At 32.0% G+C, this 72,089-nt stretch overlaps 2 protein-coding genes across 3 annotated transcripts; one reads left to right on the top strand and one right to left on the bottom strand.

Annotated features, from left to right (window-relative positions):
- Positions 1-44,158: 44,158 nt before the first annotated feature.
- LOC137826324 (transcription factor bHLH94-like) lies at positions 44,159-46,642 on the top strand. Of its 2 annotated transcripts, XR_011083475.1 has the most exons (4): positions 44,159-45,114; positions 45,274-45,672; positions 46,102-46,324; positions 46,432-46,642. XR_011083475.1 is itself a non-coding variant. In XM_068632254.1 (3 exons), the coding sequence occupies exons 1-3, from the start codon at positions 44,659-44,661 to the stop codon at positions 46,195-46,197; spliced, it is 951 nt and encodes a 316-aa protein (XP_068488355.1). In that variant the 5' UTR covers positions 44,159-44,658; the 3' UTR covers positions 46,198-46,642. The 2 variants fall into 2 exon arrangements, 1 of the variants encoding a protein (XP_068488355.1); XM_068632254.1 differs by having other exon boundaries at positions 46,102-46,642.
- Positions 46,643-66,563: 19,921 nt separating this feature from the next.
- Positions 66,564-68,400, bottom strand: LOC137826868 (RING-H2 finger protein ATL54-like). Its single transcript, XM_068633019.1, has one exon. The coding sequence runs from the start codon at positions 68,260-68,262 to the stop codon at positions 67,132-67,134; it is 1,131 nt and encodes a 376-aa protein (XP_068489120.1). The 5' UTR covers positions 68,263-68,400; the 3' UTR covers positions 66,564-67,131.
- Positions 68,401-72,089: the final 3,689 nt, after the last annotated feature.

Genomic DNA, 72,089 nt, shown 5'->3' with positions numbered 1-72,089 from the left:
AAATCTGTTGAATCAAAATAAAATTTGTTCTTTCTGGGCTTGTTCATACTGTTCTTCAAAAATCCTGAATAAGTTCTTGGTTGTGTGCAAATATTTGAATCTGTGTGCAAAAATTCTGAATAAGTACAGGATTTGAAAAAGTAATCAGAAAATAAATATGTTCTTTTTAAAATCAATCTGTTCTTTTTCTCAGAATTACTGGAAAATAGTTTTTGTTTGTGAAAATTTTTAAAAGCTCAATTCAAACCCCTCTTAAACTTAGACACTAATAGACCCAACACAATAGGCTTAGGCTTCTTATACATTCCTTCCTCACTTTCTCCAAATAAATATAACACCATACAAACCAATACAACACCAAAACTCCAAACGTGACAGTGATGCCATGACAGACTAATGACAACCTTACAAACCTAGCACCCATCCAAATTATTCTAACCATATGCATCACGCCCCTTACTAATGTTAGACCATCTATAACATGCTATAACTACATCTTAACCAAAAAACAAAGCATATAACCATACAAACTTATAACAAGCTTGGCACGTATAATTGTGGTAATCGCTGCTAGAAAATGTCACAACATTTACTCATAAGAATGGTGGATCGGAGCAGATGGGTGATGAACAACTGCATTGAACTAGCACATCACACAAGGCAAAACCAGTGAATGTTTGAATGTGCATATGTGTAAAACATGGGACCTTTGATGTTTCAAATCTATGATGAAGGTTGAAGTTGTGTTGCTTTTGGTTTGGGCTTAGTCTAGGTTGTTTGGATTTCTTTTAAAGATCATTCCTAGTCCCTTGCACAAGCTAGATCAAACTATTTTTAAAAGAGAAAACTGTTTTTCTAAGCAAATAGAAAAACAATCGGTTGAAACCACGAAATAATTGGTTGTTTGTCACTTAGCTTGTTTGAAGGTTTTAAAACTGTTTTTGACTTGGTTAAATATCTGTCCAACCAATTCAACCGGTTAAAACGAGTTTTCAACCGGTTAAAACGAGTTTTCAACCGGTTGATTGTCACATTTCATAACAGCTTTTCAAAAACCTATTAATTTGTTTTGCAATTGAATCAAAATTATTTTGGCTCATGATTGCTGCCTCGAACGGCTAGTTTTGAGAGATATAAACATGGCTTTTCTTTCAAAAAAAAATATACAAGAAAGATATCAAATACAGTGAGATTGAGATTGATTTTGAGAAAAGTTTTTCAAAGGTTTGCAAGATTTCTAAATAGTTGTGCACTAGTTCAAGGTCTAATCTTAGGAGCTCTGTGATTCCTGAAAAATTCAGGTGTAATTTGTTCCTTTCATGATTCTTGTATTTGTTCTTTTATAAACTTGTGAAGAATGTGAAAACCTGTAAAGTCAGAGGGTGTTCTGACTAAGGATGTGTGTGTAGCAAAGAGGGTGAGTGGGTCTTGTGGTATCAAGATCACCTATTTGTGTTTGTGTGTATTGTAATCTGTGATTGGTTACTAGTGGAATCCAATGGTTGTTCTGGGAACTGGATGTAGCTCAAGGTTAAGTAAACCTGCATAAATTGGTTGAGTAATCTCTCTATCTCTCTCTCTCTCTCTCTCTCTCTCTCTCTCTCTCTCTCTCTCTCTCTCTCTCTCTCTCTCTCTGTTTGTAATTCTGCAAACAATTTCTTTTACGTTGTTTGATTGGCTTCCTTGATTGCTTAGTTTGTGATTGTTGATCAAGCTTCATTCTTATTCAATCTTTGCGAAAATCTTTTCACAAACAATTCACCCCCCTCTTGTTTAAGCCATTAATTCTAACAATTGGCATCAAGAGCTAGGTTCTTAAAAAATACTCAAGTTTTGTTTTGTTTTCTAAAACTGCTTTAATGGCTAGCAAGTTTTCTTTTGGGGAAGGTTCTTCTTTAAATAAACCATCTCTATTTTGTGGTGAAAACTATCAGCTATGGTGTATAAGAACGAAATTTTGTGTTGACTCATTAGATAGAAAAATCTGGGATGTCATTACAAACAATGCTTTCACACATCTACTTGGAAATAATGTTGCCTTACATGAAAGAAATCATCTTGATTGTGTAGCTAAGAACATCATTATTTCTGCCCTTAATTCTGATGAAATTCTTAAAGTTTCGCAGTGTATCTCAGCTAAAGAAATGTGGGATACTATTGAAATATACACAAAGATCCAAGAAGTGTTTTGTTGGACAGTGATGAGTCCTCTGCTGGATCATCCCCTCCAGATTCCAAGATGGATGTTTGTCTGATGGCAAGAGAGGAATCTGCATCAAACCAAGTAAGTACATCTTCCTCCATCAAATGATAGTTATTATCAACTTATTGAGGCTTTCCAAGGGACTCATGAAAAAGCTAATAGATTAACCCTTTCTAACAATCGATTGAAAAGTGAAAACAACTAGTTGAAGGAGAGAGTCAAAGTTCTGGAAGAAAATTTGAACAATTCAAAAACTGATTTTGAAAATCTTGAAATGATTTATCAAAAATCTTCTTGCAAGTGTGAATCTAGAACTTGCAAAAATTGTGAATCTCTTCAAAAGAAAGTTTTGTATCTTGTAAAAACAGTTGACACAATTTCAAAAGGTAAATCCAATCTTGAGAATGTTTTAACATCTCAAAGATGTGTCTTTGGTAAATCTGGTTTGGGTTTTAACCCACAAAGCAAGAACAATGGCTATTTAAAACCTTTTTCAACCATTCCAAAAATTGAACCGATTAAAATGTCGAAACAACCGGTTGTTTGTTGTTTCTACTGCATGAGAAAGGGTCACTTTTTCAGATTTTGTAAAATTCGAAAGGTTTATGTTCCTAAAGGTATCCTAAAGTGGGTTCCCAAGAATCCTAAGGTTCCTTACAATCAGATTAACATTCTTCGACCCAAATTTGTTAGGGGACCAGATCTTGCCACCTGATTTTGAATTTTGCAAGATTTCTTGGTGAGAAAACATCATTTATGGTACTTGGACAGTGGCTACTCCAAGCACATGACTGGAGATGCATCAAAGTTTGTTAGCATCACTCTTAAACAGGAAGGGCATGTGAACTATGGAGACAACAATAAAGGGAAGATCCTTGGCAAAGGTACCATAAGTAATGAAAATAACTTTCTAATCCATGGTATTCTCTATGTAGAAGGGCTCAAACATAACCTTCTCAGCATAAGCCAGCTTTGTGACAGAGGCTACCAAGTCACATTCAGAAGTAACACATGTGAAATTCTACTACCTAACTCAAAGGAAGTTCTACTTGTTGGTAAGAGATCAAACAATGTCTATTTACTTGATATTTCTAACTAGAGCATGGTGATAAAAATCCTATTAAAAGGTGAGAACCCTTAGGAGGTGTTTGATGTTCATCCCAAAATTTCTTTGTCCAAGATGTCAAGTAATTAGATTTATTTGGTAATGAAAAAGAAAAAGAAGAAGGACACCTTGGAGGTGTAGTTGGTAGCATGGCACGAGTCAACATGATTGATTTAGCTGTGGAAGATGATATTTTGTGACCTGGTTTATCTTTTCTTTCTTTCTCTTTTTCATTTTCTCTTTTGTTTTTCATTTTAAGTTGGTCCTCATGGACTTCTTTTGGTGAGAGAGATTTTAGTGTGACCTTATTCCCATGGAAGGTGAAAGAGATTTTGTTGGTAAGGCCATCATGAAGGGTTTTCTTATCATATTGTCATGGCCTACCTAAAAGAATATGAGTAGCTTCCATAGGAACAAAATCACACAAGACCTCATCCTTCCAATAGAAAAGGCTTTGAGGACTTGCTTATTAACTATGATCTCCCCCTCTTCACTTAACCATTGAAGTTTATAGGGCTTTTCATGAGAGATGGTAGGTAACCCAAGTTTGTCTACCACTCTTGTGTTTGCCACATTTGCACAACTCCCCCCGTCCACAATTAAGGAGCACAACTTCTCATTAAGGAGGCACCTTGTGTGGAAAATGTTTTCCCTTTTACTTTCATCAAAAGGTTTCAAAACTTGACCTAGCATGCGCCTCACTACTAATAAGTCTCCTTCACATGGACTCTCACTTTTTTCCTCACTTGGGGATCTAGAATGGCTAGGGGACCTAGATCTTTGGGAGCTATGCTCACTCATGACAACCCCTTCTTTAACCATCATGTTTCTTTTTGAAGGACAACTAGATGCAATATGCCCAAAACCTAAACATTTAAAACACTTTCTACTTGAGGTTTTGGTAGGTGACTTAGGTGTTCAAGTGGAGGGATTAGAATGTCTAGGTTGTAAGTGGAATCTTTCTCAACATTTGAAGGAAATGTTTTGGAAGAAGTTTTGGTGTCTTTTTTTTCAAGATGATTGGTAGTAGCCATCATTATGAGAGTTTTTGAAATGGTTTTTCTTTGAAAGTTGGGTTTCAACCTTGATGGCAAGGTGAACCAATTTTTCTAATGATGAATACTCATAAGGTTCCACCACATCTTGGATTTCCCTTCTCAATCCACTTACAAATCTAGCCATTTTCGACTCCTCACTTTCATGCATGTCAATTTGAGTTAAAGTCGTTTCAAGCTCTTTAAAATAATCATCAACACTTTTTGTTCCTTGTTGAAGTCGTTGGAGCTTCAACAAGAGTTCCTTCCTATAGTGAGGAGGAACAAACCTAGCGCGCATGCATAACTTTAAATCCTCTCAACAGACCACAGTTGGCCTCTTGTTAAGTCTAATGTCCATTACAGTCTTATGCCACCACTGCATGGCATAGTCTAAAAACTCTAAGGAGGCTAACTTGACTTTTTGGTCTTCTTGGACCTCATGTACATTACAAAATTGTTCAACTTTAGCCTCCCATCCTAGGTAAATTTTAAGGTCACCTTGCCCACTAAAACTAGGAATTTTTACATAAGGCAAAGAAGGTCTTGAAACATGTTGAAGCCTATCATCAAAGTGATTCAATCTCCAGTCTTCTTCTTCCTCATGACTACCATATTAAGTGAAACTTCGTGTAGCTCTTCTATGCTCCCATCTCCTTGGTTGTCTTATATGAACCAACTCACCCATAAGGAATGCCTTTCGGGCATATTGGGGTTTTGATGACTCCCCTGAAAAAAAGATGAGCCACAATTCACAAGTGAACAAACAATTAGTGAAATAGAAGTTAGAAAATACACTCTCAAGCTTGTGTCACTTTTGGTGAAAAGAGAATCAAGAAGATCACACTCAAAACACTCAAAAAGAATTTTATCCTCTCACAAAGGTCTTTCTTGAGGTTGAAAACTCTCAAATGAAAAAGACCAAAGTCTTAAACACTTGATCTTAATGGAAACCGCAAGAAAACTTAAGGAAGAAATACAAAAGACAATCAAGAAAAGCTTAAGCAAGAAAAGCTAAACCAAATTTGAGAAAGAGAATATGACAAAACTTGAAAAGGAAGACAAGAAAGAAAAAAGGCACACAAAAAGACTCTAAGATACTTACTAAACTTTTAACAATGAAACTTTTTCTTTAGAAATTGTTAAAGTAAAAGGATAAAAAATTCCACAATGGTTGAAATCAATTTGCCAATCAAGTTGAACCCAAAAAATGTTTTTCTTTAAGAAAATGGAACCCCAAATTTGCGCTTCACACTTTTTTTATACTAGTTTTTGAATTATGGAAATGAAATGTCCATAGTTTTGATCATGCATATTTTCCAATAACTCCAATTTTCACACAAAAAATTGGGATTCAAAATAATTGATGACTTGAAATCTTTTGTTTGGAACTTAAATCTACTTCTACTAAAACAAGTTTCCAATTACTTATAAACTTTCACAATTAAAAGCAAGTAAGTAGAGGCAAAAATATAAGGACTCCTGGAACACTAAAGAACATATGACTCAAGGCAAAGAAATAAGAACAATAAAAGACATAAAGGAACATTCAAAAAGCGAAACAATGTTATTGAATAAGGTAAATGCCGAAATTAAAAGCAAGAAAATAAAGGGCTGAAATTAAAAGTGCTTGAATGTAAAGACAAGAAATTAAATGTAATGAATGTAAAGACAATGAAAAAGATGCAAGAAAGTACAGTTCCAATCAACTCTAAACAAGATAAGCTAAAAAACCAAAGCTCTTAATACCACATGATGTGAGTTGATTTTAGATGTGACACTTTACTTAGATTGATATTTTTTTAGCAATTATAAGGTGAGAACCCAAAGAAGATCCCCACTGGAGACGAACTTAACCAAGTGGTTAAGTAAGTGTGAAAGTTCACTTCTAGATGGCAAAGGAAAAATACAAGAATATTGTGATTGATGATGAAAGGTGAAATGTAAAAGAGCACGAAATGAAAAACAAGAACATAATGAAAACTGAATTGAAAAAGGATGAAAATAAGAACATAAGAATACAAAGATTAATGGAATAGTGGAAAGAATGGAAGAGATTAAGGAAAGGAAAAGCTTATGTGATGGAAGAGAGGTGGATCACGCCACTTAGAGTGTGGTTTTCCTCCAAGATAAGTGTTGATGGTTGCCACTTGAGAGCTCTCAAACACTCAAGATGAGACCTAAATTCTAAGAGGACACAAGCCTCACTAACACCTCACACAATTTGTGTAGAGTAACTTTTCTCTTCAAATTCAACATGTAAAATACAATGGGTAGGCCTCTTATTTATAGGTGAAGGAGCCTTGGAAAACAAGCAAGAGGGGTAGGATGGGAAAAGGGAAAAAATAGGCAGCCTTAGGGTTTGACGTCCTTCTAGAAACTAGGTCAAATTGCCTTCCTAAAGGGCTAAGAACAAGCTAAAATGATACCTACACCCCCTATTATGCTAAAGGCACCTTTGATGTGAATGCAACAACAAGAATACATGATTCTTTGACATTCTTAGGAGCAACTTGAGTTGGTCATAAAATGGCACTTTACTTAGAATTGGATCAATGTTCTAATTCAAGAACTCACCAAGACTTTGCACCAAACCAAAGCTCATATGGAGGTCCATATATTGTCAAATGGAATCAACAACAAGAATGAAGAACATAATTAAAACAACCGAACAGAAATGAAAGGAATGCTACTGTACCGAACAGAACAATGGAAACAAAGCTGGAAACACAATTTTAATCGGTGCAAAAGAAAGGAAACACTAAGAAATGCTAAACTACCGAATGGAATGGAAAGGAATGAAAGAAGAAACACTTATGGAGTTAAACTTGCTGGATGTTGAGACTTGGAGAAGCAATCACGCCACTTGGAGCCTTGTTCCAAGATAAGTGAAGGAGTGCCGCCACTTGAAGCTCACCATTGCACACAAGATAAGGCAAAGGAAGAAGAAGACTCAAGACTCACAATTTCTCTCTAAATTTGAGTATAGTCTCTCTACTTCTAAAATCCAAATCTGATTTGTACAAGGGCAGCACCTTTATTTATAGCCTATAAGGTGCTGAAATGCAAAGCCAAATGTGCCTCAAATGAGACTCAAATTCGACGCCAACTAGTGCATGAAGGAAGTGTGACTTTCCTTCCTAGTTTGGCACCTCCTAACTCCTATCTACACTCCCCCCTAGCCTCCCTTACTACTTACACCTATTTATTACATCCGCACCCCTATTCTATAAAAGAAATAAGAAGAGCCATCTTATTATACTCTTGTCCCAAAGCTCTTGCCATGCTCCTAGTGATTCGTTGGGCTTGGGCCCCTTGTTGGGATTGGGCCCCTTGTTGGGCTTGGGCCCCTTGTTGGGCTTGGGCTTCATGGGCTTGAGCATCCTCTACTTGGTTTCCATTATACTCCCCGGGTTGGAGAGAATTCGTCCACGAATTTGGGAATCCTGCAGCAAAAGGAGTGAGATCACTAACATTGAAAGAAGTACTAGCAAGATAAGTAGTGGGCATATCTAATTCATAGGCATTATCATTAATCCTCTTGATGACTTGGAAAGGGCCATCACCACGAGGCAAAAGTTTGGACTTCCTTAGAGAAGGAAATCTATCCTTTCTCAAATGAAGCCAAACCCAATCACCGGGCTCAAAGATTAATGCCTTTCTCCATTGGTTGGCAGTGTCAGCATACTTACCAACTTTTTCTCAATTTGTAACTTGATGCGGTTATGCAAATCCTTAATAAAAGAAGCCTTTTCAAAACCGTCTTTGCATAGAACCTCATCAAGTACAGGAATGGGAAGAAGATCTAGAGGTGTGAGGGGATTAAACCCATAAACAACCTCAAAAGGAGAATGGTTAGTGGTTGAATTTACTACCCTATTATAAGCAAATTCAACATGAGGTAGTAAATCCTCCCAAGCCCTTGGATTCCCGGAAATAAAGCATCTCAATAATTGACCCAAAGTTCTATTAACCACTTCGGTTTGACCATCAGTTTCGGGGTGGCAAGTAGTAGAAAATAGAAGTTTTGTGCCAAGTTTCCCCCATAAGGTCCTCCAAAAGTGACTTAAGAACTTAGAATCCCTATCGGATACTATACTTCTAGGAAGTCCATGTAAACGAACAACTTCTTAGAAGAAGAGATTTGCAATATGGCATGCATCATCCACTTTGTGGCATGGAATAAAATGAGCCATTTTAGAAAAACGGTCCACTACCACAAAGATGGAATCCTTACCCTTCGATGTCTTGGGCAGTCCTAAGATAAAATCCATAGAAATATCAACCCAAGGCATTGTAGGGATAGGAAGAGGGGTATATAAACCATGGGGTTGGACCTTAGATTTAGCCTTCCTACATGCTATACATCTATCACAGAAGGTATGTACGGACTTGCGCATGTGAGGCCAAAAGAAATGTTCATGCAATGTTTCTAAGGTCTTAGCTACCCCAAAATGTCCCATAAGCCCACCCTCATGAGCCTCTCTAACAAGAGATTGTCTTATGGATCCTTGGGGAACACAAAGTCTTTTTCCTTTGAAAAGAAAACCATTATGCAAGAAAAAGTCTTTGTGACCTCCCTTGGAACACTCTTGATAGATTAGAGAGAAATCTAAGTCATCATGATAAAGGTCCTTTATGTGATCAAATCCTAAATATTGAACATTCAAAACATTTAACAAGGTATATCTTCGTGAAAGAGCATCGGCAACCACATTAATTTTACCTTGTTTATGTTTGATCACATAAGGAAATTGCTCAATAAACTCCACCCACTTAGCATGTCTCTTATTAAGCTTGCTTTGGCTTTTCAAATATTTAAGGGACTCATGATCACTATGGATCACAAATTCCTTTGGAAAAAGATAATGTTGCCAATTTTGCAAAGCTCTAACAAGAGCATAAAGTTCTTTATCATAAGTGGAGTAATTGAGATGACTCCCTTTGAGTTTCTCACTAAAATAAGCTATGGGGTGTCCTTCTTGAAGGAGGACGGCCCCAATGCCTATATTAGAGGCATCACACTCTATTTCAAATGTCTTAGCAAAGTTAGGAAGGGCTAGAATGGGGGCTTTAGTTAATTTATCCTTCAAAGTTTGAAAAGCGTTTTCTTGCTCTTGTCCCCACTTAAAAACCACATCCTTCTTTACTATGGCATTTAAAGGTGCGGCAATTGTACTAAAGTCTTTCACAAACCGCCTATAAAAACTAGCAAGTCCATGAAAACTTCGTACTTCATTGACATTGGTGGGTGTAGGCCAATGTTGAATTGCTGCAACTTTTGTTTGATCTACATGCACCCCTTTATGACTAACCACAAACCCTAGGAAGTCTATATGATCTAATGCAAAAAAACATTTAGCATGATTAGCATACAATTTTTCCTTCCTAAGGGTTTCTAAAACTTGTCTAACATGTGACTCATGATCTTCTAAAGACAAGCTGTATATAAGAATATCCTCAAAGTAAACCACAACAAACTTGCCAATGAATGCTCTTAAAACATGATGCATGAGTCGCATGAAGGTACTAGGAGCATTAGTCAAGCCCAAAGGCATGACCAACCACTCATATAAACCAAATTTGGTCTTAAAAGCGGTTTTCCATTCATCACCATGTTTAATTTGAATTTGATTGTAATCACTCTTAAGATCAATTTTGGAAAATATTTTAGACCCGTGTAATTCATCCAACAAGTCATCTAACCTAGGAATGGGATGCCTATATTTGATGGTGATGTTATTTATAGCGCGACAATCCGTACACATCCTCCATGTCCCATCCTTTTTTGGGACAAGTATGACAGGCATTGCACATGGGCTCATGCTATCTTGTACCCACCCCTTAGCTAATAAATCCTCAACTTGTCTTTGAATTTCTTTGGTCTCTTGGGGATTGGTCCTATATGCAGGCCGATTTGGTAAAGAAACCCCGGGCATGAAGTCTATTTGGTGTTCAATCCCTCTTAGAGGTGGTAAGCCTTTAGGAGGATCTTGAAACACATCTTCATATTCCTTTACCAAATGGTCCAAACATGTGGGACTATCCTTAGCCGATCATATTCAATAGGTCTAGGAATAGCTAAAAAAATAGGCTTGTGAGTAACTATTACCTTTTTAACTTGTTGGGAAGATATGAGAAGGCTTCTCTAGGAATTTTTAATATCTTTTTCTTTCTCTCTCTTTTCTCTCATTTTGACTTGGTCCTCATGGACTTCCTTTGGAGAGAGAGACTTAAGAATGACTTTGTGCCCATGGAAGTTAAAAGAAATTTTGTTGGTAAAGCCATCATGAAAAACTTTTCGATCAAATTGCCATGGCCTACCTAAAAGTATATGACTAGCTTCCATTGGAACAACATCACACAAGACCTCATCTTTATATTTACCAATGGAAAATGTAATGAGGACTTGCTTGTTCACCACTAACTCACCCACCTCACTCAACCATTGTAACTTGTAGGGCTTGGCATGAGAGATGGTAGGCAATCCAAGTTTGTCTACCACTCTTGTGCTTGCCACATTAGCACAACTCCCCCCATCCACAATCAAAGAGCATATTCTATCATTAATAAGACACCTTGAATGAAAAATATTTTCTCTTTGAGTTTCATCAAAAGGTTTTAAAACTTGTCCAAGCATGCGTCTTATTACTAATAGGTCACCCTCATGTGGGCTTTCACTCTCACTCTCTCTTGGGGATCTAGAAGGTGAGGAATGTCTAGAAGATTCGGACTCATGCTCACTACCATCTACCCCATCATGCATATACATAGCTCGTTTAGAAGGGCAATTAGAAGCAATATGTCCATAGCTTAAGCATTTAAAACACTTCTTACTAGACGATTTATGTGGTGATTTAGGCCTAAAATTGGAAGTGGAAGGCTTAGACTCTCTAGGTTTGAAAGTAGAGTCCTTAGAAGGAATATTTGAAAAAGAGTTATTTTTATTTTTCCAAGAAGAGTGGTAGTAGTTATCCTTAGAAGAATTTTTGAAAGCATTTTTCCTTGCAAGTTGATTTTCAATTTTACTAGCAAGGTGCACCACATTTTCCAAAGAAGAATATTCTTGTAACTCTACCACGTCTTGAATGTCCCTTCGAAGGCCACTCACAAAACCTAGCTATCTTAGCTTCCTCACTCTCATCCATATTAACTCGAATTAAAAGTGTGTCTAGTTGTTTAAAGTAATCATCCACACTTAGCGTGCCTTGATGAAACCGTTGGAGTTTCAACATAAGGTCTTTCCTAAAGTGTGGGGGTACGAATCTAGCGCGTAAACATGCTTTCAAATCGTTCCAAGAGACCACGGGCGGCCTCTTGTGTAGGTCAATGTCCATGAGATATTGATGCCACCATTGCATGGCATAGTCCAAAAATTCTAAAGAAGCTAATCTAACCCTATGCTCATCCCTAACCCCATTTACATCAAAAATTTGGTCAACCTTAGCCTCCCATCCTAAGTATACATTGGGATCACTTTCACCACTAAAACTATGAAGTTTTACATTAGGAGAACAAGGGTCAGCCACATGCTGGCGCCTCTCTTCATGGTGATGATGTCTTGGCCGTGCATTGTCTTCATAATAACCATGAGAAGAATGAGAGTGCCTTGAAGAATGCCGAAGAGGAGGATGAGGTCTTCTCTCACGGTTTTGATGTATTTCTTCACGGCTTAACTCCAAACTTTGGAGCCTTGCCTCCATTTGCCTTATCACATCAAGATAGTGAGCATTGGATTGCTTGGCATTCTTTAAGTCTTCAAAAATGGCTGCCTTTTGGGGTGAGCACGGTTTGGAGGACTCTCCACTAGAAAAATGAGCCATGATCAAAAAATACAAAAAACAGAAAACAAACAGTGAAAGAAACTTGTTAGACAAATAAAAGTGAGATATAGGTTGCTGGAAAATGCCCAAGAAAGTACTCAAGCCACTACAAGAAAGTATTCTGTCCTCAACCAAGCCTTTCTTGTGGAATGGAGGAGCTTCAAATGAAACAATGTCACAGCAAACCAACTTACTTAAGAACAAGTCTTCTACAAAACTTTTAGAGAACAAAAAGACAAGCAAGAAAAGGTAGAAACAAGAAAAGCTAAACCAAAAACAAAAAGCAATGTATGACAAACTAGAAAAGAATATGAATGAAAGACAATCAAGAAAATAAGGAACTCAATGAATAAAGAAGACACACAAAAAGAGTCCTAAAGAAAAGTGCTAGAGTAGATTGAAGAAAACAGAAAATAGCTACTGGAAAAAAAAATTAAAAAGCAAATTGTGCTATGTTTACAGATTTAACTGGAATGATTGAAAGCGAACTGGAATGTGAAAAATTAACCACAGAAACTTCAATGTCTTAACTCAATAATGGCACTGGAATGAGGTAAAAACAGTAAGCCAATTGAGAGAAATAAATTTTTCAAAATTACTGCCCAATTACGGTATTCTTTTCGGCAGTATTGTACACTTTCCGTATTTTATTTATCATTTTTTGTGTACTTGGAATTTGAGTAATTCTTTTTTCTATGCTTTTGTAACACTTTGAAGAATGTAAATCCAAATTTTCACAAATTTCCAGTGAGCCAATTAATTGCAGTAAATTGAAAACAGTAGCACGTTTGTAAGAAAACAGAGTATCCTATTTAGGAATGAAAAACAGTATGATGAACTAGCAAAGACATAATGGAATTTGTGTAAAGGAACTTGTATAGAATGAAAATACAAGCATGAAATCAAATCTAAAAATGAAAATGCACAAAGGATCAAGCAATAAACTCAAAAAACAGAAAGTAAACCAAAGCAAGAAACAATCAAAGCAATAAAAGTACAACAAGAAGTAATGACAATTATGGAATAACATGACTAAGACAAAACTTGACATGATTACAAAATTAAAAGACATATCACAAGATATAACAACAAGTGAAAGGAAGCTTAAGGTCAGCTCTAGGAAGGATAGTGCCATTCCAAAAGAGCAGCCATACTCATATGAACAATGAGTGCCATAATCCTTTTCACAAACACTTGGTGTAACAAAAGAAAAACAGCAAGAAAACTCAAAATAAATCCTAAAACAGAATGGTAAACAACTTGAATTAAAGAGCTCTTGAAAGTGAAGTGCAATACAACTCAAAATTTAAGCAACAACAAGCCTAGACTCTAGATACCACATGATGTGAATGCAACAATAAGAATACATGATTCTTTGACATTCTTAGGAGCAACTTGAGTTGGTCATAAAATGGCACTTTACTTAGAATTGGATCAATGTTCTAATTCAAGAACTCACCAAGACTTTGCACCAAACCAAAGCTCATATGGAGGTCCATATATTGTCAAATGGAATCAACAACAAGAATGAAGAACATAATTAAAACAACCGAACAGAAATGAAAGGAATGCTACTGTACCGAACAGAACAATGGAAACAAAGCTGGAAACACAATTTTAATCGGTGCAAAAGAAAGGAAACACCAAGAAATGCTAAACTACCGAATGGAATGGAAAGGAATGAAAGAAGAAACACTTATGGAGTTAAACTTGCTGGATGTTGAGACTTGGAGAAGCAATCACGCCACTTGGAGCCTTGTTCCAAGATAAGTGAAGGAGTGCCGCCACTTGAAGCTCACCATTGCACACAAGATAAGGCAAAGGAAGAAGAAGACTCAAGACTCACAATTTCTCTCTAAATTTGAGTATAGTCTCTCTACTTCTAAAATCCAAATCTGATTTGTACAAGGGCAGCACCTTTATTTATAGCCTATAAGGTGCTGAAATGCAAAGCCAAATGTGCCTCAAATGAGACTCAAATTCGGCGCCAACTATTGCATGAAGGAAGTGTGACTTTCCTTCCTAGTTTGGCACCTCCTAACTCCTATCTACACTCCCCCCTAGCCTCCCTTACTACTTACACCTATTTATTATATTCGCACCCCTATTCTATAAAAGAAATAAGAAGAGCCATCTTATTATACTCTTGTCCCAAAGCTCTTGCCATGCTCCTAATGATTCGTTGGGCTTGGGCCCCTTGTTGGGATTGGGCCCCTTGTTGGGCTTGGGCCCCTTGTTGGGCTTGGGCTTCATGGGCTTGAGCATCCTCTACTTGGTTTCCATCAACCTTATTCTAGCTATCTTTGCTATTTGTACCTTTAAAGTGAGCCCAAATTATTGACAACTTGTTTTATTCTTTAAGAAGACCAACAGGAAGAACATTAGATGCTCTGGTTTGTGTCCATTTTCTTCCTCTGGTCAGGTATGTTAAATCCTTGGTGAGGTCTTCACTTGATTGTTAAGATAACTTTTCATAGTGTGCATCCTTGGTCATCTCCTTGTTGACTTGGTTTGCATCAACTATGGTCCCCATTTTACAACAGATGAGGTGAATAAAAATTTATTTCATTCATGTTTATTGCATTATAATTTGAAGAAGTGATTTTGTAATATTGTTAGAATAACTTTTTGTAGGTGTTTCCTTCACAAGAAGACTTACTTGAATGGGTCTGTAGGGTTGGTTATGGACTTGGTTTTGTTATTATCATTATTAGGTCTGACATAGCAAATGAAAAGCAAGGGAGAAAGACATATGTCTTGTTAGGCTTCAAAGGGGATGGTTTAGAGGTTAGTGTAACTGGTACTAAAAAATGTCAATGTCCGTTTGAATTGTGAGGTAAACCTGTTGGAAAGGGTCAAGGTTGGGCACTTAAGGTAATATGTGGTACTCATAATCATGATTTGTATGATACATAGTTGGTCATCCATATGCAGGCATATTAAAAGCGAATGAACATTCAATGCTTGTTGATATGCCCAAAAGCATGGTTAAGTCGGGTAACATATTACGTACTTTGAAGGAGAATAATGAGGATAATATGACAACAATAAAGTAAGTACATAATGCAAGATACATGTACAAGAGATCATTTAGAGGACCAATAACTGAATTACAACAGTTAATGATGTTGTTAGACCGTGACAACTATCTTCACCGGAGTACGTGTCATGACTCTTCCAATATTGTTAGTGATATTTTTTAGACTCGTCCTGATGCTGTGAAGCTTTTGAATGCATTTAACATTATATTCTTGATGGATACGACTTACAAAATAAACAAATATCAGCTGCCTTTGCTTGAGATTGTTGGTGTGCTTTGTCCTTTTCTGCTGGTTTTGCGTTCTTATCTAGCGATAAAGAAAAGAACTCCATACGGGCACTATAAAAATTTAGAGGGTCACTTTTGACATCATATGTGGGGCCTAAAGTCATTGTTTGTGATAGAGATCTTGCTTTGATGAATGCCATCAATATTATGTTTCCTAAAGCAACAAATCTTCTTTATCGATTTCACATCAATAAAAATGTTAAAGCAAAGTGTAAAATGTTGGTAGATTGTATCGAGACTTGGCAAGTTGTGATGGATTCATGGAGGACTATCATTGACTATACAGAGATTGCTAAATTTGATGGGTTTGTTAAAATTTTTGAAACTATTTGTTCACCGTGGCCATTACTTGTTGAATATGTGAAGAACACGTGGATTATTCTGCACAAAGAAAGTTTGTGAAATGTTGGAAAAATTTGTTAATGCATTTGGGAAATACAACATCAAACAGGTATATCAACGTCTTTACTTTGTTTAGAACGTGTATTTTGTTTAGAATGTGTATAACATCTAATTGTTTTATGTTTTATACTTATACAGAGTTAAATCAGCTCTTTGGTCTTTGAAATGAATATTACAAAATAGCATGGGAGACTTGTGCTCGTGTTGAGAAATAGATGACAATATCGGATATAGGATACTTAATGGAAAGCAGATACCTATTATCTTAGCCTGTTTGTCATTGAAACAAAATATTACCATTTTCCCATTGTGTACTACACCCCCTACCGATGCTAGTCTACATCGATTACTATGTATTGGTCATGTGTATGATTCACACTTTGTGCAGGTAAGGTTATTACTCAACACATTACTTATATTCCTTTGTTTGCTAATTTCCATTTGTGGTGCAGGTAAAAATGCTTGATGATTATCCCATACCTACCGTTGACATTTTATGGTGTACACATTATTACCCAAAGGCAAAGTTATGGTCATCATATTACATTGGTCAGATGCAATACTTGACCTAATTAATCAGTATTAGTCCGACATATGTGAATCTTGGAGACGATTGATGTAAACATAATTTATTATGTGGGGTTCCAATTCATAATTTATTACTTCAGTTCCCATTCATAATTTATTCGCGTTTACTCTCATATGCATCAGTGGCTTTAGTGACCTGACGACAATCTATCATGCGCTGGAGGATACAGACAATGCGCCTAAAAATACCATGCACCAACTTCAAAATAAATTAAACTTGTCAAATATATTGTTTAATCACATAACAATAAAAACACTTACCGAATGTGCACACTCATCTTGAGACAAGGGACCTGTCTGCTCGGCATTTGGACTACGAAGGTGATGATGTGGTACAACACTAGGTCGATCTCCAAGCTCACCTCTGCGAATGTATGGGTGTGACACCGTCCTAAACCAAGACATTTACTCAAGAACACATGCAGATGGACTAGAAACAAATGTCAAACTTGTCACCAAGTGGTGATCAAACTGCAACCGCCTTTGATCATTGACATGTGCATTAGGACCCTCAGCCGGCATCGATGATGGTGGAATGCTCTACTCGTAGCCAAATTGGCGTAACACACGCTCGGGCATATGTCTTTGTGATATGCTGCCATATCGCAAGTAACTCGAGAATAAATAAATGGTCTCAAATGGGTTGCTCAATCTGTAATCCTCATACGAAGTCTAGATGATGTCATCATGTATGAGTCCATCCAACTGCACCCGCACATCACTAACAACATAAATCTGATGGGCAACAATGTATTGTGCTGCTCATGAGCGTACGTAGTCCTATGAGGGATTAATATCCTTTCTTCCCATGCCCAAGAAGTGCTTATAAATCCATGCCTGCATTTCATATTAATTATAAAATATTTAATACAAAACATTATGGAATGTAATGTGATTGCTAATTATTTGTATGGTTTCATACCTGAACTAGTTTCGCATAACTACCCAACTGCTTCGTGTTAAAATAGGATTCATCCCCCAACTTCTCATATAAATGTGTAAGTGTTGCTACTCCCCAGGCGTATCCACGACACATATGTAAATTGTTGAATAACAACAAGTACGAAAAAAATACAGAGGTGGCTTTTTTATCTGCAAAAATAGTGCATTCAACCAAATGCAACAAGTAAGCCCTGACAGCACACTCCCAAGCCTTTTAAGCGCAACATTCCTCATATATATCTCGGAGCCAGCTCAATCGTACATGGACACCTCGACACTGTCTCATCTCAGCCTTCCCACGAGCCTCCTCCATCCCTGGTAACTCAACTAAAATGTCGCAGCTCCATTGTACTTTAAAGGCACATATGTAGGGAATTGACCCAAAATGGGGAGGTGTAAAAGAGATGATACATCATCAAGTGTGATGGTCATCTCACCTACGGAAAGGTGGAAGGAGTTCGTCTCCCCATGCCACCTTTCGACAAAGGCTGAAATCAAGCCATTGTCCCCACCTCATAACTTATATTGCACAAACTAAACAATCCAAAATTTTGTACAAGAAGCTCAATATCAGCATGAGGCATCCCAAATTTACGTAATTTCTTACCGTGGGATACTAATTTAAGTTCTCCCCGGTCCTAATATAAAATTTGTATATACTCAATATAATTAAATAAATTTAAACAATAATTAACAAAGACAATTTAATTGAAGGTCTTTTCATTCTTACCTCACCCTCCTAGAACTTAACAACAACATGGTCAGCAAAATTTACCAGTAAAGACATATTAAAAGGTCCCTCCAGGAAACCCTTCTCCTTGGTCTACTTGGTCATCATCCCGTAATACTCGTTCATTTTCATTATCAATATGAACATCATCATCAATCATTTCCTCGACATCACCTCGGTTTCTTGTACGGATGGATGTCGTCAGTCTTCTACGATCGTGACCTTGAGATCCAGAACTTCTTGTTTTAGCCATATCTGTCCACAACACAATGTGAATTTCAACTATTTACAAATAATGAATAATATAATCATCAAGTTGTGTACATAATATAAAATATAAAAAAATGTTTTTCCTGAAGTGGGTTGGAACTTCGAACACAAAAATCAAAGCTACAGATTACATAATCTTGAAAACAAAAATTGCAACTTTCGGATTACATAATCTGGATTAATTGGACAAACCTATCAGATTATGTAATTCAGAACCCTAACTAAACAACTGCCAATACCGAATTACATATTCCAAAACTTATTGCAACCCTAAACCATACTGGATTACGTAATCCAAAACTTCTTGAAACCTTATACCCTATCAGATTATGTAATCTAGAACCTTACTAAGCACTCACCGGATTATGTAATTTGGTACCTATTTATGCGAAGAAACTACTGGACTACACTATGTCCTTTCGAATATTTTTGTCAAATTACAATGAAAAATGAAAACAAGTGAAATTACTAACCTGTGGATGAAGATGGCAGTGGTGAATGATGGAGAATGAGAGGTTTAGAAGGGACAAGAGCTTTGAGAGAATGAGAGCTTTAGAAAGAAAAAACTTTGAAGGAGGTGGGAGAGGGGTGAGTTGCACCGCTGGGAGAGTGAAAGGTAATGTGAGAAAGTGAGAAAGTAGAAGTAGGTTAAAGTTAAATTAGATTATATTTTTATTTTTTAATATTGTTTACTAAAGGGTATAATGATAAAATTAATTTTAGTATGGGGGTAGCAAAAGAAGTGATGGAGGTGCAGGAAGAAGCTATCCATGAACCGTGATCGAGGTCCTCTTTGAATTTATGGGTGTTTCTGTCCCTGAGCTCATACCACTTGACAAAGAAGTAAAGTTTAACGGTAGGCTTATCCTTAAAGTTTTCATGACAGAACATGAACACGAATTATAGTGTGGCCACATAAAAATTATAATCAACATAAAAATACTATAGTCTTAAATCAAATTATAAACATAAAAATATTATTACCAGATAAGCTTAAATAAAAACTAATGTAATAAATTTACTAAATTTACAAATAATAAGACAACTAACTTATAAACATCATAATAAATTAATCATCATAAAATAAAATATTATTTTTTTCCATAGCAAATTCTCATACGTTTGCCTACAAAGACAAATACAACGTTTTTAATATGTGGACCAGGTAGTTTAGTAACTACAACCTACACTCCCACTAATTATCATGTTTACTTTCAAACCACAAATACCTATACCCTACACTCCGACTATCGTGCTTACTTTCAAGCCACAAATTATAACTTCGTCTTTCGTTATAATAAATGTGGGATTTCACTTAGAAAAATATACTTATACCATAAACAAGTTACATAATTTTATATATTATTTTTCAACAATAAATAAATAAAATAAGACACTTAAGAAAGATGTCTTATTCTTTATACAAATAATCTTAACAAAAACTTTTTATCACCTAACGAGGTTGGATTCAACACATCATTTTATATCTATTTTGATGTTTAGTGATCTTAAGTATAGTTTTTAAATCATAAATTAAATTAATATCATTAAATTAATTAATTAATTTCCTTAAATTTTAATCTAGTTAAAAATCAGGTATTCCTTTGTTCTAAATTTCATCTATTAAACGAATTAAATGAGTCATTTTTTTAATTTTCTGCTAAATATAATTAATTTACCCATCGTAGTTAACTAATATGTGTATATTTCATAGCCAAATCTGGCATAAAGAATAGTATTTAGCCATTATCCACTACGTACAGATAGGTACACTGACATATATAGAAGCATAAATAATACTCATAATAATAATATATGGTTATAACATACTATACCCAAAACAATGGAGTTGACAAAGTGATGTAATTAACTAATTAACATGTCCTTCAACCATTTACAACAGTTGTTGTAATAATGGACATGCACACTTAGAGGAGCAATGAGAAGAAAGAGGGAAGGTAGCAATGGCTATGGTGTGCGGTGACAGCAGGGATAGAAGAAAGAAGCGTGTGCAGGCTCGAGAATCTGTGCAGCTAGCAAACGCCAACGAATAAAACAATGCTCAGGTTCCCACAATTTCATGAGGTCCCTTTCTTCTGAGTGTTCTTGAAAAAGTCAAAAATCCTATATACATATACATATATGAGCCAACCAGCACTGTGGTTAATTAATAAAACCAAATCTCTGACCAAATCATCTTTCACACCACATTATTGTAGTAGCATAGATTAATGTATGTATTTATGTGACTTGTTCCCGGATGCCTCGGTTGGAGTTGGTGGTGGCGTGTTCTGTGGTTGAAAACACATGCATGCAGTTCAGTGATTAAGAACATAATGACTTATTAATTGCACATAAATCTGGATTACTTTTGTTTTCGTTATCACACTTGTGTATCTCATATAGGGACAAATTCTTAGATGTGATAGATTAGGGACTACGCGTTTCATTTCTACATTAATACAATAATGTTTTTGACTAATTAGCATATGATATGTGTATGATTAGTTTTACGTAGTTTTTGGTTTAGAGGGAAAATGAAAATAAAAGAAAGAGAAAAATTAGATTATTTTTATGTTATCTAATAAAAATTTAAAATATGTATACTTTTTTTCTTTAATTATTTTTAAAAACGTTTATAAAATGGCACTAATATTGTTAAAAATAATAATGTCAAAGTGTGTAAGTCAATTTAGAAAGAACGTATTTGTATACGTAGAACCGATTTTGTCCCTGTTTTTCTTAATATGAAACTGGCAGCAGAAATAAGAAGCTATATCATTTTCATCTTCTCCTTATTTTATTCCCTCAAATACAGGCAAATGTTTTCTCATTTCCACAATGCTTTAAAATCCAAATGTAATATTTCAATTATAAATAAATATGCACTATTCATTTTAATAGGCTGGAAAATTAAAATATAAAAGGAAATTTAATAATAATATTTTTACTTTAAGGAGAAGTAGGTCTACAGAAAATCAAGCATATCTTCTTAAAATTAGAATTATAATTTCTGAAAGATTTTAAGTTTCAAGTGAACGAAAACATGTAATTAGAATAATAGATCCATCTAAAGCTTTTTAACCTTATTATTTGAAAGATATTAGTCATCATCTTTTGACCCAAAAAAAAATACTATTCAATGAAATACTTAGGAAGACAAAAATAGGAAGAGATTTTCACTCCCTTAATTATTTGTCCTTTTTAGATTCTATGGTCTTTAAGTGAAAAGGTAAAAAAATAAAATAAAGTTGTCCGTAAGTATGGATATCAAATCCATAAGAAAGAGTTGAATAATGAAGGAAAAAATTCACTAAATAGAAAATAAAATAATAAAGTTTGTTGGAGTTTGTTATGATTGGAATGATTAATAAGAAAACAATTCAAAGAGTTTGTTTCTTCAATTGAAAAAATAGGGATTGGGATTCATCTTTCTCACTCTTTTGTATTTTTATTAGCATGACAATATTGTGTCATTTGATTTATATTGATGCTCGTATAAAAAATCATTTACATTGATTCCTCACTTATAAAATTATTAAAATGTTTCCTAAATATCAATTCCTCGAATACTTATAAAAACTTTTTATCATTAAGATCAAACGTTGATAGCAACTATTATTTCAAATATATTCCTAGCATTCAAATATGTTAAGTATTATCATTTGGATCAGAAACTTAGAAGTACTTTCCAGTCAAATCTAAATTTCGAGATCATGGTAAACCAACCATTACAAACAAAATAACAATACCAATCAACAATCAAGAACAAAATATTATGTTTAGATATCACCTCAATACATAAGAGTTTGAACAGATTACTTTCAATCCCAAATGGTAGAATTAGTCACACATGATGGTTGTTACAAACAGGGAGAGCAAGAAAAGAAGATCCAGGATGTTTCTCCTTGACGGTTGCCTCCTCTAGGGTTTCTAACACCTTCTATCCTCCCAATTGGATTACAATTCATTCAATGTTATTTTCCTCTCAATCTTGCATCCCTGGGTTGTGCCTCAAGTTTCCTATTTAACCTAATTGGCTTGGACTAAGTGACTTCTCGCTTGGGCGTTATTGTTCTCACTTGGGCTAGTTACACGAAAAAAATACCAAACGTCATTAGAGTGATCTCGCCTGGGCGATATTGGGCTCACTTGGGAGAGATCCTCTAGGACATTTGGCTTAGTCGAGTTTGGGAGAGCTTTGGAGAGTGTTGGTGGGTTCCAGCTTTCACTTTTTGGCTTTGTATATTCTCTTTTTTTCCAATCATCTCCATTTTTCCCTAAAATCCTGAAATTAACACAAATTTGGAAATAACTCATTTTTATTCAAATTAAAATCACAAAATATGTAAAAAGGTATAAATTCATAAATTAGGGATTATTTTATGTTCATTTTATCAATTAATATTCATAAGTATATGTATTTTAATACAAAATATTACTGAAATCTAGTACTTATCAGTTACCTAACCTGTTCCCACTTAAACAATTTTTACCATAATCTCATTCTCCATTCCTGTTTACTATTTTTCCACAAACCCATTTCTGAGACTATTATTTTCTTACAAGTGGAATTGTATATTCTAGGATATCTTTCAGCATAAGAGATTTCTCCATTCCAATTTTCTTCCCAAAATATAAATCTTGTCCCTAATTTTCATATAATATTTTTTTCAAACCAACTTTGCTCATGGCCTGCTCCAAATATTTTCTTCAGATCCTTCCACCATATTGATTCATATTTAGTTATTGTATCATGGTGTATGATGGAGTACCATCTGAGAGAGAAAACATTGGGCCCTTGACAAGATCCATGGCTAATGGATTTGAAGAAGAAGAGGTATCTAAGAAGAAGACTTGCCTCCTTTAGAGAGTAGATTATTAGGACTTCTTTTCATTCTTCTTAGTCTTGTAGATAAATGTATATGAGTAGTTTCCTTTGTATACTTTTAGGATTTTGTAGAGGCATGTGTGGGCCTCAATTGGATCCTAATTGAGCCTCCATTTGGGCCTTGTAGGAAGACATAACTGTAAGTTAAAACATGAATAAACGTAAATTGAACACATACAATAATGTGTTCACATATAGATCTTATCATATCATGATTCTCACACAAAACATAAAGTGAAGAAGTAGGCACTTACCTGGATCCATGAGTGATCCTAATTGAGCAGTTACTTTATCTCCTTTATCCCAATCTATCTCTTGCAATTCCGTTCTTGTCTCACACTTTCGTGATGGTTAACAGTGAGACAACTATTATTTGCAGAGACAGAACCCTATAGCCTTTAGTACCCAATCTCCATCAGATGTCGGTTTTCATTAGGTATATCATCAGATATATATTTCTCACATTAACCAATGGGCCTTTAATTCTATTATTATTATTAAATCATATTTGGGCCCAAAGCCCAAACTCTAAGTCATGTGAGTCACTTTATAGAAATTAATTTACATAATTTCTTACATTCTCCCACTTGACTCATATGAGTTATAATACTTTCATGATTTAATAATGACATAAATGCGCATTTAAAAGGCCTTACATAAATTGGTTCTATCATTATTCATAATCAAGAATACAGAAATAATAAGAGTCATGGCGGTTACATGTCATTTGAATCAACACATTTTCTTCCATGTACTACTATATCATTCTTTCTCCTTAATATGAGACTTTATAGTGAGAAATTCATAATAGGTTCAAACATAATGTCATTGTCATCAATAACAACATAATTTGTTTTCCACACCATAATAACATAATTTGTATGCATATACATAAAGTAGAAAACAACATAAATTTCAGAAACTTTATTTATCAATGAGCTCAAAGTGTCAAATAAGCGTTAACAACATTCATAATTCACTAGTAGACATAATGCCCATATTTACAACATGACCAGTAAATGTTTTGGGCGGTAACCCTTTTGTTAAAGGGTCAGCAATCATAAGATCAGTGCTAATATGTTCTATTGACACTCTATGTTTCTGAACTTCTTCTTTAACGGCAAAGTATTTCAATTCCATATGTTTAGCACCTTTGGAATACTTGTCATTTTTAGAAAAGAAGACTGTTGCGGAGTTATCACAATAAATTTTCAGCGGCTTGGCAATACTGTCAATAATTCCAAGTCCTGAAATAAAATTCCGCAACCAATTAGCCTGAACTGTGGCCTCAAAGCATGCCACAAATTCAGCCTCCATAGTGGACGCGGCGATGATTGACTGCTTCGCACTTTTTCCTGAAATCGCTCCTCCGGCTAAAAGATACACATAACCAAATGTAAACTTTCGTGTATCCACACAGCCAGCAAAATCTGAATCTGTATATCCAATCACCTCAAGATGATCAGATCTTTTATAAGTAAGCATGTGATCCTTCGTTCCTTGCAAGTATCTTAAAACTTTCTTTGCAGCTTTCCAATGATCCAATCCTGGATTACTCTGGTATCTACCAAGCATACCAACTGCAAAACTAATATCTGGTCGTGTACAAGTTTGAGCATACATTAAACTCCCAACAATAGATGCATAAGGTATATTCTCCATCTGTTTCCGTTCCAAGTCATTCTTTGGACATTGAATGAGACTAAATTTGTCTCCTTTCTGTATTGGAACAGGAGATGCCGAACATTTATCCATTCTGAATCTCTCTAAAACTTTATTAATATATGTTTTCTGAGACAAACCTAACAGTCCTTGTGATCTGTCACGGAATATTTCAATTCCTATCACATAGTATGCCTCACCCATATCTTTCATCTCAAAGTTATTAGAGAGAAACTTCTTAGTCTCACTTAATAGACCAAGATCATTAGTTGCAAGCAAGATATCATCAACATACAGAATCAAGAATATAAACTTGCTCCCACTGACCTTCAGGTATATACACCTATCAACGATGTTTTCCTTAAACCCAAAGGACACAATAGTATTATTGAACTTAAGATACCATTGCCTAGAAGCCTGTTTAAGCCCGTATATTGATTTCTTAAGTTTACACACCATGTGTTCCTTTCCTTCTACAATGAACCCCACTGGTTGGTCCATATAAACATCCTCTTCTAAATCCCCATTCAGAAAAGCAGTTTTGACATCCATCTGATGCAACTCAAGATCATAATACTAATGCCATGATAATTCTAAAGGAATCTTTCTTAGAAACAGGTGAAAATGTCTCCTTATAATCAATGCCATCCTTTTGAGTAAAACCTTTGGCAACAAGTCGGGCCTTGTAACGTTCGATATTGCCATGAGAGTCACATTTAGTCTTAAAGACCCATTTACACCCGACTCTCTTGCATCCTTCTGGCAATTCTATAAGGTCCCATACATCATTCTGTGCCATTGATTTAAGCTCATCTTTCATGGCATCTAACCACTTATCAGAATTATCATCATTGACGGCGTCTGAAAATGAAACTGGATCATTATCAATACTTAAGTCATTTTCTGACTCTTGTAGATAAACCACATAATCATTCGAAACAGCAGACTTTCTTTCTCTTTGAGATCTTCTTAATACTATTTCTTGTGGTTGTTCTACTACAGGTTCATTGTTTTCTTCATGATCATTAATTTGTTGTTCTTCTTCATCGTTGCGTGACTCAACTACATTAGGAACAACAATACTTGAAGTAAAGGTACTAGTTAAAGGAACTTGTACTCTAACTTCCTTAATCTCCACATTTTGTGAAGTATTACTCCCATTGGTTTCACCATTTTCAATGAACTGTGCATTTCCAGATTCAACAATTCTTGTGTTATGGGTAGGACAGTAAAACATATACCCTTTTGACTTTGTTGGATAACCAATGAAATATCCACTGATTGTTCTTGCATCCAATTTCTTCTCTTGCGGATTGTATATTCTGACTTCTGCCTGACATCCCCAAACATGCAAGTGTCTCAAACTGGGTTTCCTTCCTGTCCATAATTTAAAAGGTGTCTTTTGAACTGCCTTACTATGAACCCTGTTCAATAGATACATGGCAGTTTTTAAAGCATACATCCACAATGAAACAGGTACAGTTGACTCACTTAACATGCTCCTAACCATATCCATTAAGGTTCGATTACGCCTTTTGAAATACCATTTTGTTGTGGTGTACCTGGCATTGTGTATTGAGCACAAATACCACGTCTCTCAAGGAACTTAGCAAACGGACCAGGGTGTTGTCCACTTTCATCATACTTTCCATAATATTCACCACCTCTATCTGACCTGACAATTTTCACCTTTCTGTCTAATTGCCTTTCCACTTCATTTATATAAACTTCCAAGGCATTCACCGCTTCCGATTTTTCATGCAGTAAATAGACATAACCATAACGTGAAAAAACATCAATGAAGGTGATAAAATACCTTTCTTTATTGAAAGAACTTGCATCAAAAGTTCCACATATATCAGTGTGTATAATTTCAAGAAGCTGAGTACTTCTTGTGGCTCCCTTCTTTGTGTGTTTTGTTTGTTTGCCTTTAATACAATCCACACATACATTCAGATCAGTAAAATCCAAACTTGGAAGTATTTCATACTTTACCAATCTCTCCATTCTTTCCTTGGAAATATGTCCCAAACGTTTGTGCCACAAGAAAGCAGAACATTCATTCACCAAACTTCGTTTAGTGCCAACATTATGATGCGAGGTCATAAGAGTTTCAGCATATAGTTTATCTAGATTCAATCTATATAATCCATCATAAAGAGTATCAGATCCAATAGACTTAAGTCTTGCCGCAATATTAGTCATTTCAATGACATGTTCGTGCATAGTACGAGAACCATCAAATTCCATGGTGGTTAATATACTCATTAATGTCCCAACAAGAGACTTATCAGTAGTTTGGGAGTGCTCTTCCACAAATTTCATAAAAGAGCAGACTTAATATTACTTGCTATGCTCATTCGCATAAAGATACAGGAACAATACTTGATCACACATGCTTAACATTAATACTTTGAGTCATAAACTAAACATACTATACAGATTCAGAAAACATTTTATGTATACTAATGTTCTTCTTTGGGAGATTCATTAATACACAAAACATAATGATGCTAATAGTATTAACTTTATTTGGCAAGATGTGTGCATTAACTAGAAACACTTGTTATCTTTGGATATACAAGCAAAACTAATAACACATACTCACTACCAACAATCATATCCATTAATTATAAGGACAACTAATCAACCTTTGGGTGATCAATAATGCCCTATAATAATGAATTTCCATTTACCCATATATATAAATAATTTAGCATCCATTCTATAGGTAATTGGAATAAAATTTATCAGTAATCTGGAATTAAATAAAACTTAAAGATTTGATCACTTTGGTGATTACAAATCTATCATACAAATAATTCCATAAATAATATCATTAATTGAAATAAAATTTCATCATCCATAATTTGGAATTAAATAAAACATAAAGATTTGATCACTTTGGTGATTACAAATCTATCATACAAATAATTCCATAAATAATATCATTAATTGAAATAAAATTTCATCCATAATTTGGAATTAAATAAAACATAAAGATTTGATCACTTTGGTGATTACAAATCTATCATACAAATAATTCCATAAATAATATCATTAATTGAAATAAAATTTCATCCATAATTTGGAATTAAATAAAACATAAAGATTTGATCACTTTGGCGATTACAAATCTATCATACAAATAATTCCAAAATCATAATTTAAAAAATAATACATAAAGCGGAAAATTAATTTTCCATTCCTCACTTTCAGTCAATTAATTAAACTTTAATTTAAGGAACATAATAAAATTTCCCTAAAACTTTAATTAAACTTTAATTTAATGCAAATAAAATTACATTAAAACATAATAAAATTTCATTAAAACTTTAATTAAACTTTCATATAATTCAAATTGAATTAATTAATAATAATATCATAATGAAATTTGAATTAAAACTTTAATTAAACATTAATCAAAATAAAATAAATAAAAATAAAAATAAAGAAACATGACGTTAGGTGCAGAGAATTATTCTCACTATTTTATATATTTATATATTGTTTCATTATTTTATATTATAATACAATTATCATTATTTTATATCATAATACAAATATCATTATTTTATATTATAATACAATTTCCCGTTCACTTTATCATGAAACCCTAGAAAAAAAAAACACAGCCACCATTTTTCACTTTATCATGAAAGGGGTGTCAACCATAACTAAATGTGCCACGGGAAAAGATGATTGCAGTTTCATCTTTCTTCAATTGAATTAAAAAAAAAACATAAAGAGGCACACTCCATAAACCCCTAATTTTAAAATTAGGGTTTTTCAATTGGGATTAATTAAAATTAGAGTTCTTTAATTTTGATGATTTAGGACAATTAGGGAACTATCATAGAGGAATGAAAACCTTAATTTATAAACCCTAATTTTAAATTAGGGTTCTTAAATTGGGAATAATTTTTAAAATTAGGGTTCTTCAAATTTTGGAAAAACATTAATGGAGAATCACAAAAATGAGCAACAAGGCTCTGATACCACATGTAAGTTAAAACATGAATAAACGTAAATTGAACACATACAATAATGTGTTCACATATAGATCTTATCTTATCATGATTCTCACACAAAACATAAAGTGAAGAAGTAGGCACTTACCTGGATCCATGAGTGATCCTAATTGAGCAGTTACTTTATCTCCTTTATCCCAATCTATCTCTTGCAATTCCGTTCTTGTCTCACACTTTCGTGATGGTTAACAGTGAGACAACTATTATTTGCAGAGACAGAACCCTATAGCCTTTAGTACCCAATCTCCATCAGATGTCGGTTTTCATTAGGTATATCATCAGATATATATTTCTCACATTAACCAATGGGCCTTTAATTCTATTATTATTATTAAATCATATTTGGGCCCAAAGCCCAAACTCTAAGTCATGTGAGTCACTTTATAGAAATTAATTTACATAATTTCTTACATGATGGAGTACCATCTGAGAGAGAAAAAATTGGGCCCTTGACAAGATCCATGGCTAATGGATTTGAAGAAGAAGAGGTATCTAAGAAGAAGACTTGCCTTCTTTAGAGAGTAGATTATTAGGACTTCTTTTCATTCTTCTTAGTCTTGTAGATAAATGTATATGAGTAGTTTCCTTTGTATACTTTTAGGATTTTGTAAAGGCATGTGTGGGCCTCAATTGGATCCTAATTGAGCCTCCATTTGGGCCTTGTAGGAAGACATAACACCTTAGAACCCTAGTAAAACCCTACTCAATTTCAAGAGATAATGCATAAAAGGATTCAAAACTTTAGTCAACTCTAGGGTAGAGGGGTGCCAATTTCCTCTTTGATTCAACCCTTGACTTTTGTTTTTTTAGCCTCACATTCCTTGAAACATGGAGTACTAAAAGGCTAGGCATCTATATATAGAACCCCTTGTCTCTTGTAAAATTTTACCTCTGAATTTCACTTGCAGTTATAAGCATTATGCAATCTTCTTGTTCTTCTTGAGTCAACGTAGGAGTAATCTTCTCCTTTTCTCTCTCAATGATCTTTACTTGAAGAGAGGAATATTGAGTTTCTCCTTAGAAACTTGTGAAGTTCTAATAATTTTCTTTTCTTTAGTTGTTTTCTTGAAAATGCTTCCATAAGTTTACATTTCCAATCACTATATTTAGAATGTAATATATCCTTCCATAGACCAATATTCTCAATTGTTAATCCCAACTTCCATTTTCCTATAAGTGATTAATTGAACATTTGCATCTCTTTTATATCTAATCCTCTAACATCTTTTGTTCTACATAGATTTGACCATTTTATCCATGTTATTTTCATTTCTTCCGATTCCACCTCCCAAAAAATGGTCTTTGTATTTTTCTAATTTTCTTTAATTACAGTTTTGGATCTTTGAAGAATGATAAAAAGAAATGAAGGAGGGTTGTTATTACTAATTTTATGAGATTGGTTTTTCCTACAAATGATAGGTGTGTCTATCTTTCCATTTAGTCAGTATTTTTCTAATCTTATGTAACATGAGATCCCACATTCTCAACTTTCCAAGAGTTTCACCTATGGGTATTCCCAAATATATGAAAGGAAATGAAATACTTTTACAATTTAATATATGTCAATCTAAATTATTATTTTGTACCCAACATACTCTTATGAAAATTCACTTTTAATCCTAATACTAATTCAAAGTATCTATCTTTCAAAGTCAATCCATTTTAAATTTATCTTCACATATGAATAATGTATCATCAACAAATTGCAACCTATTTACTTCTATCTTACTTCTACCTATCTTTACTCCCTCCAACTTATGTATTTTTACATTTAGTCTAACTAATGATGTCAGTCCCTCTACTATTATTAGAAATTAAAAATGTGATAAGGAATATCCTTGTCTAAGTCTTTTCTTTTTGGAATTCTCATTTAGTAGAATAGATATTATTGTTAATTCTAGACATTCTCTAACCAACTAATTCATTTCCTATTAAAGCCAAGTTTTTCTATTATACAATATAGAAAGTCTAATATCTTATTGAATCACTCACTTTTTGTAATTCACCTTCATAATCAAGTAGTTTTTCTTACAATGTCCTATGAAGAACTTCATTTGAAGTGATATACTATCAAGTAAATTTCTTCCTACAAGAAAGGTTGATTGGGCTTTATCTATTACTTTCCTAAGTACTTTCTTCAACCTATATACTAACACTTTTGATATAATTTTGTATAGACTACCTTCCACTGAGATAAGTAGATATTCTTTCATATCCTGATAGATTCTCTACCTTTGAAATCAAAGTTATAAATGATTTATCTCAGTGGATTTTACAGTGGTATTATTTCTTTTTGTAAAGTCTCCCAATGATATTTATAAAATTAAAATTAAATTCATCCGGTATTATGCTTTTACTTCCGTCATATTCCCAAACGGCCTGTTGTATCTCTCTTTCTCTAAAACTTGATATTAATATCATATTATTATCCAAGAGAGTGTTGTAAATGACACTCCATCCAATTTGGATTCTAATGTCCTATTCGTCTTGAAACAGATTTTGATAGAACTCTTTTATCTCCACCTTCACTACCATTGGGTCCTCAAACCACACCCCCTATAAATTTAATTCCTTTATCCTATTTTTTATTCTCCTCCAATTAATTATTGAATGGTAATACTTTGAGTTAAAGTCCCCTATATATCCATTTGGCTGTAGCTTTCTGTTTGTCAAAGAATTCTGGTCTAAAAAATTATTTCTTTTTCAATTGTGCAAACAATTCTTTTCTTTCCACCTTCCTTTCTTCATTCAATTCATTTTTGCTCTCATCAATATGATATAGTTCACTTATTTTTTCAATTATATTTTTTTTTGTCTTATTTATCTCCCCAAAGACTTCTTTCTTCCAATATCTAAGGTCCTTTTAACATTACTTCTTTCGTAGTCGATGGTCGTCGAAGGTATGTAAAGTTTAACATGATCGCCGGTTGATGAAGCGGCGTTCAACATAGGTCAACAAGAACGCGATCGATGAAGAGGCGTTTTCCATTGTCTGTAGTCGGTGGTCGCCGAAGTAATGCAAAGATCACCGGTTGAGGTAGCGGCTCTCCTTATGTGTGAAGTCGCGTGGCGAGGGGAATGTAGGTGGCCTCTGTCCTGGGAGTTCGGTAAAGTTGAGTTTGCTTTGAGGTAACCTGTTGGTTATTTATTTTTTGGGTTTGGTGCTCTCTCTTTAAGGTGGTTCTGCCCCAACCATAAAGGAGAGCTTCCATTGTGGTTGATACAGAAGTCTTCTTCTGAGTACTGTATATGGGTTGGGATACCCCTGAAGTATCCCTTTAATTTTATTTATTCTTTGCTGATAAAAAAAAATCTAAGATCCTTTTAACCTTAATAGTATATATCATTGTTCCATTTATTTGATAACTATTCCAGAAATTATTAATCATCTCTTTAAATCATTTTACCTGCTGCCAAATTTCTATCAATGTCCACTTATTTATTACGTGACCAAAGATATGCATCTTGTCACAAAAATTAATATCCTATCGATTCTACGTACTCATGGTGGTAGCATGTAGGTTGGATTGGCCATTAAACATACTTATCAATCATATATCCCCTTCAAATAATTTATTTTTGTTCAATATTTATACACGTCATAAGCCTTATAATCAGGAAACTGATGTAGTATTGTATAAAATTTCATTATAATTCCCTTTTTATTTTATTATTTGTATAACCCTAATCATTAGGTAAACTTCGAACCCAATAGCATCCCTAACTATAGTACCACAATGGATAAGTTGGCAAACGGAGCACTACTTCCAAATGTAAAAATCATGAAACCGTGAGAGGGTTCCATGAGATCAGTTTCAGTTATGTCACTTTCTTTGTTAAACCTTTATGAGTAACTGAAGTAAATTATTGATATTGGACTACGTCTCACAACATATTTAACTTCTACCACATCATGTATCATGGAGCGCATATATATATATATATATATATATATATATATATATATATATATATATATATATATATATATATATATATATATATATATATATACAGAGAGAGAGAAGAATATAATGTTATTAAAAAAAAACTCAAAGAAAAATTTGTAGTACATTCTAAAACATATTTGGCATTATCTTAAAGTTTTTTAATTTTTTATATATGTGATTTTACATTTTTTAACCTAATATATTTCATTTATAAAAAAAAAATACTCCTTATTTTTAACAATTTATAAAAAAAAATAACAAAACTTATAAACATTTTTATATTTCACTCAATTTTAATCTTTAAATAAAGAAAATGTAAATAAAAATATTTTTTATTTCTTCTCTAATCTTACATGAACTAAGTATTTCAATAATTTCTAATAATAGTTTCTGGAAATTATTTATTATTTCAATATATCTAAAAAAATTATATTAGATAATGATAAGAATAGTTTAAATATAAATATACAGTAAAAGTTCTTTTAAAGATAAAATTATAATAGAATCTAGTGTGAGTTTCAAAGTTAACAATTTCTCGTATGGAGTGACCTATACAATATTTAATAGATTTGTGGTGATCGAAATATTGGTGTCTTAGGTAAGTCTAAGACCACTCCAATGCTTAAATCTCGAGTAAGGGTTTTGTTTTTTAACACCAAAATTCTCTCATAGATTTGAGTACAATGCTATTTTATGTGCACCTTATCACGAAATTCTATTTAAACCTTAAAATAAACAATACCTTGAATTTAATTATTTAACAATGTCTGAAAAACTTGTTAATTATTATCATAGATAGGGACAAACTCTTGAGAAAAACATCAGCTTTAATGATCTAACCATATTTAACAAACTTATTAAAAATAGAACATATTGTATTATAATATTATAATACGACAGCTTATCAGGGAAGAGGAGAGTTTATTTGCAAAAGGTGTGAAAGGATGTAATATTTACTAAATCTTATTAAATATAGTCATGTGAAATTTGACACCCTCTCACTTTCATTATTATTCGTTACATTCTGTTATTCTTTTTCATTCAATCTTACTCTTTTTGTAGTTTATTTTCTATGTTTTCATGTTTTCTTTTTTCTCTGTGTGTTTCCTATATTTTTTTCATGCTTTCTTCTTTTCATTATACTCTTTGTGCGAATCAAGTTGAAACATATCAACCTGTCTAACATTGAAGAGTTAAAACAAGATTTCAGAAAAATTGTACTCTATTTTCTTATAATAATAATATGTGATTAACTAGTCATTTCCCTCCTTAAACAAATTGCTAAGATGAAAGAGATTGAAATTCTTTTTTAAATTATTAGTGATGACAAAATAGAGCCTATTTTCGAGTAGTGATTAATTTTTTTATGCAAGTTTAGTTAAGATACTTCATTAATTCCAAGAAAAGTACAAGATAAAAAAAAATCAGGAGAAAAACAAGAAACACATAATAGAGAAGAAAAAAATGTGAAAACTAAAAACACAAGTAACAAAATATGAAAGTAAAATTATGTAAAATAACATGTAACAATTTTTTAATGGAATTTAAAAAAAATATATCAATATTACATCATTTCACAATAAATCATCATTTAATATCTTCCAATTGCATGATTTGAAAGTGTTTTTTTTGTTGTGTTGTAGGTAGTAGCTTCAAGGTTTATCCAATTGGATGCGGGGGTTGGCTTCAATGATGGTGCAAGATGTTGATTGTTCTTCTTCTTCATATAAATGTATTTAATTCTTTATATTTTTAATTAAAATCAATGTTAAAAAATATAGTAAGAATATGACTGATGTGGTTTTTGGATAAAAAAATAATAATGAAAATTAAAAAAATAATAATAAAAATAATTTTAAAAATATTAATAATAATTTTTTTAAATAATAATAATTAAAATAAATTTATAAATTAATAAAAAAAAATTAATAATAAAAAAAATAAGTTTATAAACTTATAATAGTATTAATAATATTTATTTAATTTTAAATTTATTTATGAATGTTTTTATACATATTTAGATGTAATGATAATGTTAGATAATTTATAGTTTTTTTCAATTGAGTTCACAAATCGAACAAGAATACTACCTTAATTAAATATAATTTAACTCTATTTTTAATTAAAAAAAAATCTGACAATTTTTCATGTTCTCATAGTGTTATATAATTCGTATCTTTTTCAAAATCAATTTTTAAATAACACAGAAAACAACGTTTTAATTACAAACAATTAAAATACAAAAATAAAACAATTATATTTTTTCAATTATTTTTAAATACATAAACAAATTTATAATCTAATTTTTTATCAATTAAAATTTCAATTAGACACATCATATCACTAAAAAAAACATTCATAATTTCTTTTTCATGTTTCCTTCACTTCTCTCTCGTATCAATATTTTCATCTCCTGCAAATCAATTCTCCAATTTCAAACAAAGAATAAATGCAACTCATCATAATTTAATTATAAATAATTGTATTGTAATAAAACCTACCTTAAATCTATATTTATTATTATCGAAGTCTTTCCAATGACATCAAAGTCACACACACATAAAATAAAGCTTTATTTCGTAATTAGAAAAACCCTACGAACTGGTTATAGTACCCACAGGTCATACAGACCGTAACTAATTAGTTTGATGGAAAGTTATACCTTAATTTTCTGCCAAATAATTTACCATATCGACGTGTTTTGTAGATAAAAAAAAATATAATATTTGGTCAAATAATTCAAGATTTATGATTCACTTTCTAACAAATTAGTATTTATAAAACATAATTGAGATGCGTAGGCAACGGATTTCCTAATATGCAAGTTGCCCTGATGTTAAGCGATCATGGATGGAATCTCACAATCTACAACTTTTTCTGATACATTCAACGGAATGCCAGTTGGGTTTGGATTTTTGCACATTAGAATAATACCTTCATACTCGTACATCAAAGATCGCAATGTTATTCTATAATAAAAGATGATGGAAGAATAACACAGGTTTATTAGAATGGAGAAACTAGTATTAAGGTGTTATTAATATTTGGAATAATGCAGACCCAACAAAAGGGGGAGAAACTCACAGAATGTCTCATCGAAATGTGGTCAAATGGTTCATTAGTAGTGTGTTTGAACCAAAACAAGTGCGTCATGCAGTCATTGGTAAAAGCAAAATTTGACATTTATATGAGAGAGAGAGAGAGAGAGAAGAGGTGATTAATTACAGAGTGGGTCATGGGTGTGGTCACATGGATTCCTGTGAAGTCTGAACTTGTCTTGAAGCCTGAACTGAGTTGTTTGACTGTGCATGTTTTTGATTTTTCTTTTGCTTCCTCATTTCCACTTGTGTTGTTCTATCTCAGAATCTCTGACCCATATCAGCTTTTGCTGACTTTTCTCTGTTCCAGGCACAAGTCTCGGACCACATTATTACCAAATCAAAACCCACACTCACTTGCTTCATAAAATATAAATGTTTATGAATAGGTTTCGCTCATTTCTTTTATTTCATATATTTTTATCAGAAGAATTGATTCATTATTTTGAATTAATATTTTTTACCCTTGCAATTCTATGACAGTTAATATTATATTTTTTATATTAAGCAATTAATTGAGTAATGGAGTAATTCAGAGTAGAAGGTCCAAACTAGCCATATTAACATATAGAGATATGGAGAATGCATCCAAAAAAGAGAGGTGAATGTGATCACAGTGGAGACCTTGCCCTGATCTGATACAGTTTATCTTGTATAAAGTTTTTTATATACCTTTGTCTCTTTGCCGACCAGCCGTTTGTTTCACACCTACATTATGTGCACCCACAATCACATTATTTTCTGCTTAATTTCTAATTCTTCTTATTAGAGTTTATTGTGATGGATTTTGTGGATAATGATCAACTTATTCTACAACACACAAGATTTTTGTGGATATTTATATTTTATGCGATTTTTTAATTTAAATTTTCTTATTCCTTTAAGAAAGATATAATTCTGCATATATAAAGAATGTTTTGTATGTAAAACAGGAAAGGTGATAACGAAGATAGCATTTGACAAATTAACACAATGAAATATTGTTAAATTGTATTACTTTTATATCCTTGTAATATATTTAGCTCTTCTTCCCACTTTGGCTTTTAGAAATTATTTTGAGTTTTTAAGTGGTGTGAGTCAAAAGTTATGTGAATTGTTTATAAGAGAACATTTTATTCCATTAATTTAACAAGACTTTGATTAAAAAAATGAATGGTGTTTTTTTTTTTTCAAAATATGATTCGTGTAATCATAATCCATGTTGATATTTTTGCATTTCATCGTGTTGTCTTCAACACGGTCGTCGGGTATTGATGGTTCTTGATCGTCTTGTTCATCATCTTAGTTCACTCTAACATGTTGTCAAGCATCATTGACTTGAACGATATTCAACTTGTTCAAGGTTTTTCAAACAAAATAGTGTGACTAGTCTAGTTCCAAGATGCATTGATAGATAAATCCACATCATACTGAATCATGATTCGTGTAATCAGAATGTCGTATGAAAAATGCATGTCGTTGTCCCTACATTTGATCATGTGTTGCATGATACAATGATGTCAATTAATCAATGTATTATTTTTCTTGACCTATAACATAAAAACGTCTTCATGCCATGATTGAGCAAAATGGCTAGCCCATACACTTAATATGTGCATAAACACATTATTCATTAGTTTATCATTAATATTCAAACTACCTACATTCCTGACATTTCGATCTGATCATGGAACTCAATGTCATATCACGATCGTAGTTGAGCTCCTTAGGGATGTTTGAAGATGACAATTTCTTACCTTAGTACTTCAAATTAATCAAAGTTAACCAATTTGAATATTATTTTAATCTTCTTCTTATTAACCTCAATATAGAGGTTACCAAGTTCTGTGATCTTTAAGTTGGAATAAAAAATTTAATGATATCCTCAAAGTATGGAGCTTTAGCATGAGAAATTGTTCCAAATCTCCAAAGTGTAAATGATGGTGAAAGTGAAACCCTGCTTGTGTAAGAATGGGGAATTCATAATCTTAGGTGTCATAACTATCCTGGTGTAAAACTCATTCCATACTCAATCATTTGATCATACTTATTGAAAAGCGTGTTTGATTTAAGACATTCTCAATACTTGGGAACGTTCTAGCAGAAACTCCATCAACAATTACTAGGACTTTTCCTTTACTTTGTTTGTCACTTCTTTGACTTTTAGTTGATAAAACAAAGTCATTTATAGAGAACTTAAGATATATGAAAACATCAGTTAGTGCACATTTTATAATATTACTTAACAATGTTTTAAACAAATGTAGTAAGAATATAAATAATAATATTTAATAATATAAAATAAAGCAGATCACATTCATGTTCGGGTACATGTGACATGGTGGTGTCATAATATTACATAGCCAAAAAAGTGAAAGAAAACATAAGATTCTCAAAACATGTACAAATAAGGATTTCAACCATTATCACTCATAATATAGTGTAACTTTTTTAGATGACAATGTGGGGGGCATGCTTAGAAGACGGTTTACATGGGATAAGTTAATGCATTGGAAGTTGTACCATTGTTCCATAATTTGCTCATCATGTATGTTCATGTCAACTAACATATCCCAAATGTTAGCTTCCAAGTACTGGAACGTTGAGTTATGAAGCATCATGTTGACCTATTTAGTAAGAAGTTCATTTAGTAGTTCAATTGCCAAGACTTGTCATTCAGATGCCATAACAACTCGTTCAGGATGCCATAACTTGTCTTTCAGCAATGAAAGATAATTTTTCTTTCAAGGCATTTCCTATCCCAATTGCATCAACAAATATATCCATCTTAGTTGTAAGCTTGTCAAATTGCGTATCCATGACATCAATCATCGAGACTTTTATTTTTTAACCCTGCAATGATGATGTACCACCAGATGTCGTAGATTGAATTGAACTTGGGCTATATGAATCCATCTACAATGGTGATGAAGGAGCTTGCTCAGGTGTGACATCAAATACAGGTTCCTACAGGATGTATTCCATGTCATCATTAAGGTCCACAGTGGAATTTTGCATGTTGATGTGGCGTCAGAATTGTCGAGTTGTCCTTACTCCATGGCCTATGACACGATCAACTCCTCATAGTTCCTCCATCAAGTCATAGTGCCTGATGGGATTAACCTTCCCTTTAGCAATAAAGGGCTTTGCCTGAAAATAAACATGTTCAAATACATTAGGATCTTCTTAATTGTGGATGATGGAAGTATTTACTAAAGGCACATGCATTACCTTGATAAAGTAATCTCAAACTTCATCTTCAACCTCAAAATGTTTGTTGATTCATTCCATGTGAAACCAGTAAGTCCACTGAATAGATAATAAATCTTGCGTCATCTATCTTTAGGGCTCTTTTGCCTATTTTTTACATTGTTTGTTTATATCTTCACCAAACCAGACTGATGGAGAGTATCAACAATGTTACTACAGGCTTAGGTTGTCCAACTTCCATCGACCTTGTTCCCTAATCGTGCCTCATCCGCCATAGTTGACAGAAGTCGTAGGTCCATCTCCATGGTCAATTTTGTGAACTCACGGATACATGCAGATGACTCTGGTACAACACTCTTTACTCAATTCATGTTTTACCTATTGCAAATACAACTCATTCAATAACGATGAGATAAGACATATATAATAGATTAAGTTAGTATTTAGTTATGAATATAAAATCAACCAAAGTTCTCATTCAGAATACAAATTATTACCTAATCTTAATTATTTTCATAATCTCTCCACATTTCATTAGCTATAGTGTCTCTAATGTGTGGGTCCTATAATCATTCTCATGAACTTGGGAGAGCGAAACATTTATGTCTTGTTTCATCAACTCGCAATCAACTTCATCAACTAACAACTGATCTTTTCCACTCCGCAAAGAAAGTTGTAAAGAACACAACATGCTAAAACTATATTTTTCATTGTCTCTAATGAGTAATGGGGTTCAATTCCAGTATTTATAATTTGAAGTCATTTTTTAACACACCAAATGTTCTTTCAATTACATTTCTAAGTGATGAATGACGATGATTAAACAACTCTCAAGAATTTTGTGTACCTTTTCCAAAGTACTCTTTCAAATGGTATATCCACGATATGGTGTTATTATTTGTGGTTTTAACATAAAGTTGACAACAACAAAGTAGTATTTTCCTAAAATGATTGAATTTATATTGATTGACAGTAAGTATTAAGTCACCACTTGACATAAAGTACATGAAATCAATTTTAACTAACCTTCAAGTATGACCAGTTGATCCTTTCGTATAAGTGCATCTTTCAATATTCTTGAACCAGATGTTGTGTCTTCCCATCGACTAGAACATATGTGAATTTCATGTTAAAAATCACAATGAATACATTCTGAGTTGGCCAATCTTTTTTCTACGAAAACGATGAGCGTACAATCGTGGGACCTTCACACATACATGTGTGTCATCTATACCCCCTAACAATCCTAAGGGGTAAAAAATCATAGCGTAATTTGCAATCAAGTCATACATCATGTATGTCAAATGAGACTTTAGTTTGTCACATTATTACCTTAAAGTATGGGTAAAACCGGTTGGTGTTTAAGATAAAAGGTTGCACCTCACTCCTATATGGTTGATTTAAAAATTCTCTCTCCAACATCAAAGTTGCATTCAACACATTATGAAAGTGACAGGAGACAATTTCCCCGGAAAGATGTAAAAAATAATGAAACACTTTGATTCTTTACTTTATGTCCAATGATGTGGAGAAATTTAGAAACTTCTTCCTCCACTGTTGATCGAAATACATCTTTTACGAACATGATTCCCCTTAATTGTTGACATAAATTAATGAATACTTTCATTTCCCTATAAATAATGTCCCAACATTGTTTAGTGTGCAACAAGTGTGACATTAACTCCTCTTAACAATGCTATTTTCTAGTAAGAACTTCCTAATACTATTTGTCATACCACTTAATAGATGCAACATACTCAATCAATAAATACTACAAAAAAAATGGTTTTAATGAAGGTTATTTAGCGGAGGTTAATATAACCCCATGAAGGGATTTAATGGAGGTTTCGAAACCTATGGTAGCCTACAAAAGTTTTGAAACCCATGGTATTTTATAGAGGTCCTAAAACCCATGGTATTTTACATAGATTCTTAAACTCATGATATTTTACAGAGGTTTTAAAAGACTTCTCCTAGAGTTTAAAAAAACCTTGGTTGGGAGTGTCGTTTGTGTCTCTCACATTGATCCTTCGTCAAACTTTGTTCAGTTCAAGTTGAGCATGTTTTCTGATTCATTTAATGATGTATGGAGCACAATTTGGGTTGGGGTTGTGGGGGAAATCTGGAATCACAGGAACTCTATCATTTTCAATAGGAGGGTGGCTGACGCGTCAGAAGTGTGTGCAATGGTGCAAGCAAAGGTGTGGTCTTGGATTTCTGCAAAATGTCGTTCTACCTCGTTTTCCTTCTCTAGCTGGTGCTTGAAACCTTTGGAATGTATGAGAATGGCTTCTTGAAGTATGTTAGGTTTTTAGTAAGATTCATGTTTTGGGTTGGTTAGTTTGGTGGCTTTAGGTTAGAAGTTTCACATTTATTTAATTTTTATTGCTGATAAAAAAAGTTTAAAAAAACCTTGGAAAACACGTTCCCCCTGGATGATTTAGTGAGGAAAATTGCAATACTAGATAAATGACTTAACGAATGTTTTAACTTTTGGTAATGTAAAAATAAACCATCGTTAAAATCATTTTTTATTGTAGTGAAACAACATTGCAAAGGATCATCCGTGTTGCTACTTCTTTGCACAATTGTATTTTTTGTTGTAAGTGTTAAATTAGATTTAAGTCCACAACAACAACATCGTCATCCACAATATATATCTCATACATATCTTCGTCCTCAAAATACACAGACTAATGTTGTTCATGTTCATCTCAAAAATGTCTTTCACCTATACAACCACACAATTTAATATGTTGTAATTAATTAAATTTTATAAAACATTTAAATTAATTTATATCTAAATATGTAATTTACATATGTAATCTTTCCTATTGTCTAGTTAAAATAATTTTTCCAATTTATTTGATTCAATTAATAAATTTCACTACAATCAAAATTATTTTTTAATATACCATTTTAGTGAAATTTATTTAGAGTTATTTTTTGTATTGAAGTTTAAGATAATTATTTCACAATAAAATTTTTAAGTAGAGATTAGTCTAGTAAAAGGCATATTTATGACAAATTAAAATTTCTAGAAATAATTAGTGTTTCAATATTAATACGAATGCACATGTTAAAAAAAATTAATTTTAAAAATTTGTACTGATAATATACATATTGTTATATATAATAGGTTTTTTAAATTTCATAATAAATTAATTGATAATATATGAAAATTGAACTTTTATTTTTTTAATATAATAATTTATTATATGATCTAAATCAGTTTAATATCACATATTTTTAACTTACCAAATTTTAATATTAAGTATTTTGTCTTAAATTCTAATCAAATCCAAACTCCTAACGTATATATATCTAATCAATTACAATGACATGAAAATAAAGAATAACGACAAGGATCAATATCTTACTGATGAGAAGAATGCAGGAAAGAGATAAAACTAAAATCGATGATGACAAAAGGGTCAACTATAAGGTCAAATGAAACTAAGGAGATCACCTTCCTCCAAGCAAGTACCTATAATATATCACATGGTTACAAATATATAGATTTCAGTCACTCCAAGGCAATCCAAAACACTAGAAAAATAGCTACAAAATAAATAAAAAGTGTTCCCAAATCTATTATTTGTAGGAACTAATCGAATAAAATAAGAGAAGGCAAAAGGTGGTAGCAACTGATTGAACGTAATTGCACAAAATTGCAAAACTGATCTTATTCATTTTGATTTACTCAATTATATATATATATATATATATATATATATATATAATAAAATTACAATTACTGGAAGTTATAAAATAGGAATACTAGCAAGCCTATAAACTCACCATTAATGCTACATAACAGTAAAATAGTTTAAAGGTAATAAAATCAGAATTAATAATAATAAAATCAGAATTAATAACCAACATTATTATCCATCCATAATCAATTAGGGATTACTTATCTAGAATTGTTGTTCTTTACTCAAAGCATGTACCACATATAATATTTAGTTATCACCTTCAAAATACATCAACCAACCACGACACTAATAAACTGTCACAACCAGCCAATAGGAGCACCACAACAGCCACCTCAAATACTCAAAAAAGCAATACTAGTACACAACCAGCATTACTAAATAAAAATCATTTTAAACAACACAACATTGTAACCAAATCCAACCAATGCAAATAAAAAGAAAATAAAACACACACCCTAATCAATTATAGGAGGAACACAAAATCGATTATGCTTTGAATGTAAAATTATATAATGAGTTTTGCACCTAAATAAATAATGTCTACACTTAAATCAATCTTTGGTCTTCATACTTTACAAAATGTGTAATTTGATTCCTATTAAGTTTTAATTATACATTTAGTCTTTTGGATTTCTAAAATTATATAGTTTTTATACAATGCTAATATATTATCTAATTATTTAAAAAAATAGTGATAGTAGTGTTTATTAGCTACGCAATATATTAATAATAACCTCAACAATTAACTTTATTACTTTTTATTCCGACAAAAATATAACATTTAAATAATATGGATTAAAATTGTTTAATTTCATAAAACTAAAACTCAAAATTACACATTTACAAAAGTATAAAACCCAAACATCGATTTACAGCTAACTTATCAACCTTCATAACTTGTGGTTTGGGCCAAAGCGAAGCATTACATATGAAGATTGAGTCTCAAACCCACTATGGGAGAAATAAGCAATGGTTAAATTGGTGAAATTGTATATGATAAAATGGCATGTAAAAAAGAGAGAGAAAATACAATAAGTAATATGATGGAGAAAAGATAACAAAAATGATATTAGAATAAAGAATATATGCATTTGAAAATAGAATTCCATGAGTAGTTGGTTTAATTTTATAAAATGATTATTTTTAATTAGATAAGAGGTGTGCATAGTCCATAATATTGAGGTTGTGTGGTTGGGTTGGGAAAGTCTTGGTCTATTGCTTGCTTGCTACTACTATTATAAATAGGAGATATTAAGAAATTGGCAAGAGAATCTTTCTGTGTGTTTCCCGGTGGTTAAGTTCGTGGGATCAAGAAAGTGGTCTGGGACGAGAAATCTCACGTGCATAGGGCTGTAGCTTTTTTGTTTGTGTGAACTATCAATCCACTTTTAAGATTTGAAGGCAAAAGGGGAATTGTTCTTAAGCTGATCATCATAAAAAGGTTACTTTGTTTGCTCCATTACTACCTCTGCTTTCGCCTTTTCTTCCTTCTCCCAAAACTCTTTTTACTATCTAATCATTATTATCCTTCATCAATTCCCTTCTTTTTCAAAACTATTCTCACCATCATCTAATCATTAACCCTTTCATCTTCCTTTAAATCCATCTATCTCCTCTTCTCCTCATTTTTCTTTCTTCACTCCAACAAACAAACTCCTGTTTCCTTTTACAACTACACTTTCCCAGTTAAACAATGGCCCTAGAGGCCGTGGTTTTCCCTCAAGATCCATTCACTTATCCTTGCAACAAAGACTACTTCTACTCGCTATTACAAAACAATTTCCAACAAGTAGAAAACAAAGCCTTTGTAGGAATCATCACCAATAACATAGACCACACTCTGCATGCAAATTGGGATTCTTCTTCCCCTTCAGCTTTGCAAAATGTCAAAGACCAATGGGACTCACACTCCTCCCCTGAACCCTGCACCGTCGATCAATCCCTCCCCGCCGCTTTTCCTCCTCCTCCCTCCTCCACCGAGCCCACCACCGGCCGTCGCAAACGCCGCCGCACCAAAAGCACCAAAAACAAAGAGGAGATCGAGAATCAAAGAATGACCCACATTGCAGTTGAACGCAATCGAAGGAAACAGATGAACGAGTACCTCGCAGTTCTAAGATCCTTGATGCCACCGTCTTATGTCCAAAGGGTTAGTCTAAATATCATTGCTTTCATCTTAAAAACTATAAATCTAAATTAAAAATTTGGACCATTCTTTGGACAAAGTACATGTGTTTGATTTGTTTTACAGTTGTTGTTTGTTTAACCTTAACCTATGCTAATATTCGGAAATGTTAAAAAAAAACAGGGTGATCAAGCATCTATTATTGGTGGCGCCATTAACTTCGTGAAGGAGCTGGAGCAGCTTCTGCAGTGCTTGAAAGGGCAGCAGAGAACAAAGGAAAATGTTGGTGGCTTTGACTCATCACCCTTTGCTGAGTTCTTCATGTTCCCTCAGTACTCCACACGTGCGACACAGAATAGCAGAGGCTACCCTAGCACGTGCGAAGCACGGAACCATTCATGGGCCGTGGCAGACATAGAAGTGACCCTGGTGGATGGTCATGCCAACATAAAGATACTCACCAAGAAACTACCAGGCTTGCTTCTGAAGATGGTTGTTGGCCTTCAAACTCTTGCCTTCACCATTCTCCACCTTAATGTTACCACTGTTGACGATATGGTCCTTACCTCGGTTAGTGTCAAGGTTGGTTTTCTTTCTGCCACCTACCAAGCTAGATATGTTTTTTTTCTCTCTTTCTTTTCCAATTTTGATGTTAAACGTACACTCATTCTTTTTTTCCATCATCCCATTTTTGTATTTATCATTTTCTCTTTTTGAAGATTTCTATGATATCTTGATAAATTCAGAAAGTTTTGATACAATTACCAATTTCACGAATGGTGACACGAGTTTCTGTTTAATGAATTCAAAGGCAGGTAGTTTGTTTTGTTAATTAAGATCACTTTGTTAAACAGGAACTCATGGAATAATTGATCTAAAAACTAATTGCAGCAGAATGTCAGCATATTTTTTTATGTGTGTTTTCTCATGACGTGACTGTATTTTTGTAGAGAAGTTCCATTTATAATGGCTAAATAATGATTTATTTTGTGTTATTTATTGGTGGAACAGATAGAGGAAGGGTGTGAGGCGAAGACAGTGGACGAAATTGCAGGTGCTGTGCATGAATTATCCCAGAGGATCCAGGAGGAAGCTGTTTTGAGCTGATGATTAAACTTGGAAATACTAAAAGCCTAATGCAGGTTCTTTTATGAATGAGTTGGAGTTTGCAGGGTGTGTGACCCGTGAAGGCATATACCAGAAGGGATAGCCTTGTACATGCATGAGTGTGAAGGTCATAAATAAGCTAGGAGATGCTAATTAAAGAATAGGTTTCTCACTCTTTTCTGATCTCATATTTTTTTCCTCTTTCATGTCATTCTCCCACCTTCAAGAACTCAGACCGAGAGGGGAAAAAAGGGTTGGAAGCGACAAGCAATTTATGTTGTGGAGGCCCCTCGCAGAAGAGTGTGTGTGAATTATTAGGTTTATTTGTAGAGCATGAGGCATGGTTAATTTGCTTGGAATGTCTGTGGACCTCTTCCATTTATTTTCCAGTGTAGAAGATTTGGATATTAAATAATGAATAATATTCCCTGAAGGCACTTCAAAACACGCATTTGAGGAGGGAAAAACAAAAGGAATGATATGCCTAAAAAAGAAGGAATGGAATTTGATGAGCATGCATCATGCATTGTACCTAGAAATAAAATATGAACATCTACGGTGGAAATAATAGGCATCTACCATTATTAGTAGACGCGCCTAGTGTATAATTGTATACCATGATTTTCGTTGTCCTTCTTTCCACCAAACCCGATATGGGATCACTCTTCTCAAAATTGACCTTTCCATCGCGTGTTTGACTCTACGGATCACACAAGGCATGCTATCAGTGATATGTAAAGATCATGTTCTCGCTTATCATAATACGTATATATCTACATACCACTATTTTTTTAAAAAGAAAAATATTAGTTAATGCAAAGACATCACTTTCCAACTCAACTTAATATAATATAATTTCAAAATTAATAAAATATTATTATTTTTTAGTTATAATCTAATGTAAGATTTTCAATATATCAACATTCTTATTCACAACATTACATATATATGTGTATGTATATTTCTCTATAAATTAAATTAATTATGCGTAATTTAATTTGTAAAAGTGGTTTTTGTATAATTTCTTCAAAAAAATTATAATTTTAATTTATGACCAAAATTAGTTATTAACACAATAACAGACCTAAAATACATAAAAAAGTGAGTATTGCTCTTCTAACATATTTTTTTCATACCAAAAGTAGCATAACTAAAATCAGAATGTTGGATCACTTAGTTAAGGAGTACACCTCACTATAACTTATCTTAATCATGTTAGTCGTAATTAAGATTGTGACACATTAATTAGGAAACGTTTATTTAATATAAGTTTAGTAAAAAAAATCATCTTAAGTTTTCAGTTAACTTTTTATTCTCTTTTCAATACAAGTGAATATGTATTAATCACTCCTAATTATATACAATAGTATTATTGAAAAATAATACTTTAAAATATTAAAATAATATTTTTTAGAAAACTAGAAAAGATTATTGTTTTCGAATTGAGGGGGTTTTATATAATTATACTGAAATAAAAAAAATTGATACAAACTTTAGATTTTTTGAAAGGAAAATCATAGGTCGATATCACTTACATGACCAAGTACACTCCTCCAACATTGTTGACATTTGACATTTTTAATTGAAGTGAAAAAAATATATATATTGTGAGATGGTATATTCATTTATTGATTTTACAACATTTACAACTATATTAACCTTATCCGTGAAAGTCAGAATACGATAATATCTCAAATTTTATATCTTTTGTCTGTTATTTTATTTTTCTAATAATTAGTTCTTTACTAGGAGCAATTTTTCTTATATTACAATTAGAAATAATTTTCTGCCTACGTCTCCTATTTTTCCTTTTTAATGCTTCAATCATCCAAATTTTCAAGTCATCTTTCGTAAAACTAAAATCTTCAACAACCTATATAAATTATTTTAAAAGTACTTAAAGTGTAAGTAATTATTTATTTAATACTCTCAACTACACATAAACAATCATAGTTCCAATTAATTGTTAATAATTATTAGTTATTATTCTTATCAATCATAATTCCAACTAATTGTTAATAATTATTAGTTATTATTCTTATCAAAGTATTCTTAAAATAATTTGTTATGTCTTCTAAATCAGAACATAATTCCATATTTTAAATACCGAGAAAGTATACTCTTTGTATCAATATTTTTTTTAGATAACATCCTCCAAAGTTAATATATCTATAATTTTAATAGATTTAATTAAGTCATTCCATATTATATGCATAACTAATCATGCAAAGATAACCTATCTCATAATCAACCACATACTTGCAATACAAATACAAACATTATACAACCAAGATGAATTTCTTTTTTCTGACAAACAAATTTTTTTTGATAGAAACTATTAATCAAGTAATCATACATAACACTTCAATTATTTTTGTCAATAACATGTTAACTAACACAACTAATAGGGTTCGTGTTTGAAAAATTTAACACTGCCATCCAAAAAAATATATATAATCTATAAAATTTCTCCACATCATGCTTTGAGTCAAGTTGTTAAAATATGTTTTCAAACAAAACATGATTTCAAGAAAACAATTTTCTCCTATGACATTCAACCTCTTCTTCAAAATACACTTATTCATTTATTTTTAAAAAACCCAAAGTTAAACGTACATCTAAGAGCGTAAAACTTAATGTCTTATTTCGTATTCTAAACTCACACCTCTTTCATCCACTTCATATATAATTCTAACAACAACACAAATGAAATTTTTTAAATATTTTTTCCATGTTCATTAACCATTTAAAATGTGTTATCATAATTTGAATCTTTTAATTGATTTTCAACTTCCTATTAACTCTACTTATTCATCTCATTACATGCATTGTGAATTATATTTAATTCATGTGCTTATTATGTTTAACAAATAAAGTTACCAACTAGTAACATAATTGTGTTCATCTAAAGAAGTTGTTCTCGTCGGTTGACTTTCTCGTCGATTGACTCTGGTGAAAAGTTTCATTTCTGATCTGTCAACTCTGAAATCTGTTCTACATCTTCTTGTTGCACTGGAACGTGGCTCCGTTGAAATAGAGAAGGTTATACCTGTTGATCACACTCCGATAATCAAGTCAGTGAGAGCATACAAAACAAGAAAAATATTCAGTTTCAGTCTCAGAAACAACGTACCTTTACCGGGGGACTCAAACCCCTTTTATAACTACTCTTGTAACAAATTTCTCTCATGAGAATCTTATCTCTACGGAAAGCATAAAATAATAATAGAAAAAACACCTGCTAACGGGGCATCACTTATCTTCAGGAGCTAACACTAGGAAAATATTTTATTTACGTGTGCACCCTTACTCATGGTGCTTCTCTTATTTAACAACTTTATATTTTTAACCAACAACTGTATGCATGTATTCACGTAACTTAACAATCACACATACTTATCTTTTAGGTTAAAAATATATTCTACTAATAACCTTATATTAATATATGACAAAAATACTATTTTAATTATTCTTTAACGGGCTTACCAATATAACTGGGTCAAACTCATGACCCACCCTGTGGGCCCAACACCTGAGCTGACCTACCCACGCCTGTGCACCAAGGTCCGACACCAGATCACTCTATCCAGTACAGAAGTTATAAACAAAATAACTCATAAAACTCAAACGCCTAAAAAACACAACAAACACCTAAAAAGTAAAGATAAATAAATACTTAATTTTCATATGTATTGCAATCTGGATAAATACATAAAAATACAAAAAGAAAGATAATTTTATATTTTGTATCAACAAAATAACTTAATGGATTAATATAGGTTAACATATTATTTAATAAAATTATGTTGTATAATTAACACTTCTACAAGCATCATTTACCACCACAACCAATATTTAGGATAATTAAAAAAATCTTCATCTAAGGTGAAAATGGTTAGTAAGTTAATGAAGATTTTAATAAAAAAAAATCATAGATATGAAGTTTGTGCATGATATATTTACTTTCATTTAAGTTACTAAATCAAAATTAATTAATATAACTAGAAAATTAGACCAATGCACAATGTTTTGGTTCATGCAATTTCACAAACATGTTGTTCACACGGGTTTTCAAAGTTTTAGAAAAAAAGTTATCCTCCTTCAATATAGTAAGACAAAAATTTGATTAGCCTCAAAACTATGATTGATACATTTTTACAAATATATTGTTATGTAAAGAATTTAAAGACTTTCATAACAAATATATTTGAGCTTCTTCAATCCAACTCAACATTTTTAGACTTACAAAAATACTTTCATATATGTGTACAACATTTTTTTTATGGTCCATCTCTAACATGTAGTTATTTTTTCTTCTTTGCTAACATTTACCAAATTTTCTTTCTTCTTTCTTATTCAATCCAATTTATTGGACTAACGATTTCTCCTCACTCACATTTTCTCTTCACCCAAGATCTCCAACTATTTTCTCAGTTACTTTAGGTTTTTACAATATTTACATATTTTTCATGCTTTGAGTTTTTATTTTGTTAATTACCAGTTCATCAAAATGGAAAATAACAAAATAATTAAAAAAGTTATGTTCACTACCGGAATGTACTGAAGTAGAGACCAAAACATATTGTCTACTCAATCACGAATGTTGTTAGAATCTGTTAAAGGCAGTGGCACAACCACAAGCATTGTGTGGGCTATGCATCGTCTAATGCGAACGTAAGAAGAAGTAAAATATGGATATTAGGACTTGTCATGAAAAGATGTTAGATGGGGTTGTGAGGTTTGGTCGTAACAAGGTATTGGGTAAGAGTACTTGGACTTAGTTGTCATAAGGTGCTAGGTGTGTGTATTTGGACTTAGCCAACACTATTAGCTAGTGTCTTGTCTTGACTAGATTGAACACAATCTATTAGTTATAAATTGATGAAAAAAAATTAACTTCCAATTTTAAGTGTTCATTTTAAAACCTACACATAATCAACACATACATATAATTAGAGTTGATTTTTACAAAACGGTACGGTTAGTGATTGATTCTATATATTAGTTATATATGTGTTTTATTGTGGTGGTTAGAGATAATAGGGAATGTACATTATTAGTACTCTTTTTAAAATGTAAATCATAAGCAATCATAATCTACAAAGACATGTAAATCATGGATGTTTGTTATGTAAAAGCCAAAGATATCTCTGTTATATATTGTTTAGGGATTACATATACTGTTTTTTACTGTATAAAAATTAAATAGATCGCTAATAAAAATTCAAGGACTAAAATTAAAATCGATCAAATATAAACAATGTCCTTTAAAAAATTATGGCCAAAATTCAGATTTTTTTTAAACATATATTTCACAACAAAACTTTTATATTGACGGATGAGTTTTTTGATATTTTAATAGTTATAAACTCGATATTTACATATACTTTTTGCAACCTGTATTTTTTTTATTTTAGTAGAATTGTTCACCCGATATGTTACATAGATCAATATTTTTTTTTATCTCTCTCTCTCTCTCTCTCTCTCTCTCTCTCTATATATATATATATATATATATATATATATATATATATTTTGTTAGTAAATTCCAACACATCTAATCTGCATAATAATTATGTTAACAAAAATATATTATTTATTTTACTTCGATCAAATGTGTTAGATTTAAAACATATTTCAAATATTCTTAGTCAAACTTATTTTTAAAAAGTTTTGACAAAGTTATACTTTTTAAACAAATTTAATATTTCATGAATTTTTTTTTATTAGAAAGAAAGAATATATTTAAAAAAAGAACAATTAGATTATCCCAAGTCATATACAAGTAAAGATATATTTGCCTCCAAGTTTACTCCTCTTCTCCTACCAAATCATAAGAATATAACTTTAGATTTTACTTAGCTTTAGTGCATATTCTCCCTCATCTTATTAATAAGTGGGTGCCCACTAAAGTATTCATCTTCAACCCATCATGTTTTACTAGAGGGTATATCCATGGTGCAAGTGTTTTTTTATCCCCAAAATTAGTTTATTTATTTGTGGGTATATATAAATTACAAAACTATTTATTTTCTTGAATAATGAGAGTTATATTTTTTCCCTTTTATATTTAAACTTTATCATTCAAGAAGTATTGGATGTGAAAACACTCCTTTTCAATTCTAATAAAGTAGTTTCTATGAGCTCTCCATCTTCAAGATGGTAAGTCATTGTTGGTGAATGATTATTTGCTAACTTCCCTTATGTAGACTCAACTTGATTTCCATGTCACCTCTAATGATGCCACAATTATTACCCTATCTACTCCCAATGCTACTCCTTTTTATTCACAATTTGGCTATTGGATTCTAGTGCCATAAACACAATATGTCACTCGAAAGATCTATTTTAGGATAGGTTTAATATATCATATATGTTTCTTGTAATTTTTTTTCTTCTTTAAATTATTTCAAATTGAGTTTATCATTTAGTATCCTAAACTTTGTAACTTGTCATCTCATTCATTTATATAATTAAATAATAAATACAAATTTACCGATTCAAAGTTACTGTCATCTCCCAAGACATTTTGTCTTATAGTAAAGATAGACTTTGCTTTATTTCTCATAATCATTTTTCTACTAACTAGTTTAAAGTGGTGATATGTGACGCTTGCAAACCATATCATATCTTTTTTACATTAACAAATATTACTGAGTATAAATCTCATTAGGAGAGTGGTGGAATAATCCTTCTTGTGCGCTTTGTCACGTGAAGGATGAATTATCCCAGCATCTGTTTCTCTCGTGCGTTTGTGCTCAGTGAGTGTGGTCTCTTTGCTTTAGATAGATTGGTATTTAGTTTGTACAACATAAAGACTGGACATGCCATTTTGAGAAAATTTTCACTAAATGCATGTTAGTAACAAACATAATCTAATTTGGAAAAGTATTTGGACGGTTGTAGTGAGGTGCATATGGGATCATAAAAATGGAGTAATATTTAAACAAGGGATAGTTGATGCGGATGAGATCTTCTATATGGCAATCCTTAAGACATGGCTATGATTGAAACATAGGGAAAAATCTTTCGAATACTCTTTCTCATATTGGTACCTGAATCCAGTATTGTGTATTAAAAGTTACAGGTAATGGTATGGGATTCATTTGGTAGGCAAGAACGTGGTGCACTGTTGCGTACCCAAAGATGGTTGCGGATCAGTTGCTCCTGTGGAATGACTTAGAAACACGTAAGGAGGACAAAGTCTGATGTTGGAGTTTATGCACTGTGGAGCACAAATGTGGATTTATAACCTGAAATAGTCTGAGGCACCAACATGTAGGAAGTTTCTAATTCTTTTTTGTTAGTATAGAGGTGTTGTAAAGGTTTTCCATCCTGGGCTGCTTTCAAGTAATCAAGTTAGAGGTGTGCTTTTGTATTACCTGTAATAATGATTATTCTTGTGTAAGGTTTGATATAGCTGGGTTGGTTTGTTTGGTTTGTAGCCTTTTGTTGTAGCGTAGGTCTTTTCTCCTGGTTGTCTTTTTGTTATGCAGGTGTACATGTTTTAGTAAGTTAGTCAAAGAAAAGTATGTAAGCATGTGTATAAGGATTGGGATACCCTTAAAGTGCCCCTTTCAATTTATTCATTCTTAGCTGATAAAAGAAAATTATATCTGATTAATTAAGCCAATTAAAAAATACAAATAAGAAACCAAAAATATATACATAAATAGTAGACAACTATTATAGTTCAATAAATTTTAGAAGTATATATAGTTGAATTTGTGTAAATACTTGAAAAAAGAATAAATTTCGTAAAAAAAAAGAAAAGTATTTTCGTTGCTCAGAGAAACTAATGATATAAATGAAAATTTCGTGCTAAAATAAATTTAACCCGATATATATATATATATATATATATATATATATATATATATTTTGTTCCTTTATTGTTTTATTAACTATGATTTCACAACTTAACTTAACATAGTGAACTAGTTTTTTTTATCAATTCAATGACCAACCCTTCTTATTTTTAAAACTTTGTAAAACCTAAATTGAAACATTTAAAGTTCTACTACATGTTAGGTACGAAATTTGATTCAAAACCCTAAACCTTAAACTCGAAGTTTATCAAGCAGATGAGGGTGAATTAAACCTTTCTACATCAATTAAAAATTAAATTCATATTTCCTCATCTACATGTAAGTTAACCTAGCTGCCTCGCTCTAGATACCTCCCCAAATGACCTAGAACGTGATGTAAGTTAAGTTCAACTAAATTTATTTGTTAAGAGTTTTTAAATAGCTTATCGAGTCCATACATAAGTTAAAGTATGCAAAGAAAGTCCTGTTTTTATTTTCGGTAATCCAAGACCAGGATTTCAATTGTGCCATAGCAAAAATCTCTATGGAGTCGAGCCTGATATTATTAAAAATAATATTACTTCTCTGTCTCTGAATCTGCCACAGAAATGCTACCCACATACACCCCCGTGCTTTATTTTTGGATTCTGATAACTTTAGTATTCTGAATTGACATAAGTGATTTTTTACATTGTTATGTTGTATTGTGTGTTCCTCAATCCACCTATAACATAGGTTCCACGCTCCTGAAATCACTTCACATGTTAAGAAAAGGTGGTTAACGGATTCTTCCTCTTTACCACACATTACACACAACAAATTATCTAGATATGATTGACTAGTTTATCTTTGATTGTTATACTCTATTCTTTAGCACTCTTCATAAAAGTAAGTGATCAGATGAGAGAGCTTTAATTTTCCAAAATAATTAAAAAAAAAACCTTTCCTCTTCAATTAAAACATTCACAAGCTTGTTATATACTATTTTACCATATATCCATATGTTTCGTCAGCCTCCATTGTTGTTCATCATCACCCTCTTTATCCTAATAACTAGTTCAAATTAACTGAGATTAAAATTCACACTTATATCTAACATGAATTTTAAAGAAAATGTAGGACAAGATTAAGATTTAGGTCTCCATATTTAAATGTTTCTAAAAATCTAAATCAGTTCCGGCAAAATCATTATAAATATTTGACAACAACATGAACCATTATTATTGATTCATCAAAAGCATCGAATATATATACACATGAACCTTCCAAATTATCTTTGACGTGTGAATACTTTTGAGCACTTTCTTTTGTCTGCTTCGCAATAGCACAAATGACCCGGTTCATGGTTTCAAAAAATGCAGAGCAATGAGTATAACTTGATGATCAACAAATTTTGAATTTGTATTCTGTACCTTCAAAATATATATATATATATATATATATATATATATATATATATATATATCAATTATTAGAAATTGTATGCCATAATTGATTTGAAATTTATATTGACCACATGAAAATATGTTGTGAAAATAAATTTATTATTTTTTAAGTTGGTAGAATGATGAGTAGGTGCTTCTTAAACGTGCCATTGGTCCATAATGTTTCTTTTATTAATTAAATTGGTCCACTTGTGTATCTTGCTAGGAATAGAATATTTGGGTATACGTCCATTTCAACAAAGATTCATTGTTTCCTTTTATTTTGAGTGTGAATGCAACGTGCTCCTGTATAAATAAGCCCATAGATTTGGGTAGCCACCATAATACTATGTACGTATATGCCATTGTTAATTCATTATAGTTCATGGGAATAATGGCCTCCATCACTGCTATGGACCATTTGCAGAGACAAAACACAGTGATGAAGCTTTGAATACCTAAATGTATTCAAAGCCAAAATAAAAATAAAAATGGATTGTGTCTATAAAACTATTTAATAAAGTTTCAAATCAATGGCATAAAAGATCCATTAGATTTTTGTTGCTACTTTAGGGGAAAAAGAGAGAGCTATAAAGGCATACCTAGCTTCTTATTCTTAAGTGGTTTTCCAAGGGACCTTCTTACCTGTTATTTCTTCATTCGTCTCATGTTTAATGGAGTTATATTTGCCACCTCATCAATTTTAGTGGAAAGAAACCTTAAAAACTCAATAGCTTAAACAAAACCAATTATTTTTCTTAAATGTGCTTGCTTAATTAAATATTATATATTAGGTTTTAGTCAAATCAATTATAATTTATTCGATTGTATTATATTCATTATTTGTAACCCAATTAACTCTTGTTGAACTTTTAAATTAATATATTTTAGACATTAGAAATTACATTTTCCTTCTATTTTTTTTTCAATCATTTTGGTTTTTTAATATGGTTATATGTATTATGTAATTCTTAATGTATTTTGAATGAAAAATTAATGACATTTGCAAAGTAAGAGTTTTAAAAATATAAATATCAAATAAAATAAATAAATAATCATTAAAAATATAATGTTTACCCTGTATTAACAAAACTTTAATACTTATATGCAATATACAATAGATAAGATAAAAGTTAAAAAATATCATAATTTTTTCATCACAACTCAATGACCTAAATCATCGGAATCAGACAAGTTTATTTTAGATTAGTTAAAAAAATCAAAATTTAAATTAAATGAACTTTATTAAATATAGTTTATTTAAATTAAATGTTAGCTTATAAATGGTAGTTGTTTGTTTCCTTTAACTAGTGGTTTAAGATGCAAATCCTTGGTAACTTCAAATATTGGACATTAAAATAAATGCTAACCAGTGGTAAGAGTTAGTGTTATATATTAAAAACATACAAAATAAAGTTTATTACTAGATTTTATTAAATAAGTTTTCCACATTTTTAAATATAATAATTAACTTTTTCTATTTTAAGATCATAATTTGAAAAAATAATACTAAAAAGCTAACTTTTACTTAGAGCCCATAATTTAAATAATACACGAAAATAAAAAAATAATTAGTTTTAACCCTAATATTGATGATACATATTTTTATTCTTATTTTACAAAATATTTCTATTAATTTTAATCTCTATCAATATTAATATATTTATTATTTCAATATTTTTATGAGGTAAGTGAGTATAAAAATAACATTCTTAAAATACTTTTTATACAAGACAAAGATAGACTGTCAAACTGTTCAAGTCATTAATGCATCACGCTTATTATTTATTAAACTTAAAAAAAGACTTACAATTAAAATTATTTTTTTGAAATTAATTTTTTTTTATAAAAAAATGAAACCACCCTTTTAAACTTGCTCTTATAGAAAAAAAAAAGATTATTACTTTAGCTATTGTAATTCCTTTTAATAACACGTTTTGTAGTTAGAATAGGAAAGTTTGCCAAACAAAAACAGAAATCCGAATCGCGAGGGTTCCAAACGGTTCCCCACTTGATTAGCTACTTTGGCAATTGATATGACCTAAAAGTAAAAATTTGGGAATAGAATGTTCTACCTACACTTTTCCTAATATACCCATCATTTCGTTTCTAATGCATAAAACCAAATCACCTTTCCACCACAAATAAATAATAAATCATTTCAGAGACACCAATTACATAGAGTCTTCAAAGATAATTAATTACATACATGTAACTAGGTTTTACTTTAATTTGAATTAACTTTTTGGATTTAATCTAATTCAGTGGTAAAAAGTAAACATAATCATTTAAACACTATATCAAACTTAATTCAATATAGTTTGATTTATAATTTTTTTTTCTTTTCTCAATAATATTAAACCAATAATATATACACATAACTTTCGTTTTGATATGATTAATAGTTTTAGAATATTCTTTTTAATATTTTGTGATAATATTTAAATTCTAATAATATTATCTCGATAAAATTATGTAAAAATATTGACATGGTGTGTGAGAATGAAAAAAATTTCATAGTCGAATATTAGTTTCTTAATTCTCGTTTCAGAAAATGAAAAAGTAGTTTAAGAGACTAATAAGGATTTTCCTAAACTCCGATTTTTTTTTTAGACTTTGATATTTTTTTATCAGGTTTTTCGTTAGTATTCCAAAATGCTTTTAAAAATAAAATTGTAATAAAAATTTGAATTCCAAATCAAATACTGTTTTGGATGTGATGATTGAGAAAAAATAATTTATTTTATAAATTTATATATAGCCTAAAAATTAGTAATTATAGAATAAAAAATTACAAAATTAATATAGAAATAAATTTGGACAAGTTCAGTAGACAATGTATGATTCTTTTCTTTATTTAAATATGTTGTGTGAGATAGGCAATTTTTAGGTTATGTACATGGAAGAGTTTCTGTGTGCTAGAAGAATAATACGTTTGAAATAATGTTTGAGACGCACTTAAAGACAAATTCACATCTCACATCTAATAGTGTTCACAGACAAAGAAACAATGAATACATCCTTATAACCTGGCACAAGTACAACAAATAAAATGCGATACCAAAAATATTAATAAGTTGTTTATAAGAATCCCAATATTTTGAAAAATAAATTCTCCATTTCTGATTCAGAGATATCCTAGATTCTTAAAAAATGAAAGAAATGTGTGATTATATTTTGTCTTACTATGAAAACTAAAACTCAAATCATATAAAAGTTTTAGTCATTTCAAATAAAAGTTTAATCAAAATTTTATTTTTTCACTTGTATTACGGGTTAAAATAAGTTAAATATATTTTTTCTTCTTCTTTAATTCTTGAGGTTTTGGTTCTATTTTCTGACTAATTGAACTTTTATATTTTATAAAATCTACAAATTTAATATAACTTTTAATTTTGGTGATAACTTGTTTAACTAAACTCGACAATAAAGGAAATACATCCTTTTTATAATTACTTTTAGTATATTTTTATCTAAATAATTTTATTCTTTAATAAATAAAAATAACTTTTTATATAATAAAATATGTAATTAACAACTTCAAAAAAAATATTTAATGGTAATTAAATAAATTTTTATGTCAAAAAGATTTACCGCCTAAAATTTCTTTAAACTATTATCATAAAATTATATATATATATATATATTTGAAATTTTATTATTTTAAAATTATTAAAATGTAGATCCAAAACTTTAAAATCACATATTTTTTTATAATTATAAAATTACACAAAAAAGAGAATTCAAAATAGTTAATGCCATTTTGGAAGCTCCCTGCCATTCAGGACTGCTTCTTCATACTGCTTGTGAATAATAAAGTTGAGGCAATTTCTTTCTCCCCATATCAATTCTAACTTGCACCCATTCATTTTTCTAAACTTCCAAAATTACCCTTATTCCAATAGTAAATATAATTTAAAAATAAAATATACATTTCAGATAAAAAAATTTGGAACGTAAAATTGAAAATACATTCTGCATAACAATTTCCAGAATTTAAAAATGTGTTCTGGATATCCAAATCCGAAATATTTCCAAATAAAACGTTTTGGAAGTAATTTTTATTTATACCCTTCTTTTATTTAAAGTTATTTTTATCATTTTAGAAAGACATTTTTGTTATTCTAATAATAAATTGGGTGAATGTTGGAATTGATATCGTGAGTATTTGCCATCTTTCGCTGTCAGCCCACTAATGAATGCAAAAATCAATTCCTTTACCGTATTACTTTTTACACCCCTACAGTTTTCTCCTATACTCCTGTGTTTCCAAAAATATCCATTTTGTATTTTGTAATTTATATGTTTAAACCTTAATACTCTACTTTATGTGTTTCTTTTCCACTAGTCAGCGGGTACTTTGAACATAAAGGTTTTGGTAAAGAATATAATTGACTTTTAAAGTTTTGTAAAGTTTGAAGGTAGGTAGCACATTTGTTAAGCAATAGATTTATTTTTTTCTCATCATTTTCAAATACTTGAGTTTTGCACCGGTTTTTAGTTTATTTTGAATCATATAAACTTTTTTTTTAAATATGTTTCAGAATGAGCAATCCATGAAAAAAAAATTAAAGTCAATATTTCATTCCTAAGTAAAATAGGTATATATACAATTTAAAATACAAATTTCATCTTTTTTTTAATTTTGCAATTCAGAATTTGAAATTTATACTTCCAATTGCATAATTTAAAATATAAATTTTGTATATACTAGATTACATAATACAAATACAAATTTTACCTTCCAAAATTTACATAATAAAATATTTAAAATTTATATTTAAAATTATATAATTTGATATACATATTTTATCTTTTATATTGTGCAATTTAGAAGGTGATCTATTTTGGAAAAAATATTATGTATCAACAAAAATGTATGTGTTTCAAATTTAAATGCTAATTATCTTTTACTCAAATATTAGTTATTAATTTAAAGCTTAATGTATAAATTTTTATTAATAATAAAAATTACTTTAAATATTAATAATTTTTCAGTTTATAAAATAATATTTACTTAATTAATTTTTATTTAATAATATAACTTTTTACTTATAAAAGTTTATTATTATTATTATTATAATAAAAGAAGAATATTATTTTATTATTTTTAGGGATGATGCCATGCTGCTACGTATTTCTTCTAGGTGTAATCGAGAATTAGAGTTCATTAGTTTTTTATAATAAAACTTAATTATTATTATTATTATTCTTATAATAAAAGAAGAATATTATTTTATTATTTTTAGGGATGATCGATGCCCTAGGTGTAATCGAGAATTAGAGTTCATTAATTTTTTTAAACAAAAATTGCAAGTAATAACAAGTGCATCAAAAGTTATTTAAAATAATATTTAGAAATAGCCAAATTAGAAATGCATCTAAAGTAGTTTAAATTAATTTTTTAAATAACCAAATTAGTGGTTTAAAATAGTTTTCTTAAAACCGGGGGGCGGGGGAGTAAACACTGAAATATTTATTAAATAATTAATTTTCAATAATAACTGGTTAGAGTTGGATACTTTTTACATTATAAATGATTAATAAAATTTATGAAAAATGGTTAGAGTTGGATAATATTTATGAAAAATGCCTTCCGAAGCTTCTATGCACTGGCAACAACCAGAGACATTTTTAAGATGAATTGAAAAGAAACAAAACAAAGGGATCCTTTTTACACACTCATACTATAGAGAGACAACTTCTTCTACCATATCAATTTTAACCTGCAATATGTCATCTTTTGAAATTTTCAAAATCATCCTTATTCTAAAAAAATACATTCTAGAAAAAGACCCAAAACAAAAAAAATTAAAATACATTTTAGATAAAAAATTTTGGAATTAAAAAATGTGTTATGAAAAGAATATTTTAAAAAGAAGAGTTTAGGAATTAATTTTTTATCTACACCCCTTTTTATTTAAGATTATTTTCATTATTTCACAAGGACATTTTTATCATTTTTAATAGCGATTGGGTATAAGTTGGAATTAATATGGTGCAGGAAGAATTTGTTCTAAAGAGAATGGGCTAAGTGTTTTACACACTTATTGGGATGATTTTGGCCCATGTCTTGATAAAAATGAAAAAACAAGTCAAAGGGGTATTTGAAGTATGACAAATTCTTCCTCCACCTAGATACCTTCTCCCTGCATCTTCATACTTTTTCCTTGTAGCTCCATATCGTAAAAAGTCAGTTTTTAACTTTTTAAAATTTTTTAAATAACTCGAAATGAAGCATAATTTACATTTTTAAATAACCTCAACTGCATCCCACACTCTTATACCTTTCTTCCCGTTGCAACACTTTAATTCTTCTCTAGTCACAGTGTTTGAGAGCACATTTCCATTATTTGAGTGTGTGTGAGAGAGTAGAGGAGAATATTCATTGTATTTGATGTTCCCTAGTGCGAAGATAATTTTTTTTTTTAAAATTTTGTACTCCATTTTTGCACCTTGTTGGTTTTTCTTTCTAGATTATGTGACTTTAAAAAAAATGAAAAAAAATAAGTGAACAAAAACACAACCACCACAAGTAAAAACACCACAAAACTTACCTCAATCACGAACGTTCACCCCCAACCACCACAAGCAATCACCATCACTTAAAATGAAGAAAAAGACACCATACTCTCCACTATACTAAGAAGGGTATTGTTGAAAGTAAAAAAAAAGTACGAAGGTAAAAAAAGAAGATACCAAGGTGAAGGGAGATTTTGCCTTAAAGTATTTTGGAAGCTTTTGTGCTATAATAAGATAACATTTATCTTTATCGTTCTATTTCGCATGCAAGAGTTTTGTGGTTTTCCACCGTCATGAATAAAATGTGTTGATATATTAAAGACAATCTAAGAGTATGGTTATGATGGCTGGAAACACTTTTGAAAGTTTTTTCTTTTACATTCTAGTCTATTTGATTGTGATTCAACATGAAAACCTAAAGCATATCTGGACTAATGCAGATGAAATGAAAAATGAAATTAGGGTAGAATAAATAAATATTACACCAGGTGAAAAAGAAAAGAACTTGGAATTGGATACTAGACTTATTTGCTCTTTGTTTCTTTGTTCTACTTTGCCTCGACTACTAGAGTTGTTTAATGCTTTCATTGTTTTGGTTTAGGTGTTCATTTTGGTTCTTTTTTTTATGTTTTTTTGGAAAAAAATTCTAACCTTTGTTAATCTAAATCTGATGCTTCTTTGAATATGTAATTAATGACAAGTTTAATATTTTTAAACAATCTTGCACAACTTCAGGAGATTTGTTAATTGTTCTAGATATTAATAGTTATATGATAATGGTTGTAGCTCTTTATGTTGGTGGTTGTAGTTTTGTCTTGGTGGCTTGTTGTTGCTTAATGGTGACTTTAGTAGGGATATGTAGAGAAAAAGCATGACAAGAACTATAGTTGGAGCCTCTCCTTCATTTCTTTTATATTTTTAATTCATTCATTTTGGTAATTTTACTTACTTCTATCAAAATTATTGTACAAACAAAATTATTGTATTAAAGAAAACATATTGAGATTGATTGTTATTTCATTCGAGAAAAGATCGTGTCTGGAGACATCAAGACCGAATTTGTTAATTCAAATGATCAATTAGCATATATTTTCACTAAATCTTTACAGGAGCCTAGAATTGATTATATTTGTAACAAGATTGGTACATATGATTTATATGCACCAGCTTGAGGGAGAGTGTTGAATGTAACGGACTTAGCCCATAGTTTATATTATTCTGTTATTATGTTATTGATTATGTTATTATTCTCATTTATAAATAAAGACCCCATGTGTGTATTTTACACAAGGAATTATTACGAAGTGGACTTTAAGCCTAACTCAACCCCATAAAACCGGATCATAGGATTGAGGTCTGCACCCATTTATATATTATGAAATGTCCTTATCTCTAGTCGATGTGGGATCTCCAACACACTCCCCTCACGCCGAGACTGCCAACTCGTGCATGGGACTATATATTATGGGTGGTTCGATAGCGGCCCGATAGCGGGTGGCTTGATAAGCCCAACAGATACTCGCTAGGATAGGCTTGAAATTGCTCTGATACCATATTACGAAGTGGACTTTAAGCCTAACTCAACCCCATAAAACCGGCTCAATGGGGTGAGGTTTGCACCCACTTATATACAATGAAAGGCTCTAATCTCTAGTCGATGTGGGATCTCCAACACACCCCCCTCACGCCGAGACTGCCAACTCGTGCGTGGGACTATATATTATGGGTGGTCCGATAGCGGCCCGATAGCGGGTGGCACAATAGGCCCAACACAAACACTCGCTAGGATAGACTCGAAATGACTCTGATACCATATTACGAAGTGGACTTTAAGCCTAACTCAACCCCATAAAACCGGCTCATAGGATTGAGGTCTGCACCCATTTATATATTATGAAATGTCCTTATCTCTAGTCGATGTGGGATCTCCAACACACCCCCCTCACGCCGAGACTGCCAACTCATGCATGGGACTATATATTATGGGTGGTCTGATAGCGGCCCGATAGCGGGTGGCCTGATAAGCCCAACAAATACTCGCTAGGATAGGCTTGAAATTGCTCTGATACCATATTACGAAGTGGACTTTAAGCCTAACTCAACCCCATAAAACCGGCTCAATGGGGTGAGGTTTGCACCCACTTATATACAATGAAAGGCTCTAATCTCTAGTCGATGTGGGATCTCCAACACACCCCCCTCACGTCGAGACTGCCAACTCGTGCGTGGGACTATATATTATGGGTGGTCCGATAGCGGCCCGATAGCGGGTGGCACGATAGACCCAATACAAACACTCGCTAGGATAGACTCGAAATGACTCTGATACCATATTACGAAGTGGACTTTAAGCCTAACTCAACCCCATAAAACCGGCTCATAGGATTGAGGTCTGCACCCATTTATATATTATGAAATGTCCTTATCTCTAGTCGATGTGGGATCTCCAACACACCCCCCTCACGCCGAGACTGCCAACTCGTGCATGGGACTATATATTATGGGTGGTCCGATAGCGGTCCGATAGCGGGTGGCCTGATAAGCCCAACAAATACTCGCTAGGATAGGCTTGAAATTGCTCTGATACCATATTACGAAGTGGACTTTAAGCCTAACTCAACCCCATAAAACCGGCTCAATGGGGTGAGGTTTGCACCCACTTATATACAATGAAAGGCTCTAATCTCTAGTCGATGTGGGATCTCCAACACCCCCCCTCACGCCGAGACTGCCAACTCGTGCGTGAGACTATATATTATGGGTGGTCCGATAGCGGCCCGATAGCGGGTGGCACGATAGGCCCAACACAAACACTCGCTAGGATAGACTCGAAATGACTCTGATACCATATTACGAAGTGGACTTTAAGCCTAACTCAACCCCATAAAACCGGCTCAATAGGGTGAGGTTTGCACCCACTTATATACAATGAAAGGCTCTAATCTCTAGTCGATGTGGGATCTCCAACACACCCCCCTCACGCCGAGACTGCCAACTCGTGCGAGGGGACTATATATTATGGGTGGTCCGATAGCGGCCCGATAGCGGGTGGCACGATAGGCCCAACACAAACACTCGCTAGGATAGACTCGAAATGACTCTGATACCATATTACGAAGTGGACTTTAAGCCTAACTCAACCCCATAAAACCGGCTCATAGGATTTAGGTCTGCACCCATTTATATATTAGGAAATGTCCTTATCTCTAGTCGATGTGGGATCTCCAACACACCCCCCTCACGCCAAGACTGCCAACTCGTGCATGGGACTATATATTATGGGTGGTCCGATAGCGGCCCGATAGCGGGTGGCCTGATAAGCCCAACAAATACTCGCTAGGATAGGCTTGAAATTGCTCTGATACCATATTACGAAGTGGACTTTAAGCCTAACTCAACCCCATAAAACCGGCTCAATGGGGTGAGGTTTGCACCCACTTATATACAATGAAAGGCTCTAATCTCTAGTCGATGTGGGATCTCCAACACACCCCCCTCACGCCGAGACTGCCAACTCGTGCGTGAGACTATATATTACGGGTGGTCCGATAGCGGCCCGATAGCGGGTGGCACGATAGGCCCAACACAAACACTCGCTAGGATAGACTCGAAATGGCTCTGATACAATATTACGAAGTGGACTTTAAGCCTAACTCAACCCCATAAAACCGACTCATAGGATTGAGGTCTGCACCCATTTATATATTATGAAATGTTCTTATCTCTAGTCGATGTGGGATCTCCAACAGGAATATCAATTCTAGATCCATTTTCTTCATTCTTAACAATTGTTTTCATAAGAGGAGTGAAGAAACTTGGGTGGAATGTGAGTGCCATCAAGAAAATGTGTAAGTTTAAGACCTCATCAAGAAATTGTTTTCTCCATATTAGGTAAATTGTCTTCATCAAACTTGAGATTAATCGGAGTGGTAAAAATAATGAGGAAGGAAGAGAAGTCATAATAATCGACAATGAGGGAGAAAGAAGCGCAACACTGGTGGACAAAGAAGTCGTGGAGAAACAAAAAAAAAATGTTCGTGATACCATGCAAACGAAAGTGAGAAAAAATAGAAACATGTCGAAGTGCACATAGAAAGTAATGTATCTTCTTATCTCAAATAGAGAGACCAAAAGAAGTATAAGGGGAACAGTTGGTATAGAAGCTAAACAATTAGACCGGTACAGATGTTAGAAGGTTAGAAAGGTATAGACGATAGACAATGAACAATACAGGGCTATAGACGATTGACAATGAACAATACAGGGGTATGATGCTAGACGGTTAGACAGTTAAGAAAATTCAATTAAGAAGTGTTCTTCCTTAATTTAAAGTGTAAATATGATAAATACAATTAAGAAATATTAGTTCAATTAGGAGATAAATTATTTTTATACTACCAATTTAAATTATTCCATGCATTTCACCTGTACAATTTGAAACTGCAATTGCAGAACACGTCATGAAAAGGCTATTAAATTATTCAAGATTACCATCATTTATCTAATTTTCATGTAACACAATCGAATGCTATTAACTTCTATTTTGTTTTATCATAAATTAAAATATTCAACAACATATACCGCGTAAATTAGTTGGGGTATAGACACACAGTGATCCATAACCTACTAATTTCTCACTGATAAAAATCATATTTACAATTTATAACTTTGGTTGCTTCGTATGATCTGCACATTTGTAATTCAAGAATCACAGACAACATCAATACAAATTTATTTTGGTTCTGCTGTATCGTATCCAGTTTGTTATGGAGGAGTATGATAAACAGACCACAATATCGTGTGGGAAAAATCAAACTTTTACTAACACACAATGTAGAACCAAAAAATAGAGCACTTAATGTATCTCTTTCCCTGTTGTGGGAGCAAACCTGTAATGTTCTGCAGTGCCATTGAACATTGTGATTTGTGGTATAAGCTCCCAGCATAGTTACTTTCACATGTCCCATCTCTTGCTAAAACTTCAATTACAAGTAACATTTTATTTCATAATCAAACCTCAATAAATTGATCTTTTTCTCTTTCGCAATTTGCTGTGTACACCATGTCAGTGTTCAAACTCCAACCTACGAAGGGTGCCCTCAAAATTCTGAGAGTAAAATGAACATCATATTTCATGTTACTGATGAATAACAGTACCTCACAGCAGGCTATGTTTATCTCTAACAGATTGAAAATTCTAGTAGGGATGAATGGAGCATAGCGTTTAAAGTCATGCAACCTCTGGAAGTTAGAATCCTTCCATTGCAGGAGAATGATCTTTTCATGGATACCGGGCTTAAATGCAAACACTCTTCAATAGAGGAACAACGACGCATTGTTTTACACGTGTTTTGGTAGTAATCACCATCTTGCTCTTTCTTCCATTGATTAACAGGTTGCAAGTGTATTTCATCATGTTTATGATCATCACCAACATGATGGCTTTCAGATTCTGCGGTTGAAACAGACCCCGTTTCTGTGTGAATCTCGATATCCAGAACGTGATGGTTCTGAGTTTGATCATGCACCCGATCCTTAGAATTTGATTCATCAACCAACTCTAGTGCTTCACTTGATTCCCCTGCAACCGTGTTGCCGTTTAACAAGCCTTCATTCCTTGAATTCTCCATAAGGGTCTCTTGATTTCTTCCCAAATTTGCATTCTCTTGCTCCAAATTCGACACGGGTGCTTCAGAAGTGACACTGTTAGAGACAATACCGGCACGACAAAGTGGACAATTGATGTGTGATCTCAACCAAGTGTCAATACAAGGGATGTGAAAAGCATGGTTGCACTTTGGCAAGAGTCGCAAGGTCTCTTCCTCTTGGAATTCGTTCAAACACACCGAACACTCGGTTCCTTCAACCAAACCTTCGTTTCTTTTGTACTTGCACACCGTGATGGAGTTTATGACGGATTGTTGCAACCCCACCGTGGCAATGAGCCACACGGGGTGGTCAACTTGGTTCTCGTTGAGAAACTCCTCAGTGGTGGTGTCTGATTGAGAAGGAACGGATCCGTTGAGCCTCCACCCACACCATGCAGCATAGCACTTCACTTTGATCACGTAGAAACCAATAACAACAAAAATGACCATGAAGAGAGTTCCGAGGATGATCAAATAGGAGGGTATGTGGTTAACTTGTGTTGAGTGTAAAATAGATGGTGGTGGTGGAGAGAAGAAGTAGTCTTGGTTAGAGTAACAGTTGTAAGGGCATGCAGGGTCACATAAGCCATAGCAATCTTGTGTTTGGGTTTGGTTTGTGGTTGTTGTTTCATCTGGGAAGAGTTTTCTGAGTTTGTTGGCCATTGGAGTGTGTTTTATGAAGAAATTTAGGGACACAAAGGGACAGAGAGGAAATGAAAAATGGGGTTAAGCGTGAGGTAGATTTTGTTTGGATTAAAAGAGAAGGAATATTTTTCTTTGTTTTGCTGTCTCTTTCCAAGGTTTAGGAAACTATTTATGTGTTTGTTGGGTTTGGTAATCTGTAATAAGGTTGAAAGAACCTCCTTATCTTGTTTGGTTGGTGTATTAAACAAGTAACAAAAATTAGAGTAGTTCAAGTCTCACCAATAAAGATTTTTCAAACAGTTCAGGTATCATAATTTGGCCCTATCATATACTTGCTCAAGCTCCTTAGTAAAGAAAACACCTTTTAACATTTTGTTACCACTTTTTTTTTCTTAGTTAAAGTTAGTTTCAAAAAAATCCAGAATTAATAGAAATTCTCATCAAATAAGAAATAAAATTTACTAAATTTGTAATTTCTTTTGTCTAGTAAAAAAATTAAGTATATCTTGAAGAGTGAATGTGTAAAAGCATCTCTCTTAACTTGGTAAATTTCAAAGAAATTTTTTCACCAAAAACCAATCACAAGAAATGACATCATATTCAAATTAAATCGTTTTTAAACTATCTCCCTTAACTTGTGTATTTTACACATTTCTTGTGATTATAATTGTACATAAAATTGTACAGCATAGACTTTAACTAGCTTAAAATTGTACATAATTTTGATTATAATTTTAAAAAAATAAAATTATACTAAAACTTAATTTAAGATTTTTTTTTTCAATTTTGCTTTTTAAACTGGAAAAACCAAGATGCAGTAAAACCGGGAAGAAAATATATTTAATTCATTACATGCAATATCCAACCTCTGTCGCAATTTCTTTGCTTCTTAATTGTAAGGAACAATAAGGAACAATGCTCTTTCTCCACACTTGCCAGAATAGAATCTGAATTCTTCTAAAATAATTTATAAAGTTAAATATAGCTAAAGTATGTTTATCGTTAATTTGAAGAAAATTAACTAGCTATCTCAATTCCAACTATCTAGTTAATACTTCTCTAAGCAAAATCCCAAAAACGTGAATTTATATCTAAGCAAATAGAAGAGTACTTCAATAGAATATGTTGCATAAACAAATTTCTTAGCAAAAAATATTACTGGCCACTCTTTGATTTTCATATAATTTAAATTAACTTTTTTAATAAATATGTGATAACACTAAAAAAAATCATTAGATAGAAATCAATTTTTAGAAACCAAAATAATGAGTTGCAATAGTAACTAAATTAGAGAACATTTTAGAAACTAAAAAAAAATTAATTTCTAAATTAGTTTCTATTATTGTGAAATAGTTTCTAAATTGGTATCTAATTAGCTACCAATTTAATTACCAATTATTTAGATTCTAAATTTGATAGTAAAAACCTTAATTGTTAATTAAATATCAATTTAAAAACATAATAGAAACTAATTTAGAAACCAAAAATTTATTTAGTTTCTAAAATGTCTCTAATTTAGTCACTATAGCAACTAATTATTTTTTTTTCTTCTAAAATTGGTTTTCATTATTTCATAATTTTGTTAGAGTGTAATTACTTATCACTGGTCATATTGTATCCAGACATGTTGGTTCTTTCGAAATTTAAAAACTATGTAGCAAAAATATTTGTTTAAATTTCTAATAAAAGGAATATTGGTTGGAAGTACTTCACCTGTCAAGGTTTAAACTAAAGAAAGATGGATCGTTATCAGTGTTAGAAAAGTGGTAAATAGGAAAAGCTTACACCATATGACCTTAATTAGCTTTACAATGATTAAATTTAAATATAGTCAGATCACTTAAAGATTCAATAAAAACATCATTACCTTTTATAAAAGTATGAATATTTTATGAGTACTTGGAAAATTGTTGGTATAAAGTCCTTATCATGATAGCCATATCCCATCTTACAGTTTGGTGAATTAATTCAGTGATCGTATTCAAAGCTCAAAAACAAAATAAATTCAATAAATTGGTAGCTTGAGGGAGTGATAGCTAGTGGAATGTTCGAGTTTTTTTTTTTTTTTTTAAATTTAAATAGTTTTGGTTGAAGAGAAGACTTGTTACCGATAATTTATATTAATATGTGGTTTATAAGTTTTTCTCTATTTTATTTTAAAAATAAAGGTTAAATATCTTGTTCTTATTTGTCAACTGTTTTAGTCTAGTATTTTGGTCTTAATACTATTTTAAAATGGTTAATATGGTTAATTTTTTTAATATTATTATATTAACTAGCAAAATAACTTGACAAAATAGCGATTAAACATAATGTTATCACATGATTTCACATTTCACTCTCATCAAATTGGGACACTTATTCTTTAATGTTTCCATAAAAGGACACTCTTTTGTTTAGATTCTGGATGATCCAATCAGTCTTAGACGATCTCATGATAAAAGACTCTAAGTATATTTTTATAATAACAAGAAAACTATAAAGATGTGCCATGATTTCTAACAACAATATTAAAAGTGCAACAAATGTTGTCTTGGAAGGAAGAAAAATGATGTTACACAAAAAGTATTTGACATTGTCAAATACTATATATCCTTGCAAAATGATGACAAGAATGAACATAATATTAGTTCAAAGTGTCAAACGAACAACGTGCTGAAAAAGACTAGAAGCTTGTCATCACAGAAAGCGTCAGACAATGTTTCAAAGGAAGTCACCAGATGATGTTCAAACAATGAAAGAATTATATGAAGGTCTCACGAAGTATGTTAGATGATATCTACAAAAGAACTCAATGGACCAAGCTCAATAGACAGCGTTATAGAGAGTTAACACATTTGACAAATGATGAAAATTTCACAACGCGTTAGACGGTGATGCACGTTGGATGATCTTCAAAAGAAAGTTCACAAACTTAACATTTCCATTCTATATATGTTCAAATGATTATCAAATTTTTTCTATACTCGTTTTGAAAATAACTCATTGAAAAAGAATAAATCAAAATAGCCATACGAAAACTGAATCCTCAATGGCCAATTGTTGTATACATGTCAGTATTAGATGAAATCGTTAATGCAACATTAGTCCAAGAAGTATATGAATAAGAATGACCGGTATATTTTATCGTCTGAATACTACATGGTGATGAGGTTAGATATCAAATGATATAAAAAAAATTATCAATATATTACCCACTTTCATACAGAGCACTTACTTTATCATCAGATAACCTTTTGCAGGTCCAGTCCCGATCGAGATCTAAGGAATGAGTACGAGAAGGGAAGAGAAAGAGAAATGACCAAGGGACAAACATCAATTGTTCAACTAGTAACAGGTACTATCTAGACCTTGTTCAAGTACAATGATCAATCCTATATAATAGAAAAAGAATTAATGGTTAAAAAATGATTTTAAATAATATATAAAAAAGTAATTTAAATTTTTAAATTATAATAAAATATTTACCAAGACGTAACATCGAATTTTACAACTTGTACTACAATGTTTTCTTCTCTACATTTTAGTTCAGCTTAAATAAGTTTAATTCGATTGTATGATGTTAGCTTCTTAGACAAATGCGGTCTCTGTTTGGAGAAGCGAGTAACACTATTTTATGCATATAGGTATGTTTGGTTGTGGTGTTTAGGGCAATTGTGGCAGTATGAATGTGTTGATGCATGAATGATTCCACACTATACAAATTGTATAGCATTGGTTGCTATTGTTTCATTTTTTTATTGAGTCACACATTTTAATATTTAAATTTTGTTTAAATTAATATATATTTTATATTATAATTTGAATGTTACTAATTATAAATATTTTTTACATATTAGGTATAT

Source organism: Phaseolus vulgaris, chromosome 8 (genome assembly GCF_000499845.2).
Source record: "Phaseolus vulgaris cultivar G19833 chromosome 8, P. vulgaris v2.0, whole genome shotgun sequence".
NCBI lineage: Eukaryota > Viridiplantae > Streptophyta > Magnoliopsida > Fabales > Fabaceae > Phaseolus > Phaseolus vulgaris.
Note: the sequence above shows the minus strand (reverse complement) of the source record. Positions and strands in the feature narration are given on the sequence as shown.

Bases quoted from the DNA above. Each gene is read 5' to 3' on its own strand.
- LOC137826324 (XM_068632254.1), top strand. From the start codon at position 44,659: ATGGCCCTAGAGGCCGTGGTTTTCCCTCAAGATCCATTCACTTATCCT. The intron at 45,115-45,273 runs GTTAGTCTAAAT...AAAAAAAAACAG, and splicing joins CACCGTCTTATGTCCAAAGG to GGTGATCAAGCATCTATTAT. The intron at 45,673-46,101 runs GTTGGTTTTCTT...TTGGTGGAACAG, and splicing joins TTACCTCGGTTAGTGTCAAG to ATAGAGGAAGGGTGTGAGGC.
- LOC137826868 (XM_068633019.1), bottom strand. From the start codon at position 68,262: ATGGCCAACAAACTCAGAAAACTCTTCCCAGATGAAACAACAACCACA.